General features: G+C 63.0%; 1 protein-coding gene across 1 annotated transcript; it reads right to left on the bottom strand.

Annotated features, from left to right (window-relative positions):
- Window positions 1-23,962: 23,962 nt before the first annotated feature.
- SHISAL1 (shisa like 1) lies at window positions 23,963-35,053 on the bottom strand (the record flags this gene model as incomplete). The annotated part of the gene is made up of 3 exons (XM_084255328.1): window positions 23,963-24,269; window positions 32,196-32,409; window positions 34,990-35,053. The coding sequence occupies 3 exons, from the start codon at window positions 35,051-35,053 to the stop codon at window positions 23,963-23,965; spliced, it is 585 nt and encodes a 194-aa protein (XP_084111454.1).
- Between the last annotated feature and the right edge of the window lie 25,895 nt (window positions 35,054-60,948).

The raw sequence follows: 60,948 nt of genomic DNA, 5'->3' as shown, positions 1-60,948 counted from the left end.
ACATGCTTTCTGTAAATTAAACATACACCTTATATATGTTCTTTTTGTGCGTTTAAATCTCTGGTTCACATACTGATTTCGTGTTCTGTTTGATATAAAAATTAATATTTTTTATTAATAAAAATATTTTACAAATATTTATTATTCCTTCTATAGCTACCGGGTATCTGTTCTCTTGGTTAGGCACTTTTCCCTTCTTCCAGAAAGTTCATAGACCCCTTCAGAAGTTCTTGTTGAATTTTTATTGTTTTATGTAAGTCTTTAATATAAAGTTTATTTTCACATGCAGCTGATAAAGGGGTCCAATTTTATTTTATTCTGGGTGGGTAGCCAAACACACCAGTATCACTGGCAAATATTTGTGGTTTAGCGAAGCAATAATAATAATTACATATTAATTGGTGATTTCCCATTGTATTGAAATGTTACTTTTGTTGCATTAAATTGTCATATAGTCACATATATTTCTGTATTCTAATCTGTTTATTCTTATGCTAAGGGCTTATAGAGTCAGAGTTCCTTTGTTGCACGTTTTTTATTTGGGGAGTTTTAGCAAGACAACTATGGTACTACTCCTGGGGTGAGGGAATTAAGAGTGCCACTCTCCCTATCAGTGCACTCACTCGGGGAGGCTGTGATGAACGCTGGTGATACAAGACAAGAGCAGCTGGATCCCTGAGTCACTTGGTGGAGGAGGGCTTCCCGGGGGCATTGTCGGAAGACATCATCTTTGCATGAATGACAAATAACCTTTTGCTTTGACCTCAGCATAGCCTATGCCGTCCTGACTAATAACGGGTGCTGCTGCGTCTGAAAGCTAAAATAGACTGCATCAGCTTGGTGCTGCTGGTGGGTGCCAAGGAAACGGATATTGGAGGCTGGGAGATGGAAATCCCGAGATGAATGATGGCGTATTCACTTCCATTAGTCTGCATTAACGTAGAATCCGTTGAGCTTGCGATGCTAAAACAAGAGGGGAGAAGCATTACTAAATGTGTCTTGGCTTTTGACTGCACTTGAGGTTTTGAAGAAAGATGTGGACTCAGGAAATCACTGGGTGGTGAGCAGAAATAAAGAGAAAAATGAAATTTCAGCTATTGGGGGCTTAGCGAAGAAGTAAATGGGGGACATAACTGATAATGAGAGATTGAGAAGAGACTTTGAACGATTCAAACCACCTTCAGGCAAAAAGCAGATTCAACAGGTCATGTGGATTCAAGGCAATTCCCGTTGTATCGTGAGTGAGACGGGGCAAAAAGGCAAATAAATTGACATCTTTATCGCAAAAGGAACTTTTGGATGGAGGTGCGGGACATGGAACAAATAAATCAGAAGCTTATTAAATTTTTAAGGGTATTGTATTGTGAAAGAAACCCACAGCTTGCACTAGAGTGAGTTGTTGCTCACGGCTTCGAACAATCTGGGGTCCCCCCCCAGCCTTCATAGGAAACAGAAGCCAGTTGCATCACGCAGAAGCCAGTCGCGTCACAGCCCCCCCAAAAGGCCCGTTCTGCCATGCCCGTCTCAGCTGTGGCCGAGGAGGAGGACGGGGTGATGTCGTCGGGCTGTGGGAGGACAGAGAGCAGGGGCTTCCACCCAGAGGGCCTTAGCCAAGAAACCTCGGAGCAGGGGGCTGCGCTGTCAGCAGGGCTCAGAGCTGCCACGGGATGAAGACGGGCTGTCCCCACCCTCCCCACTTCCAAGTGAGGCGTGGGTGGGTGTCCTGGCCTCCGCCGCGCACGCTGGTCTGCACAGAGGCTGGGGGTGGCGTCTGTAGGTCTCCAGACCGGAGGAGACGGACACAGACCCAAGGGAGAACACAGAGCAGGGGGCGCGAGGATTCTGGATTTCACACTGGACTCAGTAGCCTCGGCAATCGGAGAGTCTGTCCTGAGGAGCTGTGAGCACTTTCTGGGGGAGACAGTGACTCGGGCCAGGCCGCGGGAATGCAGGCCTAAGACAGGGGGTCTCCCGCCGGGGCCCTGAGGCGGCCAGGATGCTCCTCCGGGACAAGGGGCATTGCCTGCAGGTGGCCAGGGCTTCAGGTGGCCCCGAAAAGGCGACGTGGGAGGGAGGGGCGCCAGCGGTGAGGCTGCAGGGCAAGTCATCCCGGAAGACTGAAAGTCCGGGGCACGCACGTGTGTGTTTGTGTGCGTGTGCGCGCGCGTGTGTGTGTGTGTGTGTGTGTGTGTGTGTTGCGATGGAGAGAAGCTATAGCTTGCTCTGGGAACCGGGCTGCGACCCCCCGGGCTCTCCAAAGAAACCTCAGTCTGCCCAAGGATGTGTCCTAGCAACCAGTGCCAGCCGCTTCTGCCCCATCCTTGCTCTTTCTGGCACTTTCTCTGCCTCGACCCTGCAGAGGGCTGTGCAGGGGGTAGGAGTGGGCCGAGAGTCCCCGTTCCTGTCCCCATCGGATGGGACTTGTGGGGTCGGGTAGGAAGAACTCTCACCGACGACACCTAAGATGGAAGCGCCTGCGCGCCCTGTGCTGTGGGAGAGACTCTGCTAGGGCCAAATCGTCACGGGAACGAGACCCCCGGGGAGAAAGGGTCCCGCGTGGCCCCCGGGGCGTCGTTACTGCAGACAGAGCCTCCGCCTGGCCAGGGTGTCTCTCTCCCGGGCTCACCAGCCGGCGTCAGCACTTGGCCTTCCGGGATTTATCCCTAAGCCAGGGGCTGAAGCGCTCCAGGAAGGGCAGCCCCAACTCGCCCGAGGCCTCAGGGTTAACCGAGGACAGCCGCAGCGCCCCGCGGTCTCCCCTTTCCAATCAGCTCCTGTCCTGCCCTGTGAGGGGTGGTGCCACCTGGCTTCTCCAGGGTCCTGGCCTGGGCCCCCGAGGACTCAGGTAGACTCAAGACCCGCTATCCCTAATGCCACCCCAGACAGCCCCTCGGCTGAGACCCCAAGCCCCGGGCCCCGCCCTCCCCGACAGTGACAGGTCACACGGGTGCGGAGACACGACAGTGAATTCTGACCCCGCGAACAGTTGACATGACGCTCCTTTATTAAAACCTAAGGACATCTTTATAAAAACTACTGTATAGAAAGACAAAAGCAGTGCAACAGCAGTCAGTGTAAAACACGTTATTATTATTCCATTATATTATTATTATTATTATTATTATTAGGAATATTATTGGTTTTTGGTTTTCCCAGTTATCAGCTCCCAGAGAGACCCCAAGCCGGCCCAGGTCACCTGTGCAACCCCCACAGCCGTGCACCTCTCTGCTGACCCCAAGAGGACACACTGACCTTCGGGGGTTCCTGCCTTGTTGGGGTGACTGAGCCCCTCGCCCTCGGCATCCCCATTAAGTTATTGCACATCAACCGGAAGCTGACAGTGTGGTTATCTGACCGTGACGGACCCCACTGGTTTTAAAATAGAAAATTGGGAAGAAACTGGGCATGAGAGCTGAGGTCCCGAGAACAGGCCCTGGGGTCACCCGTTTGGCTCCAGCTGCGGCCGCACTGGATGCGCATGCGGCTGTGTGACCGGTCACTCGCGACCACCTGCACCCGTGACCTTCCAGGGCCTCAGCTGGCGCGTGTGGGGCCCTACAGGCGTGGGGTGGGGGTTAGAGCAATTCCACAGGGCAGCTCATTGCACGAGCCCAGGAGTCGCTGTTCACAGCACAGTCTGCAGTAAGGGGCCCCTGGGCCCGTTACCATCATGTTGTGAATGGTGCCCCTGGGGTGGGCACTGCAGCAGCCCTGAATTTCAGTGTGTCAAGGGCAAAAGCATCAGGGCTTTGACATGAAGGTAGGAGTTCTAGAGACAGAGGGACTAACTCACCAAGCATCTATCTAGCACCGACTGCCTGGCAGGGTCTTGGGCTGGAAACTATAGGGATGGGGGTGGGGGTGGGGTCAGTGCCACCTCCAAGGTCACTTTCGTGGGCGGGATAGGTAAGAGTTCCTCGCTTGTTTTGTGGGTCTGAGCACCCCTCACTCTCAGGCACACAGTCATCTCACAGGGATCCGGTTCTCCCCCGGACTCACACATCCCTGCCGTCCCTATCCGGGGCGGGAACTGCTCCAGACAGGCACTGGGCACGGAGCTGCATAACTACTTGTTGAATAGATGAGTGAATGCATGTGTGAACAAATGGACTTTCTAGAATCTTCTATCTCACCTAACTGCCCAAGACTCCCAGCCAGTGCTGTGTCTGAGCTACCTGTGCAGAGGAGGCTTGCGTGGCACTGGTGGCTGTGCTGTGTCTGCTTTCTGGGGGGCACAGGGTGTCACACGTGATGTGTCCCGGGGTGGTGACCACAGTTTCACTCACTTGCTGTCCCCTTGAGCTGTCGGAGGGTAAACGCCATGGGGGGGCCAGGGAGACACCGCCAGTGTCCACCGGGTTAGCAGCGCAATCATCTCTCTCCTCCAACCCCAGGTCTTCAGAGCAGACGGGGTGGCCGGGGGCGGGGGCAGGGGGTCTGGGTGGGCGGGACAGTGACAGAATTTTCCTGGTGATTCCACTGGAGGCTGCTTCATCTCCTCGGATATTTGAGGGACCTGTGGGCTGACACTCAGTTGGGGGAGCTGATTAACCAAGTTGAAAATATGAAAATAAACGATAACAATTTGTGAAAGCCGGTGGCTCCAGGCAGCTTGTTTCGGGGTGTGAGTGACCGGGCTGGGGCCAGGCAGGGCCAGCGGCGAGAAGAGAGGCAGAAGCTCTAATGCCGACCTGGGGTGGCCGGGGGTCTGGGCATGCCGGCACGGCCACCCCACAGTCGCTCTGTGACTGACATGACCCAAGGGTGCTTTGGGGTTGACACGAGTTGGGGGTGTCTCTGCGAGGAGGCAGCCAGGACCCCCAGCCCTGGCAGGTGTTCCTGATGCTCCTGGTCCTTCTCTCACCCTGAGGCCAAATTTTCTGGAAGAGGGGAATGTTCTGATGAGGGGAATTACCGCCACCTGCTCCTGCCTACCTGCTCCTTTTCTAAAGTAGCAAAGGAAACGCAGCAGGAGACGAGCGACCTGTGGGAGCGTGTGTGTGTGTGTGTGTGTGTGTGAGTGTGAGTGTGAGAGTGTGTATGCGTGTGCACGCGTGTGCACGCACGCGTGGGCGCCTAGTGTGTGCACATGCGTGTGTGCAAGTGTTTTCAATTAAGGCCTGTTCCCTGTGGGTCCTGGTCAGCTGGGGCCGTTCGGAGATCAAGGTGAAGACAGAGGCCCGTGGCGCTACCAGCTACTGGTTCGGAGGAGATTCCAAAATGCACAAGTGACACCGGCCACACACAGGAGACAAGGGAAGCATAAAACTGCTCGTTAGTAACACAGTTCCCGGCGGGAAAAAGTCCCTACAAATACAGAGCTAGTGACACGAGCCAGCGGAGAACGCGTTCCTCGGCGCGGCCGCCACCGTCTCTCGGCATTTGCTTTTGTGTTATTACTGGTGCTGTGTGCACGCGTGCGCGGAGACAGCCAGAAGCTCACAGCACAGAGTAAAAGTGGGCAGCTGGAGGACCGGGCTGGGGGTCACCAGGAGCGACAGCTACGACTGGACGGGAGCCCGCGCCGGCCGCCTCTCCCCGGGGACGCTGGCTGGCGCCCGCCCCGGCAGCACGGCCGGGTGGCACAGAGATGGCCCGCGGTCCTCGGGTGTGAGGAGCCCGCGACCCCCGGAGGGACACACCTGCACACAGGTGAGTGAGCGCCCTGCCCCTGCCCTGTGCCTCCCACACGCTTGTTGGGGAGAGACTGGAGCTCTGAGAGGTGAAGCGATTCCCCCAGGAAGGGCAGCGCAGCGGGCCCCACGCCCTGCACCGGGCTGCGAGGGCTGCCGCGTTACAGCGGGCCCCATCTGTAAGGGTCCATCCCCAGTAACGCCCCACTCCGGGGATGCAAGTCAGGGGAATGTGGTCTAGCAGGTCGTGACCTGTGGCCCGGCGGGTGTCGCCGGTGTCCCCGAGGGGCAGGGAGGCAAAGCCCCCAGCTCCCTCTTGGTAGAGAAAATGCCGTGTCTGAGCAGCTGTGAGAGCGTCTCCCGGAACTGGGGAGCAGAGACGCAAAGCTCTCAGTGCCTGGAGGGCCCTGGGGGGCACAGGGGAACCTGGGTCAGAGGGCACGGGACCTGCCCAGATCACACTGCTCTCGGCGCAGGCTGCACCGAGGCTCAGGTTTCCGAGTCCTGCACATGGGATGCAGGTATGGGCCGATCCAGCTGGACTTAATTTGTGCAGCTACATGACTCACAATGAAGCCTCAGACTTGGCTCCCTGCGCGTGTCTGGTTCTGCCCTCCCCGGGGTCTCGGCCTCCCTGGTTTCTTTTGTTTCCTCGGGGCCAAGGAGCCTGTCCTGCTGCAGGGCCTCAGCCCTGGCTGCCGCTCTGCCTGGAACGCCTCTCCCTGTCCTCAGTGTGTCTGCTTGCCTCTTGTGTGTTGTTCAGACCAGACTTAACTGTCGCTGCCAGCAAGGCCACTCACACCCACGCGCGCCGGCCGCTGCGACTGCCTCCTCAGCCGAGAGCTAACCCCGTGCTTCCTTCTCCTTCACCCTGTTTCCTCACACTTCCTCCACAGCAGGACACAGCAGGCGAGCAGGGGCCTGCCCACTCGCCGCTGTGGCTGATGGGCAGATGGTCTGAGCACAAGACCCCAGGTCCAGCCCAGTGTGGACAGGGGTCAAGGCAGACGTGCGTCTCCAGAGCCCACAGGGCTGAGCTAGGATCCTGGTGTCTCTAACCCAGTGGGAAGAGGGTGTCTACACTGGCAGTGGCCTGTAGGGACATAGGAGCCCACTTCCAGAGTGATGCCCTCCACGTGTGTCCAGGGCAGCGGGCTGGGTGGCAGTGGCAGCGTGAAAGAATAATATGGGTGTCCAGGTTGGCATGGATGCCCCACCTTTAAGTGGGGGAGCAGTTTCTAGAACCTTCTAGTACCCCTCTAAGTTTCCATAGCGTGTGTCTGGCAATGACCTCTGTCTGTCTCCCCACCCGACTCCCCAGGGGCATCCCGGCTGATCCATCCCCCTTGTCACCCACACACAGCAGGGCTCAGCACAACGTGCTGCGTGTGCAAGCAGCGGGCGTGATGGCAGAGGACTCGGAGTGTGGGGCCACCACTGGAGAGCTGCTCCAGGCACCCGGCTGGGGTGCCCTGGGCTGGGGAGCTGGGCTTTGGGTTCCCACACCCTTGAGGCCTGATGTCCTGGCTGTGTGACCCTGGCACCTCTCCCCTGCTCCAAGCCATTTCTGCGGGGTCTTCCTCCTGCCCCCCGGATGGTGAGGACCCGTGACCTCGTGCCCGTTCTGAGCGTCCTGAGATGTGTCTCTCATTATCACTGTGGCCACAGCAGTGACCCTCACTGGGCTTCCCAACCCCAGTGCCCACGACAGCCAGCCCATCCGGTTCACCACCAGCCACAGAGAGGCGCAGAGCCCAGGACCTGGCTCGTGACCCGTGCCCGGGGAGCCGCGGGGGACCAAGGGGAACCCATCGACTGACCACACAAAAGGAACCCAAACCTGCACACACGCGCACACACATGCACACACACGCACTCACGCGCGCTCTGACACGAGCGGCGCCGGCCGCTGGAGGGAGTGGGCCAGGGCCCTCGCCCCCGTCGGCCGGAGCTCGGCGCGGCCATCCTGAGTCCACCGCGGCCTCACCTCTCAGGAGCCGCCAGCCCAGATGGGACTGTTGCTTGTGGATGGGCGGCTCTGAACCCTCCCCTGCGCCCCAGCCTTGCCCTGAGTACGCTCCTCATCTTGGAAGTCCGTGGCGGGTGGTCCTGGGCACGGCGGGTGTCCCCCTGGGCTGCAGCCGCCTCGGCTTCCTGGTGTCTGGCCAAGTGCTTCTTTCTGGAGGCTGTGCCGGGAGCTCCGGGTCTCACCTCCCGCATCCTGAGGCAAAAGGGTTTTCTGGGGAAGCAGAAGGAAACAAAATGTCACCGGCTGTCTCCGCAGGGGGCAGGCCCTTGGCCTCCGGCCAGGCTTGCCGTGAGCCCTGTCCTCGCTTCTGGGCACTGAGAAGGTTGGCTGTAAGACTGGAAAGCAAGGCCAGCTGCTCCGGCACGGTCCAGGACACTAGTGCCCCGGGGAGGCCAGATAAGAAACATCTAGACTCAGGTAGAGCAGAGGACTCCAAACTGCAAGATAATTTACATAGAAAATCCAAGACGAGAGCGTCAGTCGGCCAATTATTAGAAGAGACGCTTGCGCTCTGCGGGCCTTGGAAGCTTCCAGGCCAGCCAGAGGCCCCCGCCCGCATGGACAGTGGCTTGGCCGGTTCCAGCTAACCGTGCTGTTCTCACCTCATTCTTAATATTTCCTTTTCACCTTCTTCTTTGGATGATAAATCGTATGGTCACCTGTGATACTGTGATTTATAATAAGAAATAGATAGCTGGTTTCTGGCACAGAGCCCCGCCATCCTGGAATTCCCAGTGATGAGATGGAGGTGTCTTTTGCTGTGTTAATGACTTGACTTTGAAAGCATCTGCGTTGGGGGCTGGTGACCAAGAGAACCAGGCCCATGGCCAGAGGGCTGGAACTTTCCATCCTGATCTTCAGAGGGAGGGGGTGGAGCTGGGGCCTGGGTCCATCCACCAAGGGCCAGCAGTTGAACTAAGACCTCCATTAAACCCCCGAAGATGAGGCCTGGAAAGTTTCCAGGTTGGTGAACATGGGGAAGGTGGCACCTTCGGGGAGGGCAAGGCACTGTCCTCACACCCCGTCCTGGGAATCCCTTCTGGTTGGCCGTTCCTGAGAGGCTCCTCCAGCAAGAGCACTGAGATCTATTAACGGGAGACCAGTCAGAGGGAAAAACCCTAAGGACTGTGGGCCTCCCCTTGTGGCGCAGCGGTTGAGCGCTGGGCTGTGAAGCTGCCCCCAGCCTCTGCAGCGCTAATTTGATCTCCGGCCACTGGCGAGGGTCGCAATGGCACGCAGACCTCTCCTGCCGCCCGCTGCTCCCCTCAGCAGTGTCCTTCGGTCCTTCTGCCTGCTCTGCTCCCCGCTCTGGCTCTGGTGAATGCTCTCACCCTCCCGCGCTGCTGACTGTACCCAGTGCTTGTATAAATACATAAATAAATCTTTAAAAAAAAAACCCTAAGGACTGTGACTGCAATGGAGAAGAGCAAAGAGAAATAAGGACCTGACACAGATACAGAAGCGGGCGGGCAGGAGGGCGGGGACACGCGTAAACTGTCATCTGTTCGTGGACGGGGGCTGGCAAGGTACTCAGAGCTTTCAGAAATTAGAGCTACAAAGGAATTCAGCGCTACAAAGCTCTACAAATTAGAACAACAAAGCTTTCAGAAAATAGAGCTACAAAGCTATAAAAATAGTTTTTAGAAAAAATAATATAGTTGAATCAACGAAAATCTATTGGAGAAAGGGTTTGGACATTGTGGGTAATAGAGATAAACAGCTACACAAAGGGTGAAGGGCATCCCACCACAGGCGCATCACGGAGACTTCCATGAGGCCGAAACCATGAGGCCGAAACCACAGCGTCCCCGGCTGTCGGAAGACGTGCGCGAAACAAAACGCGGGGAGACGGACGCCCTCCACAGAGCTGTGAGAGCAGAACGCACACCTAAGCTCGGGTGACAGCACGCGGAGCAGCTGCGCTGTCATATCAGCAGACGTGAGGGAAGCAGACACACTGGCACTAAAAAGAAAACGACTCCCAGGCTGGATTCCCAACAGAACCCCTGCAGGCGCGATGATTCAGACAGGTTCACTGTGGCAGCACGGCCAGATCATAAAACTGTTCCGGCGAGGGTGGCACAGACGAGCGGGCAGACGCCGCCGAACCGGGCACTGAAAAATGGTTAAAATGGTAACTTTCCTGCTACGCGTGTCACCACAATTTAAAAAAAAAACAACAGTAGGCGGAGGCACCAAATAACGTCGCCTCAACATTCGTAACACAAGAGTGGCCGAAAATTTAGGAAGAGAAAGAGAGAATGCCCAGTGTCAGTGCGTTTCTGCACTTCTCCCCAGACATTCCAGGTGAACTTGCCAAAAAGGTAGCTGCAGGGAGTCAAATAGTGGAATTAATAACACAGGGTCTGGAGGGTGTTAGAATCTAAGAAAGACACACGAGATGACCATCAGCCACACAAAAAGTACTTCAAAAAGTAAAAATAACATTCTCTGATCACAATATAACAGAATTTTAAAACATTAATAATAAAACCACAAAAAACAAGCTCTACTACCGAGAAGTTTAAAAACTCTTTAAAATAACTCAAGCCAAAAAGAGCAAAAACATGAAAAGAAATCAAGAGTGCAGAATATCTAGACGATACTCGAAATAAAAATAATACATTTCAGAACCTGTGGGATGCAGCCAACAGAATGCTCAGAGGAAGATTTATAGCTTTAAATACTGACGTTGGTAAATAAGAATACATGAATTAACTACACAACTCAAAGAGTCAGAAAACGAAAGCAAAATAAAACCAAAGAAGGAAAAGCAGCTGACAACCTCAACCTGAAGTGAGTTTAAAAACAGTAAAAGGAAGAAAAGAAGAAATAAATCCCTGGGCCCTGAGCAGAGTTGGGGAGACGCGGGCCCCCCCGAGAGCTGGCCACGGCCATTCAGAGGCCCAGTGGGTGGCGTGTTCTGCGGGGATAAAGGCCGTGAACGTGACCCTGGGCCGGGGCAGTGGCAAGGACGATCCTTCCTCATGCCAGTGAAGGCTGGTGTGCGTGGGTTCCCCCTTGGGGAGCGCGGGCTGAGCGCGGCGTGCAAAACCTCACGTAGCTCCCTCCAGCCCAGGGGCCTTGTTTCCCAGGCTCTGACAGGTCGTGTCCTCCAGGCTGGACGCAACCATGCTCATGTGCAGGGCAGGGGCCTGGTGGCCTGGGGCCTGGAGAGAGGTAGGTGCATGGAGCAGGGCAGCAGGCCTGCAGGCAAGAGAAGGGTCTGCAGCTGGCACCTGCAATCTCAAGGGGATGGTAAACCCAGCACCTGGCGATTTGAATAACAATGCACAGGGCCTCCCTGGTGGCACAGAGGGTTGAGCTCAGCAGGTGAAGCTGTCCCCAGCCTCTGCGGCACGGGTTCGATTCCCAGCCAGCCAAGGAGAATCCCACATGGAGCGGCAGACCTCTCCTGTCTCCCCGCTGCTCCCCGCAGCAGTGTACTTCGTCAGTCTGCCTGTTCTGCTCCCCGCTCTGTCTCTGGTGAATCCTCTCACCCTCCCGAGCCTCTGTCATGTCCCCCAATTCTTGTATAAATAAATAAATCTAAAAAAAAAAAAAAAAAAACCATGTACAGTCCCTGATGGAGAGAAGGGATGCAACACCCTCGCACCAGCAGAGGAGTCACGGGGTAAAGTGGTAAAACCTGGCTAGTTGCCAGGTGAACTCAGGCAGCGCCCAGCAGTGGGAGCAGCTGGCATGATTGGGCACTTGGGGCGGGCAGCTTTCAGTAGGTTTTCTAGCAGAGCCTCCATCCTCCGGCACCGAGAGGCTTAGGGGCAAAGTCGCCATGAACCACACGCAGAGGCGCACACAGCCAGGGGGACACAACCGTCTCCCTAGTGGGGACTAGGGAGCCCCCAGGGCAGAGCTCTGAGCCAGAAGAGCTGCGATCCTGGGCGGCTGCTTGGAGGAGGTGTGCTTGTCTGCAGGGGGACTGCACCATACAACTGCCATGAGCCCGCCCGCGGCCCTTGGAAATGCTGAGGCTAGAGGGACTGACGTGTCTGAGAGGGGGGAGCGGGTGGAGTAACAGGACGGCGCCCAGATCACTGAGGGGTAGAGGAGGGGCAGGGTGGCTCGGCCTCTTTGGAAAACGGGCTGGCGCTGCGCTAAAGCCGCACGAGTGACCCACGCACAGACCTTCAGGGTCGTTAAGGGGCCCAGAGAGGCCCATGTCCTCATCCCCAGAAGCTGGGACTGTGACAGGCCTTCTGCTGGCGTGGGGCGGTGTTGTGGTGAGTGTGTGGTGTGTGTGTGTGTGCTGTGTGTGTATCAGGAGCAGGAGAGGCGCTGGGTGTCTGCGCCCCCTGACACCTGCCGGCTGCGGGTCCCCGTGAGCCCTAAACTGGGTGGTGAGGCCCGAGGCCGCACGGTGGGGCGGCACCGTACAGGAGAGTCCCCTCGCTGGGACGCCAAGCCCAGACCCTGCCTGCGCTGGAAGGAACCGCTGCATGTCCTGGGGCGCTGGCTCCTTAAGAGAAACCCCCCCCCCCCCCCCCCCCCCCGTCTTTCCTGCGCAGGAGCTGGCTGCCCTCCAGGGATGGACACGCTGGACCCGGGGGAGGGGAGCCCATGGTGACTCGAGGATGAGGTCGGTGTCAGAAGCGGGGGTGGGGTGGAGGGCCAGGCCCACATCCCTGCGGCTGCCCTGCTCCCCGAGTCCCACCCCTCGGGAAGCCTCCAGACCCCACACCCGCCCCCAGCCTCCCCCCCGAGGGCCTGTCCTCCCACAGGGACCCCGGAGCGCGGCGGCTCTGGGGCCTCGTTGCTCCCGCCCTCGCGCGGCCCCCACAGCCCGCCTCTTACCCTCCTGACTTCTGGACATTTCCCGGGGAGCCGGGGCTTTAAATAGCCCTGTCCTGAGGGGGAATTTTTAATGCCGCTTTGGTAAATATTTGATGCCGCGGCTTTCACGGGAGATCGCGCTCCACATTAAATGCCAGAGTGTTCCGAGCCGCTGTCCTTTCCATCCCGGCCTCTGCCACGGGCCCCTCCTCCTGCGCTTCAGAAATAAAGACTCTGCTTTGCCTCCTGCTATGAATTTTTCAAAGTGCTTTCCACACGCATCCTCGTCTCCAGCCGGCGTCCCCCTCGCCAGACGGAAGGCCAGAGAGGCCGCGGTGGACAGGCCCGGCAGGAGTGCTCTGTCCTCGAGGGACAGGCTGCGGGGCCAGCCCGGCGGGGGCGGCGGAGGCTCCTGGGCTCTGCTCCCTGGGCGGACCCGACCCCTCCAGCCCAGGACGGTGGGCACAGGGAGGACGCAGGCCGCGTGGCGCAGGCTGTGCCGGGTGGGGACGGGGCGGCTCCACGCAGGGAGGCCACAGGCAGGAGGACAGCGGCCTGAGCTGGGCTGTGAGGGCTGAGCGGGGCTCACGGAGGGGGCGCGGGTGGGGATCCAGCCGGTGATGGGCCCGGGGGGACATCCCATGGGCAGAGATGGGGTCCGGCTCCCCCGCACACCCAGGCGGCACCATCAACAGGTGGCCCGTCTTGGGGGGAGGGGCAGGCGGCCCCGCAACCCGCACATCTGGGTGTCAGGCGCCTGGAGGGACGAGGTGTCGGACCCTGGGCCGCACGGGGGGCGGGGTCAGGGTCCGGGGAGCGACGGCTGGGGGCTCACGCCCTGGGCCGTGAGGGTCCAGGAGGGGTCTGGGGCTCAGAAGAGGGTTGCCCAGCTGTGGGCGACAGGGTGGGGCCCAGCTGGCGGGCGGGGGTGGAGGCTGAGCAGAACCAGTGGCATCTGGGGTCCACAGGAGTCTCCTGTCTGGACAGCCGGAGAGGAGAGCTGGATGGATGGAAAAGCAGGGACATCTCTGCACCCGCCCATCAAAGGGACGATCAGGGCGCGGGGGCGACGCCCGCTGCCTCTCCAGGAATGTGGATTCTGGGATAGCAGACCCAGGGTCAGCCTGTTGACATCAGAACCATCTAGAACAGAAGCCCTCTTCTTGTGTGGCCGGATGAGCTCTGATATGAGCCGGGGGGTGGGGGGTGGAGTGAGTTTGTTTGCAGGGACCTCGCCCCACCCTTGCAGTGGACAGAGACAGGGCAAGGGGCCCTTTGGGGGTCCTTCCTGAGGTCGGGGTGCTGGGCTGTGTCCTTTGGGACTCTACCTCTGGAACCCCCTGCAGGGGAGAGTATTCACGTATTCACCCCCTCCCTGAGCCTCTGCCTGTTTGCCCACGGACGCAGCTGGGAGGCGAGAGCGAGAGCCCACCGGGGGCACCCGGGCCCTTGTCTCACCACCCCACCCCCCGCCCCCCATGCAGTGCCCGGGGCCCTGGAGGCCCAGCCTCAGAGCAGGGTGGGCTCACTCCCAGGGCCATCTGAGATGAACCCCCTGCACCTTTAGTGTCCCAGAAACCGCAGGAGACCATCCTGGAGGGTGTTTATGGGCAAACCTGGGCTCCCTCCTGCCAGGAGCTGAGTGCCCACGTTGGGAGACACTGGCCGTGCCAACAAGCATCTATTCTGGGAAGCAAATATTTCGGCTGTTAAGGCCAGAGTTTTAACAGTGTGGGGAGATGGAGACGAAGCAGCCAGGAGCCTCCCGACCCCCCACGAGGCCAGCTCCCCCTCCTCGGCCCTGCACCGCCCCGCCTGGGAGCGCCGCTTATTACGAGCCCTGAGCTAAAGGTTGTTTGGGAACATCATGGCCACAGGCCCAGCCCTGCCTGCTCCATGGCCAGCCGGCTCCTCCAGCTCCCCCTCGCTGCTGCCCTGAGCGAGGAACGGGATTCCTGTCAGAACCGCCTAAGGAACCCAGAACAGCCTCCTTTCTCCAGGGGAGCTCACGGTCTGACGAGCCAGGCTCGTCCGTCAGGCTCTCCAAGGGCCTCTTGGCTCACACACTTGCGGCCACAGTTCCCGGGTCAGGGAATTTTCATTAGGTTCCCAATGAGGGTGCAGGGTGGCGCAAGACGCCCTCTGAGGACATGGCATGTCTGCTGGGGCCACCTGCCGGGGCGTCCTGGGGTGGCTCCTGGAGGCGCCATCTTCCGACACCCCTGTTGGCAGACAGGCGAGTGTGCGGAGGTCGCAGGTCCCCGCCCAGGCCCTTGCTGGCCCAGGCGCTGAGCTGGACCCTGGACGTGGGCCCGGGAGCTCCTTCCCGGAAGCACATTGTCAAAGTGACTTTTCCAAAAGCTTCTCTGAGAGCTGCTCCGCCCGTGGCTGAAAGCGTCGATTTTCCAGGCAAAGTAAGTGGAGAGTCAGGCTCCACTTCTGCAGCACCGGTGGCCGTTCCTCCCGGCAGGGCGGCCCCTTTATCTTTTCTTTGGGGTCTCACTTAGCACAGGGCTCGGCCTCCTGCTGACCCCGAGAGCCCATTGAGTAAAGGAGTGAACTGACGTGCCCGGCGGCCGTGCGCAGACTGGCCGGGGGGCCGGCAGGCCTGGGGGTCCGTAGAGGGTCGCAGGGACGGGAGGGGCTGGCCCCACTTCCTCTCTTCCCTGCTTTCTTGCCCAGAAGGACCAGGAGCTGGGGGGGGGGTCTCCCTTCCAGAGCGCCTGTCCGAGCCTGGGTATGGGTGCCCGCGGGAAACGCTGGGATCCTGCTTTCAAAGTTCGTTCTCCACAGCAGCGCTCAAGGAGCCCAGCGGGCAGGTCACTCGCGGTCTGACTGGGCCTTGGGACTGGCGGGGGCAGCGGCCGTGGCATTCAATGACCGCTCAGGTGGGACCTGCAGCACGTGCTGCCCACTTCCACGGCGGCCACACTGCCCGCATGGCCTCAGGCTCACCTGGTGCCGGTCCCGTCACCAGACACAGACGTGCCCCCAGACAGCAGCAGGCGGGGGGCCAGTACCTGTGACCTCTGTGTTAAACTGATCAACCATAAAGTTCATTTCATTGGAGGGACCTCCCCGGTGGCGCAGTGGTTGAGCGCTGGGTTGCGAAGCTGCCCGCGGCCTCTGCAGCGCCGGTTCGCTCCCCGGCTGCTCCCCGGCCACCGGAGGAGGGTCCCGCATGGCGCGCGGACCTCTCCTGCCGCCCGCTGCTCCCCTCAGCAGTGTCCTTCGGTCCTTCTGCCTGCTCTGCTCCCCGCTCTGGCTCTGGTGAATTCTCTCACCCTCCCGCGCTTCTGACTGTGCCCAGTGCTTGTGTAAATAAATAAATCTTAAAAAAAAAAAAAAAGTTCATATCATTGGATTTTTACCAGGGGCTGTGTAAGGACAGGGTCCCCAAATCCCTGACCACCGCACGGGCTGGTGAGTGGGTGCAAGGCGGCCCCGGCGTGTCTTGGACACATTTTGGGTTTAGTGTGTGTGTTAGGAAACGCAGACCTCTCACAGCGAAGACAGGCTTGCTGCGAGCACGGCTGAGCTCTTGAAAAACGCGACTCGATTTAAAGTCAATTAAAAATGTGTTAGTGGTCGGGGCGAGGGAGGCGCGCACACCAGAGCGCCAGGCACTGAAGTTTGGGAAATAAATGCTGCTTCTGGAAATGGCTGCAATTATATCCCCCCGTCTTGGGGGCACAGTGAAATAAATGGGGAATTAATTAGCACACGAAAGGAGAGGTGTCCCGCCTCACCTCAACACCAGCCACACAGAACGAAGGGGGCTTCCAGGGTGCGGGGACAGTCCCTGTGGGAGAAGGAGCCGCAAAACTGCCTCCACCTGGCCTTAGCGACGGCCTGCGGCCCACCCGGAGGAAGTCGCTCGGAAGAGGCCACCCGCGGCCGCGAAGGTGCCGGCCGCCTCCCTAACTTTCGGGAGTCCGTTTCTCCTCACCGCCACGTGCTTTGTCAGAGGAAAACCCAGCGGCTGCGGCGGTGCCCGGCCGTAGGGGACAGGCCAGGTAAAGCCTGGAGGGCGCTGGCATCTGACCACGGGTAGCTGCTAAAGTGGGATTTGGGGAAATCACCGCAGGCTCATTGCTAATTTAATACTGATTGAGTGAAGTTAGAAGGCAAATCTATGGTTGCCGCACGCGGGCTAAGGGCAAAAGCGGCGGCGTAAGAAACTCGAAGTACAAAATGCATGGGGGGGGCCCGGCGCGGTCTGTCGGTCCTTGTCTGTTTCCTCCCCGTGAAAAAACCTCACGTCATCACCTCCCGTCCCGGAGGACCTGCCCTGGGGCCAGCCCCTTCCTCGTCCCCGCAACCACCGCAAGGTCAGTCGACGTGTGTCCACTTTACAGACGGGGAAACTGAGGCTCAGAGCAGTTAATTTGCCCAAGGTCCCTGCCAGCAAGCGGAGGCGGGTCCAAGCCCAGGTCTGACGGGCAGGATGACCCAGCTCGGGGCCAGGTGAAGGAGGGTGGCCGGGCCCAGGAAGCCTCTGAGGGCCGGAAGCACGTTCACAGCTGGTGTGGGAGGAGGGACCACCTCAACCCGGCCCGCCCCGCCCCGCTCTCCCGCGGCTACGCCAGCCCGCGACAAGTCGGAACCCACGCGGCTTCTGGTCCTTACTGGCCTCAGACCGCTTGAACTTTGGGGGACTCTTGGGACCCTGCCCAGGGCGCAGAACACCCAGGAGCACAGGGAGCCGCATCACCAGGCCCGCTCAGGCCACCTGCCGCTGGGCTCCGCTCTCGGGGCAGAAGTCGGGGCGCGGCGGCGCTGAGCAGGGGTCTGGCTTGATGCAGCCGCAACGCAGCTCTGGCAGGCTGCTCATTGCCTCGGGGCCCCAATATCCCCGAGAAAGGGAGCTGGGGTGACTGCGGGCGGGGCTGCTGGGAGCCTCAGAGACGGGTTTGCAGTAGCCGCTGGGCTAGTGATTCCTCGCGCAACAGAGCTCCTGCTCTAAGTGCTGATGACACAACTGGCTCACACACCTGGCAGGAGGCGCCACTCTGGCCAGGCACGGAGCAGAGAGGGCACCTCACACCACATTCACCCGCCCAGCACCTGCTCGGCGGTGCTGGGAACGGCCGAGCACGGGGCAGTGTCTCCACTACCGGGGCCTCCTGACAGAAGCAGACACCAGACAAGTGAGCAAACATGAGGCAGGAAGAGAGGGTTGCGGATGGGGCTGTGGCCACTGCCAGGCCTGGATTCGAGGCCAGAGGGGACTCCTGAGCCGGCACCTGGTGGAGGGAGGAAGCAGGCTGAGCAGGTGCAGGTGCAAAGGCCCTGAGGTAGGGGAGCTCGGCAACCTCAGGCCCCAGGGAGTCCAGGGGAGCTAAGCAAGTGGGGGAATAAGGACGGAGGCCCGGGCAGGCGCAGCACGTGGCCATGGCGAGGGTCCTGCATTCACCTCCTAGTGAAAAGTGAACCGAGGCAGGTTTTGATTTGTATTTTAAAAGGATTGTTCCGGGCCTCCCCTGGTGGCGCAGCGGTGGAGCGCTGGGCTGTGAGGCTGCCCGCAGCCTCTGCAGTGCTGGTTCGTTCCCCAGCCGCCGGCGAGGGTCCCACAAAAAAAAAAAAAAAAAAGGATTGTCCTGCTGCTCTGGGGTGCAGGGAAATGGAGTCATCAGGCTGTCCTCCGCCCTCCCGCCGCTGGCCTCCACGGCCGGCACCTGTGGTCTCGGCTCCTCGGCTGCGGGCGTCCCGGGAGGGCGTGAGCGCGATTGTGGACACCTGGGCCGAGGGCGCGGGCGTGCGGCCTAAATACGGACACCTGGGCCGAGAGGGCGGGTGAAAGGCGCCGCTCGGCTCTCGCGAGGCGCGTCACTCTGAGGCCGGGGCTCATTGCTGGCCCCCCGCCCGCTGGCCTGTCCCCGGCTCAGCACTGAGCCTGACGGGGCTGCCGGGCGCCTAAGTTCTCTTTTCGTCTGTGAGAATCGACGGGTGAGTCCTCAGCCTGGGCAGGTGCACAACAGGGGGTGGGGGGCGGGAGAGATGTCGGATGCGTCCCCCATCCGGGAGCGGAGATGGGCTTGGGCTGTGGCGGGCGGTTCGGCCTGAGTTTCGGGCAGCGCCGACAGGACGGCGAGGCGGGAAGAGGGAGGCGTCGGGATGGCACCGAGCTTCTCTGCTGGGGGCACTGGCTGCGCTGTGTCTCCTAACGGGACGCAGTGCGCAGACACCTGTGTGGGCGCAGACCCAGGAGTCCGGGGCAGGTAGCCCAGGCTGGAGCTGTGGGTCAGGTGGGGTGCCCAAGTTTGGGGGGAGCTGGAAGGCCTCAGGGTCTAAAGTTTGGGGGAGCAGGAGGTAGGTGTGCGGGGGACTGAGAAAGGGCAGCCGGGGACGGGCTGGGGACCACGGGGTTGAGGCCCGGGGCTCCCCTGGGATCCTGCTTCTCAGCCCTTTCCCTCCCCCGAGCCTGGCCTGAGCAGCCCTCTCTGGACTGTCCTTTCTCTGCACAAACTCCGGCTCGTCCCCTGAAACTCTGTGCGTCCAGAGCGCCGTGGACCCTGGGGACAGCTGACTGACGTCCTCCGTGGCGGGAGCGGCCGCCCCGAGCGATGTGGGGGAGGAGGCGGGGCTTGGGCGGGTGCTGGTGCTGGGTCTTCCGGTGTCCCCTAGACAGAGGCGCCCCGCGGCCGAGCGCCCCACACGCCCCACAGGTGCAGGGAGTTGGCTCATCGCCGCCGCAGGCCCTGCAGCTCTCAGTAAACAGGGAGCAGCGCTGGAACCAGGCCTGCCTGCCCTGAGACCTGCCCTACCTGCTCCGCTTTCCTGCCCCTGGACAAAGCAGCTCCGTGCCCAGCAGGCAGAGCTGCCCAAACAGACCCACGTGGCACTGCCTGGGCAGTGAGGGGGTGGGGGGCTTCCAACAGCAGGTAGCAGGGAGGCCTGGGGATCGGGAAGCCTCGGGTGCTGGTGGCCGAGGGCCAGGCTGTGAGACGGGCGCTCGGGGAGGTGGAGGAAGAGTCTCTACCTGACGGAGCTCACGGGCGCCGAGGGGGACAGCAAGTTGGGGGGCAGCATCTCTCCAGGGACAACGAATGCAGATGCGAAAGCAGCGGTTTCGAAAACTTTGCCGTAACGCGGGGCGCTCTCTGGGCCAGAAAGCTGAAAACCCAGACACTCGCTGTGCATGGCGGGGGGCGGAGGGGCTGCTGGGGCCGCTGCCCACCCCGGGCAGGTGCGGGCGCTGGTGATGGGAAATTGACAGAAGAAGGAAACCGTGGCTGCGGGGGGCCGAGGAGGAAGGAGGCGCAGCAGGGTCTCTGTCTGGGCTGACGGTGGCCCTCGGCTCAGGGACGGAGCAGGAAGGAGGCCCTGAGCTCCGGGACCTTTCCGGCCTCTTAGGCAATGTCCGCCGTAGTTGGTGGGGGAGGCGGCTTCCTCCAGAAAAAGAACTGGCTTTTCTGTCTGAAAGAGGGGGTCCGGTCCTCTGAGCTGGTGGAGCAGACTGCCTGGACTCGGCCGGGCCTGCCAGTGACCACTCTGTGCCTCAGTTTCCTCGTCTGGAGATTGGGGATGGAGCAAATAAGTGGCTGCCAGGACGCGGCAGCAGGTCAAGAGGACAGAGCCCTGGTTCTTAGGTCCTGGGGCGGGAACACGAGCCTCGGGCTGAGCACTCACGCGGCCCAGCTGGGCTCAACAGGCGGCTGTGACTGGAATTCCCTCCCAGGACCAACCCGCTGGGCTAGGCCTCCGCCTCCGCTCCTGCCCTGAGAGGCCCCCCAGCAGCCTCGCCTGCCTCCTGGGGAAGGGGGTCCCTCCAGGGGGGAGGTCAACGCCCCAAGCCCCACTGCGTGCCCAGGGCCCAGCCAGGCCCCCTGCACCACCCCTCACACCTCATCGCCACCTCTGTCCGGGGCCAGCAGCCCCCCCAACAGCAGCAAGCGAGGCCTTTCTGTGGCCCATCAGGTACCCCCAGTCCGGAAGCCCCGATTCTGAACAAACGCCCTCCTGGGGTTTCAGCAACCCACGTGGACGAGACGGGACAGCTGGGGAAAGAGGACGCGCCGTCCCGTGTGAGCCGGCGGGGCGGGAGGGGCCAGGGCCCCAAGGGGGATGGGGACGCGGGGGCGGCTGGAGTTTCTGACCCAGCTGGCACCCCAAGGATGTGAAACCCCAGCCCTCTGGGAACATTCGCTGCCTTCCAAGTTCCTTCCAGTCATGGAAGCCTCCTCGGCGTTTGATGTGACGCCAAGGGAGCCAGGGCTTTGGTCTCCTTTCTGTCTCGGGGTTTTCTGGCATTTCTCGCTTTGGCTGGTGTCCGCCCCGAGAAACCACACGCAGGGGCTCTGGCCCAGGCGCCGGGAGGAGGGTTCTGGGGCCGAGGGACTCGGGCTCTCGCAGGGGAGGCAGGAGGCCTGCGAAGAACTGGAGGCTGTTCTGGAGCGGGGGGTGGGGCCAGCTCGTTGCTGAGCAGAGGCCACGGGCTGCAAGGGCCCAGAAGGTCACAGACCTCGCGCGGCTTTAGGGGTCACTGTCGCCCTTACTTTGCAGTTGCCTCTGTCTCCGGTGACCTTTGTGCTTTGTCCACCACCTCCCGGCCTGGCCCAGCGTGGCTCCTCCGGGAAGCCAGCCCCGCTGCTCCCTCCCCTGCAGTTCATCTGGGGCTGGAGCTTCCCGGGCTGTGTTATCACGACTGTTGTTTGTGTGATTGTGCAATTATGTGTAGCTGAGGTTAAACTGTTCTCAGGCCCTGGAGCACAAGGGAAAAACAACTTATCTAACTTTGTAAGGCTTGGATTGCTGTTTATCTGCAGATGGCCAGCCTGGGCAAGAGAAGCAGCTAAGCCCAGGCAGCTGGGTCTGGAGATGGCCCAGGCAGGGGAAGGGGACGGGGGAGGGGGAGGGAGGGGCTGCCGGGTGATACTCAAAACCCCAACCAGCTGCAGACAAGACAAGCCTCTCCTGCTTCTGCACGGGCTGCCCCACAGCCAGCCTGTGGCTCCGCTGAGGTCCACATTCCCTTGCCCTCAGCGCGCTCATCAGCCAATAGGAATCCAGTCCTTTGTGCTCAATCCAGCTCCAAAACCTGTACAACCTCGTTCCCTTTCTTGGGCGGGGAGGCCGGCTTGAGCCTGGGGGCCTGAGAGGGCAGAGGCCTCCCTCCTCCACTGAAGGGGCATCCCTGCAGGGACACTCAGAGCCTGATTCAAATTGGCCCCAAGCCACAGGGAGGGAAGCACTGCCGTGTGGACCGAGCCCTCCCTGGCCGCAGGTGTGCAGCGGAGAGCTGCGCCTTTCCTGTCAAGGGAGCCGGAAAGAGGGGCCCCCATGGCCTGCAGAGCCAGGGCCCAGCCCCCCGGGCTCCTTACGTCAATCAGGGCCCCTGAGGTCTCAGGCCACCCCAGGTCGCCGGCTCTAACAGCCCCAGCACTTCAAAGGGGGGCGCCCAGACCAGCAGCCTGAGCGTCTCCCAGAGCTAGGAGCTCGTTTATAAATGCAGAATCCCAGGCCCCATGCCACGCAGACCAGAATATGCAAATCTAATGAGCAAATCTAATGAGACCCCAAGGGGATCTGAGTGCCTGTGAGCGCAGGAGATGTGCAAGCCGCCCCTTCTGGGAAGTTCAGGAAACCCCTGGAGGTCTGAAGGGCCAGGAGGACCTTGTCACAGGTGAGAAGCCAGCAGGACAGGCGGGGTCCAGAGCTCCACACTGAAGTGTCTCCCCGCAGAGACCCCAGAGCCTGAGCACCACCCACGAGCTGGGCGAGCTCCTTCCCCCCGCAGCCCGGTCCTTGACCCCACCCTGCAGCACAGCTCCCGGCCCCCCACCCGCATGGGGGAGTGTGAAAGGGGGGGGCCCAGGGGCGCAGAGGCTGAGTGCAGGAAGGGGCCGAGCTGCAGCAGCTGACCTCCCTGCCCACGCCGGGCCTGCGTCAGGGCAGCTGGCGCCACTGAGGATAGGCTGGCTCCGCGGTGCACAGGACGGTGCAGAGAGTAAAAATGAAGGGGGCAGGGGGAGCGAAGAGGGCGGGGGGTGGGGGCTCTGCAAACCTCGGCACCAGGAGCGCCATTCCCCAGTGGTTCTCAGACCCCGGCAGCTGCCAGCATCACCCAGAGAGGCCCGGGCAGTGGCAAGGGGTGAGGCCCAGGTGTTTATATTGACCAGTTCCCAGGCTCCGGGAAACACCGTCCTCAGGGCCGGGCCGATGGGCATGTAAGGTCGGGACTGTGCGTGGCCCGCGCCCCTCCTACCCCCTCCTCGAGGGGGAGACCCGTCACCCCTCCGTCCCCAGGAGCCCGCACAGCCCCCCTCAGGACCTGCTCAGTCAAAACTTGTCAAACAGCTGAGCCAGGCTGCCTCTAGTCTCAGGCACGATCGATGGGCGGTTATGTAATCAATAGGCACAAGCTGAGTTAAGTGCATCTTATTAATTATTTAAGTCATTAATTATTGAGAAGGTCACTACCTGCTAGCTCTGTAAGGATCATTAGCTAGCTCGGTTCCGCTCCACAAGGACTCAGCAATGGTTAGCTGAGCACCTACTATGTGCCTGGAGTTTAATCTTAGGACAACGATGTGAGGGGAGGGTCCATTCCTGCTCTCCCCTCCTTCACAGGATTGAGGGGTCAGAGGGTGGAGGAACTCGCCTGGCAGCACGGAGCTGGGACCCTGCCAGGCAGGCCTGGACTGGACAGTCGTCACTCTGCTGGAGATTTGTGTACCTGAAGGCAGGGGCTCTGGGATGGATCTTGAAGGCTGGGCTCAGCACCCAGCATTGGGGGTGATCTGCCCAAGTCCCACAGACCCACGGGTGCAGCTCCACCCCCACAATCTGAACCCTACACACAACCCCTGGGCTTGGGCATCTGCCCTCCTTGCCTTGGTCCTGGCCAGCTGCACAGTGGAATCCTCCAAAATGCACAGACCCCCCCTCCAGCTCTGCACCGCCAGGCACCCCCTGGTTGGGTAATACCCCACTTGCTATTGACCAGACCCAGGCAGACACGAGAGGTGCAGCAGGTAAAGGAAGGGTGACTTGCCTCTGTTGGCAGACACCCAGCAGGGTTGACCCTGAGACCTCACCTCTCTGCCAGCTTCCTTCCTTCCCCTGAGTCATCACTGGTTGTCTCGATGCCCTTCTGTGACTCCCCGTGAGGACTTAAGGGGACGTTAAACTGAAAAAGCTTTTCCCCCAGGCCCCCTGTTCTTTGGCCAAAACAGGAAAAGTTGGAAAATCATCCACTTTCCCCTTTTGCCTTGGCAGCCAGGAAACCCACAACTCCAGTTAATGCTTAGTGGTGGCAGCCCTCACACCAGCCTCTAACTGCGACACATTTGCAAAGTTTGCATCTAAGCTCTGTTTCTACCTCTCACTTCAACTTTCCTGTCCAGCATGGGTGGTTACTATGGACAACTTCAAATCCTTCTTGGCAAACAAGATAAGCAAAACATCAAGTGACCAACGAGTCAAACACAGCAATAAGCATGCTCAGGTGTGTTGTAAGCTCATCAAAGACAAGGGACCCAGGGCGGCTGGGCCTCGCCGCGACCACTCACCAGGCCGACGAGCTCTGGAAGGTCAGCAGCAGCGGGCTGTGGGTGTCTCCCTGCAGCGTGTGCATGGCCTGGGGCGCTTGTGGCTGGGGGCCTGGGGGAGGCTGGGGCTGCGGCTGTGGTGCCCGGGCAGGGTTGCCCCACCGCCGGGGGTCCTGCTTCATCCACCGTCCATGGATGCCCCACCGCGCCAGGTAAACCTTGCAAATGTCGTAGTTCATTGCCGAGTAGTACAGAAGATCCAGGACCAGCAGCATCAGCACGAAAAAGCCGTAGATCCACACTCCCAAGAGGGCGGTGTAGTTGCTGGGGAAGGACAGAGAGACTGAGCGGGCTGGACAGGCCATGCTGTGGAGTAGAGAGTGCAGGGCTGTGTGGGGGGCCCAGAGAGCAGGGGCGTGCGTCTGCCTCCTCTCAGATCCTGGAGTCCACTGCCCAGGACCCTGCACCCCACTGAGCATCTTCCCTAGGACCCTGGATGGGGACCTCAGTGGACCCCATGCTGTCAGGTGGTTTCGAAGGGACTTCAGACTCATGAACACCTGCCCGTTCCCCCACCCCCGGCTCGGTGCTGCTCGAAAGTTCTAGCCGCGTCTGCTGTGAGTGCCCCCTGCTCGCCACCCTCTGGGCCTTTGCTCATTCTGTGCCCACATCCGCACCAGGCCCTGGCACCGGCTGCCTCCATTTCCCTGCGTCCTTCCTCCCCTGCCTAACTCCCGCCAGCCCCTTTCGAGGGCCACATCCTCCGAGAAGCCCTCTGGACATGCTGTCACACCCACATGGCTGGGCAGGCCCCTCAGGCCCCTCAAGCCGGGGCCATGTCCCAGCCCATGTCTGTTGTCCCTCACCCCAGGCCAGGGTGAGTGTCCCTGCTCAGGTGCCTGGGGTGGAGGGGCTGCGTGCTCCAAGCGGCGCCAGCCAGGGGCTGTGGTTGCCAAAGGGCCCAATTTACTAATCATTCCTGGGGCCTCTGTAGCCCCTGCCCCTCCCCACAGGTATTGGCTCCGGTGGGTGCGACATGGTGCAGAGAGGAGGCTCCTCTGAGGCCGAGCAGGATCCAGGCTGGCACCACACCTCCCATGGGGGCAGGGGCACCTGCCTGGCTCCCACTCAGACTGGGTCCTGTGTTCCTCTGCAGGTCCCTGAGCCCCTACGAAGTCAGGGAGCACAGGCCTGGGCCGGGGACCTGGTTCTGGTTGCTCCTTGGCCCAACTCTGCAGTTTGATCTGGGCTGTGAGTGCTAAGGTGTGAATGACTGACAGCAAGGTCTCTAGTTGCCTTATTTCAAGGGCAAACTGGCTTTGCCCAGAGGCATCTGGATGTGGAATATCTGCCAGGGAACAGGGGCCAGCAGTGCTGGATGGACAGAGGAGTCCAGGCTCCAGTCCCGACCCCTCCTGTTTCCCCCATAGCTGAGCCCTTAGCCCCCACAGAGCTGCTGTGAGCTCCAGGCTTTTCCTCAGTGGTTCCCATGGCAGCAGCTGCGGGGGCTGAGGAAGGGGTGCAGGAAGGGGAGGCAGGGTAGCTGTTTGCAGATGTTGCCCCATGGAGACAGAGTCTGTGACACCTGCTGGCAGAGTGGCTAGACCCGGCCAGGCAGGGAGCCCCGGGACGGGGAACTAATGAGGTCAGCAGTGGGGGGCATGACTCCATGCGCTTCAACATAGCACCCCCTCTCCAAAGACACCAGAAGGAAGCACCCCTGGGGTCATCACCATGCCCCTTTCACAGGCAGAAAACTGAGGCTCTGAGGAGTTAGGACTCTAAGTCCACACAGCTACTAAGGGGCAGAGCCAGGATGGCAACCCAGCAGTCTGGCTCCAGGGCACATTCTCCTGAGCCACCGAGCTGCATAGCCCAGGGTGGTCGCCAGCCTGGTCCTGAGAGGAGCTGGTCCCAGCTCAAAGGCGCCTCCTGGCCTGCCCTCCTCCTCTGCCTGGAACTCACACCTGACCTCCCATGCACCCAGCTGCCTGGACCCCATGTCTTAGCTTAACTGTCACTTCCTCCGGGAAGGCTTCCTTGATGTCCCGAGTCAGCTGGTGACAGGTAGCATTGAGAGTGATAACTTCGTCACTAGATTCTATCACTGATGTGCATGCTCACTAACGGTAGTAAGATCAGCTCACACTATGCCAGGCCTGTGTTTCCGAATCTTTGCAACAAACCCACTGACAAATGAGGCGCAGAATGGCAAAGTCATGGGCCAAAGGCTTCCCAGCTGGGGAGTGACCGCACTGGGTTTGGCACCCAGGCCCATGTGACCACAGAGTTTTGAAATCAGAGAAATCCCAAGGTCAAGCAAGTCTAGGATCAATGTCTAGGGAGGGATTCCCTGACCTGCTTGGTGAGCCTGCTGGCCTAGGCTCACCTGCAACCAAGAATCAGGGACGGGGCCCAGGGGCCGCCAGGCATCTGGGCATTGCCGTGGCCACACGCGCTGGCTCAGGGCATTGCGGTCCTCTGAGCTTCTGGTTGGCATTTGGAGGGAGGGGGAGTGGAGATGAGCTGCCACCCGCCTCCGCTCAGAGGAGGGAGGGGCTCACATCCCCACCCCCCATCCTGCAAGGGAGACCACCCTTGGTGGCAGCGGCTGGGACGCCCAGGCCGTGGACACTGTCCCCAGGCAGTTGCTCTGCCTTGCTGGCCACGCCCCCGATGCTGGCTGCTGGGCATACTCCGGCTTTTCAAATTTAATTTTTAAAATGTGATCTGGAAATTAATTTCCTCCAGATGCAGGGGTCTTTGCTGTGCGTGTGCTTTGCAAATGGCAGAAGATAAAATAGAGGCAGTTTTATGAGCAAGCGTGAAGCCAGCCAAAGCCACCAATAGCGATTTTTCAGAGTATTTGGGATATTTACTGGTTCAAATTCTTTTGGGGTCTCCCACGCAACAAACAAAGCCTTCTCTGGTGGCAGAGTCTCACTGGACCCCTCTGGGCTTGGCGGCAGCGGGACACGGCAGGACTGGGGCGGGTCCCCCCACCCCAGAGTCGTCCCCTGGAGGCCTTCGGTCAGGAAGGAGCCCGGCCGCGTGCTGCGGGGCTCACGCTGGCTGGGTGGGCTGGGAGGGGTCAGGCTGGCCTCACCCACGCACTCATCACGAACCCCCTCTCAGTGGCCTGCGCTGGCCGTGGCAGCCGATCGTCCCAGCCACCGGGGTCTGGGCCCGGTCAGGGGGCGAGAACGCCCACCCCAGCTCGGATCTCGGAACCACCTTGCTCCCCTCGTCCATCACGCGGGACAGCAGCTCTCCCCGCCTGGCGGCGTCATCCTGCGGCTGGACAGGGTTCAGTGAGGGCCCGGAAGAGAAGGGCCCGGAGCCACGCAAGGCCACGCCGCGGGACCAGGGTGTCCGGGGCAGCAGAAGAGCGTTGGGTTTGGGCCAGTGAAGCAGAGCCCTTCACATGGCAGCACCTCCCCCCAGCCCTGGCTGAGCCTGTCCCTCCCTGGACCCCTTGGGGGTTTCTGGACGCCCGTGGGGTGGTGGGGGCCCTGCCACAGTCCTCCCGCCGTGTCCTGCGGCCACTGAGCCCAGAAGACCCATCCCTGCGCCTCTTCCCACCCCGTTACCAACAGCTCAGCCCAAGGGCAGCTCTGGTGGCAAAACATGAGCAGAAATGCCGTGGCCGTGGCCGAGGGGCTGTGACCAGGCACGCCTGAGCTGGGGGTGGGGCAGGGCCTCATCAGTTGGGTCATGGAGGGTCCACGCAGAGCCGCAGGGGACCCAAGGGCCATGAGTGTGAGCCCGGGGACTCGGGGGCGCCAGCACCTGGCGTGACCAGGCCGGGCGGTGGACACAGATGTGCTGGCCCCTGGGCCGCAGGTTACACCCTCTCCGGCATCAGTCCTGTGTTGTGAGAAGGAGCCAGCTCGGCCCCTCGCTGCCCGGGCTCAGGGTGCCCGACCCTCCCCCGCGGCGGCGGACTCAGGTCAGGCGCGGATCCGAAAGCCTCTTCGTCCACCAGCGGACTGCGGGTAGGTTTACACCCAGCCAGGCCCGGTGCGGTTGAGCATTTGGAAGTTTCTGGTCCTGCTCGGGGGCTGGCCTGCAGCGCTGAGCACGGAACGTCTGGGAGGAGGGAGTGAGGCCACGGGAAGAGCGACAACCATGTGCCTCCCCCAGGCCTCTGCGGCCACTTCCGCCTCCCTGCAGCCCCTCTCCCCCTCTCTGAGCCTGAAGGGACCGCCAAGCAAGGGCAGGGCTGCAGGCCACGCCGCCACCACCAGGGAGGCCTCCCAGGTCTCCAGACAGAACTGGCCGCTGAAGCCGCCCACCCTAGCCACTGGGGACCAGGACAGAGCCCCTGCCTGTCCAGGGGCCTGGATGTGAGTCGCCAGGGCGGAGGTACAGGGAGGGGGAGCAGTGTGCCTCCGAACACTGAGGCCTGTGGGCAGCACGGCGGCGGGCAAGGCAGCTTCCTCGCTCTGCCAGGCAGTCAGAACCAAAACAAACATCCTGTTCCTCCCGCAAACACAAATGCAGCCGTCACCTGACGCGCTCTCCTCCCGCTCTGGCCCAGCCTCCTGGGCAGCCGCAGGCAGGGTGGGTGGGGTGGAAGGAACCAGTCGGCCCTCGCTGCTGACCTGCCCTGGGCTCCTCACGGAGCCCCCCCGGAGCACGCTGCGCTGGTCCTCTCCTCGGGCCACAGACGGCCGAGAGCCTGCAGGGTGCTGGGGCGTCCTGGCTCTGTGAACCACCCTGGGGGCAGGGTCCAGTGGCCGGGACCAGGGCTCCGGGGTCCTTTGGGTCTGCACCTCGACCAGCACTGGCGACCCCACCAGCCTCCTCCTCCCTCTCAGAGTAGCCAGTGATGTAAGAACACAGGGGTCCTGGCCAGGGGGCCCCGGAGGTGGACTCCACATGCTCCCGCAGTCCCAGGCCATGCAGGCCCCCCTCACCGGCCATTCTGGCCTCTCCGCCGAGGCTCGCCCTCTGGGTGACCCCTCTCTGCCGTAGACTCCTCCTGGATGCAAGGCTCCAGCCCAGCTTCCTGGTCTCCCTGGGCTCGGGAGCCACCTGGAAGCGGCTCTCAGGGCCTTTGAGCTGAGGTCTGGTTTGGTCATATCCAGGGTACCCTGGCCCCGTCCCTCCACGGGGTCCCAATGTTTCCCAGGTTGCCATCCTGGCTTCTGGAGTGTCCCAGGTCCTGGCAGGCCTCACGCCAGCACCTTCCAGGCTACACAAACCAGCTTAAAGCCCTTGGGACCCTCGCTACCCTCAGAAGCAGTCCTTACGCCTCCCTCCACTGCCAGCCCAAGACACCCAAGCGCAGCCCACCTGCTCTCCTGCGTCTGCCAGGGCTCCCCTTCAACTCAGGCCACAGGGACTCTGCCCAGAGACGTTCCATCCTCTGGACTGCGGCGCCCACGCGCCTCAGAACCTCTGGGTGAGCGACAGTCAAGCCCCACGCCTTGCCAGGGGCGTCTGCATGAGGGGCACCCCCCACTGTGTGGGCACTGTGACTGGGGCAGGCGCCCGCCTCTCTGGGCCTGTCGTGTCTGCGGGAAGGGGAGGGTGTGGAGCTCCCTGGAGAATAACTGGGAGGAATCCCCCCAGCGTGGAGGCTCAGAGGGGGCCATCCTGCACCCCCATCCTTGGCCATATGGGAACACTACTGGTTGTCACAGCTGCTGGCTAAAAGCAGGGGGAGGGAGGAGGCTGAACACCCCATAGTGTCCAGGGCAGCCGAGCCCACATGGCTGGGGCCCAGGCGTCTCCCTTCTTCAGCTCAGGTTGCTGACATCGGGGGGTGGGGGCAGGTCTACCAAAGTGGTTTCCAGACCTGGGAGGACTCTTGGCAACTGCCTTGAGCAAGCAAGTTACTCAACTCGCCTAGCGCCCCCTCCTCGTGTGTAAAACAGGCTTTGTACGTGCTCTGAGGCACGAGGATGACACTCGGCTAAGCCTTTTCCCCATTTCCGTCCCTCCCCAGGGGAGGCCTTTATATGGGGGCTAACTTCATCGTCAGCAGTGGGGACCCTCTGTGCTGCTGGGCCGGAGCACTCTGTGCGAAATCCTGTGCAAACGTGCAGATTATAGAAACCTGTGGGCTTGGGACGAGGATCCCGGCACCAGCCGCCCGGGCTCAAGCGAGCTTGTCTGCCCTGCCAGCCTTCTTTCCCGCTGGCTTTGGGCTGGCAGCCAGGACACGCTGCCACCCAGGTCTTGACCCAGCCCCGGCACCGCCTCCTCCCTAGGGATCCAGTCTCTGGGTGCAGAAGGCTTGGGTCAGGTTCCAGACCCGATTGCGCGCTGGGAGGGACTTGCTGAACAGCTTCACACACAGAATTATTCTAAGACCTGAGCAGATGGCAAGATATTCAGGGGAAGCACCCGTGCATGTGAGGAAGGCAGGCTGGGGAGCCAGCCCTGGGGAGGAGGGGGGATCTGGACCAGTCGGGAGTCGATACCTCTTAATTGACCGGAGGGGAGAGGTGGCTCCCCAAGCGAGTGAGCACTGCATAATGGCAAAGCCTTCGAACCCCAACATCAGAGATTGGGGCTTGGACCCCGACCCCACCACCTTCCCATGGGGCTTCGAATACCTTCAACAGTCACTCAACTAAAACACCTTCCATGTGGATTCGTTTTACTGTAAAAAATATACATCCATCCCGAGAGTCAGCCTCAGGCTTACTGGGGAAATATCTGGAGCCCTCCCATAAATGTCAGGAAGAAAATAAGATTACCCCCAAATTTTACAGATGGGTTTAGAGGCACTAGCCAACATGACTGGACAAGAAAAACAAGATTGGAAAATTGGAAAGTGGGAGGTAATGTTCTCTTCTGCAAATGGCATAATTTAAGAGAATCAAGTGAAAGATAAGAAATCTCAGTAAGGTGGCTGAGTATAAAATTCATATAAAGAGGAATTAGGTTTTATTGTCTAAGCAATAGTCACTGAGACATCTCAGAAGATCTTGTGGAAGAAAGGACCTTATCTAGAACAGAAAAATAAAGTAGGAAAAATGCAAACAATATATATAATATCTATAGGGAGAAAACCCTAAAATGTTATGAAAGAAAATTGAAAAAAGTAGAAAGACATACCATAGCCTTGGACAGGAATATTCAACATGAATTGTCAAGCCTCCTTGAGTTAATCCATGAATTCAAGCCACTCTCAGTAAAACACACTAACTGGACTTTTGGGGGGGGGAGGGAAGACCCTAATTTCAATTCTGAAATTTATATGACAAAAGAGCCAGGGGAAATAGACCAAGAAGACATTAAAACACAGCAAAAGCCACAGTCGTTACCATAGTGAGGGGCTGGCACTTGAGTGACAGGTCAATGTTTGCCGTGAGAAAGCAGCCATCTCCCAGACACTCAGTGGACCACTCACAGCATGTGGAAAGTTTGCGTCCAGCACTGATGGGGAACAGATGTGTAATTCGATGAGTGGTGTTGGCTACTCATTTGGGGGAAAACAGTTGGATACCTACCTCGAAACTTACACCCCTCCCAAGAAGTTCCTGATGATGAAAGATTTGAAGGTAAAATTTAAAACATAAACGAAGGAAGAGAAAAATGAGGGACTTTCTAATGATCTCAGAGTAGGGAAAGCCTCAGTATGATACAAGACCCAGAAGACATAAAAAAATGAACAAAAGCTAAGCATAGAAAAGGCATCACAAATTCAAAGACATGCCCAGAAAATATATCTGGGTCTCATATATCCTTCATATATAAAGAGTTCTTATAAACAAATAAGAAGCCACAAATTCAAAAGGAAAATGGCCAAGGCTGTAAGCAACTCGCTTACTATAGCAGAACTACAAATGTTCTCAACCATAAAGAGAAGCTCAGCTTCACTCACGAGAGTCGGTGCTGTGTCCACCCTCTGCCTTTACTAAGCCTATTCCCACGGCCACTGCTACAAACTCCTTTCTTCACCCTCGAGTTCCCCTCCACCAGGGCCCTGGTGTATTAATCCCTTCCAGAAGGGGCTGCGTAGGGGTTACCTGAGTCCAGGTATCAGTCAACATTCGTTGAACAGAGAGTGAAGGAAGGAACACGGCGGGGTGCTCCAGGCCCACGGCCCTTCCACCCATTTCACTTTAGAGCCTGAGATGTGGGCACGATCAGATGAGATAAGGCTAGCGCTCAGCGGGCAGAGCAGGTGGGAAAACTGGCCACCTGAGACCCCCCAGGCCCTTCCAGGCCCTCCCATCCTCGCTGTGGTTCCCGACCGTGCCCAGGGAGCGGGGGGCGCCGGCGGGCACTTACTTGTGCGCATAGCCCTCGGAGCCAGCCGTGAGGTTCGCCTGCATCACCGCCTGGAATTCCGTCTCGTTGCAGCAGTATTTGAAGACCGTGTTGTTATGGTGACAGCAGAGGATGAAGGTTTTGTTGTCCGAGAGCCGAGGGCAGTGGAAGCCGAAGTGGTAGCGGCCTTTGTGGTCCGTGTACGGCTCACAGACCCGGAAATGTGCGGACAGGACTGGAAAACAGAGTCCCCGGCGGGAGGGGTCGGTCGGCACGCCCAGCCGCCCCGGGCCCGCCCCCCGTGTGTCCTAGGGCTGGGGACGGGTGACCTGTCTCCGTCCTGTCCTCTTCCCTCCCTCGTGACCGGTGCCCGCCTCGCCAGAGCTCCTGCCCCCGCCCAGAACTCCAGCCACCACACCCTGTTTACACCCGTGCCCGGGCCGGTGCTGGCGGGCAGGGCTGCGGAGTAAGCCTCGTGGGGGTCCCCTCAGGGAACCACGTTAACGAAAGCTCTGTTCCATCACAGCCTCCGCTCTAACCCACCCTCCACCCTTGCAGGCAGGTCCGGGACCTCACGTTACAGATGGAGAAACCGAGGCTCGGAGGCCTGAGCTGGTCAGTGGTGGTGGAACGGGAATCGAACCCAGCACGGGGCCCGGTGTTACCTTAGGACTGGTGGTGACCCGCGGGCCAGCCCAGGCTGTTCGGGGTATTGGGCAGCAGTGGGCAGGGAGCAGGTCCCCTCGTGGAGAGGACCTCGGTCACTAAGCCGGTGCCCGAGACCAGCCAGTCCCCAAAGGCCTGCCAGAGTCCCTCCCCCTGGCCCTCTGGGCACAGAGCTGCCCGGCTGGGCCTCTCCTGCCCCAGCTGGCGGAGGGGGCCCCTATTTGGCCACCGAGGCCTCTGCAGACCAGGACTGTGTTTACCGCCGCGCTGAGGGTGATAAACAGGAGCGAAAGCCTGAGCAAATAGAACAATGGAAAAAAACCTGGAGCTGCTGTCTCCCGCTTAATTAGTATCTTCATAAAAGGGATCCTGTATCTAATTTGTATCGCAGAAAAGGGGCTTCGCCCGCTGAATACATTTTTCCAACCACAAAGGCACTGGTTCTGCAGAAGCTGGGTCTCTGCTGAAAGGCGATTAGACTACAGCCCACACAGCTCCGCCCGCCCGGGGCTGCGCCGGGGTCCCGTGGGCTGAGCTGCCGGTGGGCGGCGGGCGGCTGCGGTGCGGGCGGGCTTGGGCGGCCAGGAGACCCTGGGCCCGTCCCCATCGTCCGCACCCTCTGCGTGGGCACATGGGCACAGGCAGGACCACTCTGTCCCCGGGCTTCAGGGGCCCAGGGTTGCTGGGGTCCCCCTCCAGCCGTGGGACGCGAAGGACCTGCGACAGGGCTGTGGAGGTCACCAGAAGTGCCGAGGTGGGCGCCCCATCCCCCCGACCGCGTCACCCACTGCACAGAGGAGCAGACAGGCTCGGGGCGTGGCCCTGGCTGGCCGCAGCTGCTGCCCCAGAAAGCGTCAAGAGGCAGATTCTCAGGCACCTCCCGCCAGAGCCACAGTCTGTGTCTCGGCCAGGCCGGCTGGGGATGCCCGCGGGCTTGGGTTGGGACCTACTGGCCTCGAGGTACCAGGTGCTGGCGGCTGCAGGTGAGGGGCAGAGGCAGAGGTCAGTTCAGGGTTATCCAGTCTCTCTGCAGAGAAGGGGTGTGCAGGAGCCCTCTCTGGGGCTCACCCGGCCCGCTGGACAGTCGGCACTAACTGGCCACTTGGCAGAGGAAGAGTGAGCAGGAGCTGAAGCAGCCCTGGGCCAGGGTGCAGGACCGCCGGGCGACCGGGGCCATCACAGCCTCGCCGAGTCTCCAGCCCCACCGGCAGAGGCCGGTCTCGGGGGGAGGGCTCCAAGGATACTGGGTAGCAGCAAAGTCCAGGCCCTACTTGGAGCGGGGGGAGTGCCGTGAGAGGAGAAGGGGTGCCCCTTCTGGCCTCCAGTCCAGGCAGCCTGGGCGCCCCGCCCTCTGCCAGGAGGCCAGTGGGTCCTGGGTCCCCAGGAAAGCCGGCCGCAGGGGAGCGGCGCCGAGCAGCCGGGAGGGGCTGTGCTCTTGGCGACGGCGCTCTCGGGCCCGGCCGGGTCCTGGCTGACGGCCGCCTGTCAGCAGCTGCGTGGCTGCCCGCTGGCTGCGCAGGCGGCGCATTTCTTCTCTGAGCCTCAGTTTCCTCATTTGTAAATGGGCAAAGAGTTCCTCTGTCCCAGGGGGCAGTGGCCTACACCCCTGGCCCCAGCGTGACCTTGGCTGTGGTGCCCCGGGAGCCCTGCCCCTTGCACCCCCCTCACGGCTGCCTCTGAGCCTCACGGCAAAGGCCGGAGCAGAGCGAGCCAGAGGGCGCGAGGGAGTCGGAGAGAGACAGAAGGAGACCGGGGCAGAGAGGGAGAGGCAGAGGCAGAAAAACACAGAGAGATGCAGAGAGAGGTGGAGAGGGCGGCAGGGAGACACAGGACGGGCGAGACGGGGGCAGCCGCAGCGGGAGGCGGGTCGGGGGCGGGAAGGGTCGGGCCACGCCGCCTGCTCGGCCTCCTGCCCTGGCCCAGCTCCCCGGCGAGCCTCGGTTTCCACGCCTGGGCGGTGGGTGCCCACGACACGGGCTGACTTTGACCCGCCGGACCTGGCAGGGGACTCTCCAAGAGCTTTGCCCGGGACTGGCCGGCAGGCTCACCCCACCTGTCAGCCCCCCCAGCCCCAGGGGGCTGGTCGTGACCCCGGGAAGGGACCCAAGCCCTCAGCCCGCCCCAGGCGCCCCCTCCCCGCGGGCTCTACCTGCCGAGAGCAGCACCGAGAGCACGGCGAGCACGTTCAAGGACTGCTGGCCACAACTGGTCATCGTTCGGCTGGCATCGGTCCTCCGAGAGCTGCCTGTTCAACGAGACCGGGGGGTGGGGTGTGGGCTGCGCGCCTGCCTGCGGGGGGCACCAGCTCTGGCTCTGCGCCCCGGCGGCTGGGCAGGGAGGGTGGCCACACGCTCCAATTTCCTCTCTGGATGAGTGACCTTCCCCCACCAGTCAGCCGCCACCTCCTTTTCTTTCTCGGCAAAATGAGACTTCAGGAGAGGACGGACCGCTCAGGTGGTGGAAAAAACAGCGGGGAACCGGGACGGGCGGGTGCGCCGGAGACACCACGGGGAGCCGGTGGGGGCTCGACCGGAGCGCGAGCGGGGGGCTGCCAGGCCCCCCCGCAGGCCGCAGGGGCCGGCACCTTGCAGGCGCAGGGGCACAGCCGTGAGCCAAACAGACACAACGTGGGGTGAAAGAGAAACTGTCCTTGCTCGGCTTGCATTCGTGGAGCACGCAGAGATGGACATTCAAAGTGCTCGTGGGCCCCAAGCTACACCCCAAAGCACCCAAATCAGGGACTCCAATGGCCACTGCACCCCCTCGTTCACAGCAGCATGACGCGCACAGCAGGGGCAGCAGCCCCCACCCAGGGATGGACAATGGGTAAGCAAAGGGGGCCGTCCCCGTCCTGGAAGAGGGAGGGTACGCTGCCCTGCGCCCCACCCCAGACCGGGGGGCGGTGTGCTCGGCCACTGAGCCACATACAAAGGGGCAAGTGCCTGTCCAGCCCGAGAGGCCCTCGGAGGAGTCAAATTCACAGACAGAAAGGAGAATGGGGGCTGCCCCTGTCTGGGGTGCCAAGGGGAACAGGGTTTCCGATCTCGAGGGTCCTGGGGGTGGAAGGAAGTTAGGGCCGGACAACCGCAATGGACTTAACGGCCGGGAACTTACAAATGGTTGAAATGACACATGTCTGAGCTGTGTGTGTTAGCACAGGAAAGACCTGTGATGGGAAATACAACAGGGTGTGTGTGAGGTGCAGAGAGGGGACATGGGAGGGAGCCGAGGGTGGGAGTGGTCACCTCACTGCCAAGGTGACTGCTGGGCAGCAGCTCAAGTGAGGCAGGAGGGAGCTGTGTGGCTACCTGGGGGGGACGCTGCAGACCAGGGAGGCTGCCAGCGCAAAGGCCCTGCGGTGGGAGCAGCCAGGAGGCCCGTGGAGCAGGGGGTGGGGTGGGATGCATAGCAGGCCAGCTGGGCAGGGCCTTAACCCTAGCGGTGACTTTACATGAGGCTCTTAAGCCTCAGGACAAACCTGAGGGGACAGGTCACCTCAATGTCCCTCCAGGGCCTGGGGACGGAGGTCAGGAGGAGATCTGAGTGGCCTCCATGCACACAGTGTGGCCTCGCAGAGCTCCAGGTGGGCTGAGCTGCATGGGGAGGGGGAAATTAATTTCCTGAGCACCTGCTACATGCCAAGACCTCGGTCAAATGAGGTCCTGCACACCAGCCTCTTCCCTCAAGCACCTTCCCTACACCTTTATGGTGTGGATTGGGTCCCCCAAGGTCTCCTGCGGTGGTCCGGGCTCCTGAGCCTCGCAGTGCCCCTTACCTGGACATAAGGCCCCTGCAGATGCAGCTCATCTTGGAGTGGAGCCTAAGCCAGGGACCGGGTGTCTTACAGAAAGGGGAATTTGGCCCAGGCAGCATGCAGGGAGGAGGCCCTGTGGAGCCGGAGGTGGCAATGGGGTGATGAGCCCCCTGGCCAGTAAACCCCAAAGATCACCAGCAAAACACCAGAAGCTGGAGGGGAGCCCAGGCCAGTCCCCGCGGAGCACCCAGAGGAGCAGCCCCGAGCACTGTCGTCTGAAGGACGCCCCGCTGCCCTGGGCTCAAGATCTCATGTGGGTTGGGGTGCCCTGAGCACCCTCATCCCACCCCAGGGGAGACCCATGGCCCCTCCTGGCCACCCCCACGTGCACCCCTCCTGGCTGTTCCGGAGCAGCTGGCCCCTAGGTCAGGAAGAGTGGGGGGCACTGGCTCGGGTCTGGGGTAGCCCTGAGTTCCTGCTGGGTGGCTGCACCCGTGGGGAGACACCCAGGCCAACCCAGAGGAGAGACCAGAGCAGGGGTCCAGCGGGCTCTGCTCTGCTCTGCCCTCACCCTGGCCCTGCCACGGGGCGCCCAGTGGCCTGCAGCCTCCAGGACAAGGACGGGGCCGGAGTGGCGGGACAGTGAGGCTGAGATGCCTGCACGTGGGGGGCCTCTCGCAGGCCAGCGCCAGCCCGGAAGGGCCCCTCTCGTCTCACCACAAGGCCGGCTCTGCCCCATGGGCTGTAAGCTGCTTAATTGCTCTGAGCCCGGGCCTCCTCCTGGCCTCCTCAGGGTCCTCCTGGGAGGATGAACGGAGATTAAAGCATTTGAAAGTGCTTAGGAAAGGATTTTGTTCTGGGGAAACCTAAGGATTGGCGTTGGAAGTGCACTGTGTGGGAGTGGGGCGGGAGAGTGACAGACCCTCTGAGCGACTCTCACCCGCCCCCACCCCGGACACTGGACAGATGGGGAAGCCGAGACCTTCTGGCCACTGTAGGGTGGGCCGCTCCAGGCTCAAATTCCAGAGCTGGTGGGTTTGCTGAATGAATGCCGGGGTGGGGTGCCCGCCCCTGCCACACGCCCAGCCCTCCCACCTGCTGCTCCCCTCCCTGCAGCATCCCCCACACACAGCGGGGCTGTCGCTCACATCACACCAGGGATGCCCTCTGCACTCCTGTGAATCCAAAGTCTACATCACCTACTAAGCCGCGCCATTGCCACCTCCTCCAGGAAGCCTGCCTTGATTCTATCAGCTGGAAGACTGTCTCCTACTCTGTCTCTTCTTTAATTAAGGTGCTAATTCGTCTCTTCATTCACTATTCTCTCAGCATCTGCTTGCTGACCCCTACTCTGGGTGGCGGCCTGGGCTGGGCTCTAAGCACAGGGAGGAGGGAAGTTCTTGCCTTCAGGGTGCTCTGGGACAGGCTGTCCACCGGCTCTGTGTTAGGGGGCTGGTCCCGTGCCCTCCTCTATCCGGTCATGAGGGTCCTGGGCTGGACCCCCTCAGCTGGGAGCCAGGACCTTGGCACTGGGGCTCTGGAGTCCACTGACTGAGCTGCCTGGCCAGTGCCCCGCCTGGGGCCCCGGGGCCTGCTGTGGGGAGCGGGGCTGCATGTCGCGGTCATCAGGTCACACTGACCACGTCCCTCCCTGCCCACTGGCGTGACTCCTGGCTGCCTCCTGCATCCGCCAGGGGTCCAGGACCGGGCATCGGCCTTGCTGCCTGGGTGTCAAGAAGGGGATGTTCATGGGACTTCCTGGTGACGCACTGGGCGGGGGTTTTCCTTGGCAGATTTCGCCTCAGACCCGGCGCACAGTGTGCGCTTTACATGCGCTGCGGGCGGGGTGCGCGATGCCGGCGTCCCTGGTCCGTGTTTCAGGTAAAGGAACCGCAGCTCAGAGGGGCTCCCTGGGGCGGGGAGAGGGGGATGGGCCTCCCCAGCCTCTGAGCCCGGGTCTGCAGCTCCCAGGGGCTCAGGGTGGCTGCGGGACAGTGCAGGCTGGAGGCAGTCTCCACCCTGAGTCCAGCTCTGCCACAGCCTCGCTGGCCATCCCAGGCAAGTTTCTCCACCAGCCACCATGTCCTCAGCTGCACCACGGGACCTGCGCGCCCCCTTGCAGGGTCTGGGGGTGCTGGCGGGGCCAGCCCCCCGCCAGGCAGGCGTCTCTGGTGCCTGCGTCCTCCCGCCAGCCCCGCTGCCTCACTGCCCCCCTACGGGTGCAGGTCCTGGGGCGGGCATGGGGGCTGGGGCTGCGTCTCTGGCCCCCTCATGCTCTGCACACAGTCGGTGCCACATAAGTTTGCTGCCCAAAGATCCTGAACTCTGCCAACGCTCCAGCCTGGACCGGGCACCGGGCCCTGTCACTGCATGTGAACTTCCCCACGGCACCGCGGGGTCAGGCAGGGCCTGGGTGTGACCACGAGCCAGTGTCCGGCTCCTCCTGCCACCCCCAGGGGGGCCTGGGCATCGGTCTGGCCCCACTCTAGACACTTTGCCCTGGAAATTCCAATTCCAGGGCTCTGTGGGGTGGGCATCCCTGAGTCCACTCGGCACCCTGGACGGACCCCTGACCCCCACCGACCCCCACGTCTGGAGAGCACTTGCTCCTCTGTGGGGTCGGCCTGGGCGGGGAGAAGAGAGCTCTGCCAACAGCGTGGGGCAGCTCCAGTGTGGCCGTGGGGCGGCACTGGCCGTGCGGTGACCGCCAGCTGGACACCACTCCTGCCCCCACGGAATGTCCCCTGCCTCCTGCTCAGACACCGCCCTCGGGGACACCCGCCCCACCCACCAGCGGGGCGCCCTTCCCATCCCTCGGGGCCCGACTGGTCCCACCAAGTCCTCACGACTGCTGCTTTCTGGAACGTCCTCATTCCCCAGGTGAGGGGCCAGACCCGGGCAGGCGGGAGGGCGTCCCCGGCGCGCAGCAGGAGAGGCTGGCTGGGGTCCCGGTCAGCCGCAGGCCCCGCTCTGCTCTCCCTCGGGGCCAGCCCAGGCCTCGGGCAGCACCCCCAGCTCAGTTCACCCCCAATTAAGGCTATTACTCGACAGCCCTCAGCCTCTATCTGCTCCCCTGAGTTATTTGGCTGCACCACAGAGACAAACCTCCCTGGAACCCCAGCGCTCCCCCTGCCCACTGGAGAAACACAGAAATGTCACAGGGAGAATGAATCACTGAGAGTGGCAGGGCTGGGGGGCGGGGGAAAGCGGCCCTCAGCACACCGCCTAGAGGGCGCCCCAGTTTCTCTCCCGATCGGGGCCTCCGCTCCCGCTTCCCAGGAGCCTCAGGAACCCCTCCTTCCCGGGGGGGGCACAGAGGGGTAGGGGTAGGGGCAGAGGGGGAGAGGGAGGCACCATCCAACGACCCACCCACCTACCCATTCCGTGTCGTGCGGCTGGCTGGGCGCTGGGCAGCGGGCAGGGGACTACAGACAAGAGCTGAATAGGCCCCTCCCAGCCCTGGAAAGCCCAAGACCCACTTCCTGCAACTTGGGGCATCCGAGAATCCAGGGGGGCCTTGACTCGTCTGGGACAGGGGTTGCCCGAGGAGCTGAGGCCTAACCGTAAGCAGAGGAGGGTGGGCTGGGGAGCACCCGCCAGCGCCCGACGCAGCCCGGCAGGTGCAGAGGCCAAGAGGCGGGACGGCGGCAGCTGCTCCTGGGGGCCAGGGCCAGGGGCGGGAGGCCGAGGAGAGGACAGGGCAAGGGATGGGCGGCAGCCGCCTGAGCATCTCCTGTGTGCCGGGCATGTCTGGGCTCCTCGGGCCCATGTTTGGGGGTGTAGGGGGCGGGAGGGAAGGGCATGAGGGCGGCACTGGCCCACAAGCACAGAGGCCGTCCGTGACCCACAGTGGGTGCCTGGCTCCGTCCACCTGGCCGCTGCCGGCCTGCAGTGGGCGCAGGAGGGAAGGCCTCCCCGGCGCCACGGACGACGAGTGCCTTTCACTGTGGTCAGGGCGCGGGAAGTGGGGGGTATGCGGGGGGCAGGGGTGGGGAGGGCACTCGGGCCCACTCTCCGCCCTCACTTGGGGGATGTCCAAGGACGGTATCACGTTATTTGCAAACAAACAAGGAAATCAGGAGGCCTGGTGGGCCGGGGAGAGCGCCAAGGGCCGGGCAGGGCGGACCTGGGCCTGCTACGCTGGGGCCGGGAACGGGGGCGGGGCACTGCCTTTGACGGGTATTCCAGGAGGTTCTGACACCGGCTTGAGTCCAGGACAAATCAGAGGAGGGACGTTTGTTCTGTGATGGTGCAACCATCGCCGTGGGTCGTGGGCACCGCCGGGCTCTGGGCCGCAGCAAGGGGACGGCGTGGCCTGCGATCCCCGGGGCGGGGCTGCAGGTCTGACTTCACCAGCCAGAGCAGCCCCGGCCTGCCAGCCCCGCCCTGGAGGCTGCATGGGATGCCCTGGGGCTGGGGCAGGTGCTCTCTGCCAGGCTCTGTTCCTCTGAGAGGCCTGGGGCAGCCCTGCGGGTAGGCAGGGACTCCCAGCCACGACCACCGCCCCCCCAGGTCCTGCGGGGCTGAGGGGCTGGCAGCGGGGGCCGGGAGAGGGGCACTGCGGAGCGGCTCCAACAATCCGCTGCACCAGCTCGGGTAATTGACAGCAGCTGCTGTTGCAACCGGAGACTTGTCAGCTGTGATTAAGCCAAGTTGCCTTTAGGCCAATCAACTTCAAAATTATGCAAATAGGGCCTCAGTGGAGACCACAGGGATGGTGCAAACCGGTTCTCCACCCCACCTGCCACTCGTAGCCTCCACCACGGCCTGGAGGGCCCACGTCCACTCTCACGCCCGGCCCAGCACTGCCCTGGGGGCTGGGGCAGGAACGAGCTCGCAGCCCACACTCAGTACTGGCACAAGCAGCCAAGTGGAGGTGAACCAGCGGCTCCAGGCCCGCATCAGACACCCCTCGCGAAGCATCAGCTGCCCCTGCAATGGGGCTGGACCCAAGTCGCCCTCCAGGGCAGCGGCACTGCCCACCACGAGCCAGGACTGGCCTTCTCTGCTCGCGCCACACCCAAGAGAGCTCCCTGGTGGGGGTGGCAGATGTGGAGGGGAATGGCAGCTTCCCCAGGTGGCAGGACGTGACTCTGACTCATCTTCTCGGAGCCACCGCAGCCCTTGCTCGGGGTCTCAGACCTGAACAGGCGCGAGCTTCCTTCTCTTGACTCCAGCTGGGGCTCGGGGGCCCTGAACTGCTTGGACCCTAGACCGACCGAGTCCTTGGCCATCCCCAGCCCAGGGGCGCCCGTCTGGCCTTGCAGACAGGCGGTCTGGGGCAGAGCCGGCGCCGGGCGCTGAGCCCTCCTCTGGCTTCCCGCCTTCCGGAACCAAACCCCGCCATGGGAGCGCGTGAGAAGCCGCTCCATCTTACAGCGCCCAGGACGGCAGGTAAACGCCAAGGCGGCCACTTTGGGGGATGTCGGCGCCAAAATTTCTGGGGAAGGGAGAAGTAACATCAAAAGGCATTTATGGAAAAGCTCTGGTGGCAGGAGACCCAGGTAGGCCTGGGGGTGAGGGCAGAGCCCTGAGAGGAGGGGGTGCCAGCAGGCGGGGCCGTGGCCAGGGAGGGGGTGCAGGCTGGCAGTGGGGAGGGACACCTCCGCCTGGTGACCCAGGATGCAGGACTTAGTCTCCCCGGGCTCCCCCGCCAAGTGGGGTATGCACTCCAGCCTCACCAGGGCGGTGCCAGGGCTGTGCTGGGCAGACAGGCCAGGCCGCGGGCTCCCTGCCCCTCCACCTCTTCCGGGTCTGGGCGCTTGGCGTGTCACGTGTGCTCTGGAGCTGCGCGTGACCTGAGAAGGGGTCGGGGAGACGGCTGGTGAGGACACGAAGGCTCGGGGGGCCACCGTTTCTGATGCGCACAGTGTGCCCAGCTGCGCCCCTGCCGGCTGGGGGCCTCCAGGCTGCAGCAGCCAAACTAGAGCTCAACGCCACACGATAACCGGCTTCCCAGCCGAGGAGGGGGCGCCAAGGGCTGCTGCTTGAGCACCTACTGTGCGTCCGGTGCAGTGACAGGTCGTGACAAACGCTGTCTTCTTGAATTTTCTACAAAGGAGGGGCGGCTGCCCCCGGACTGCATTTGAGAAAACTAAGAGCAGAGAGGTGGTGTGAGCCGCCTAGGGCCACGCGGCTGCTGCCTGGGGCTGGCACCCAGCGGTCTGGCCTCCAAGCCAAGCCTCTCTGGGCCTCCGGTTCTCGGCCTTGAGCCTGGGGGGCAAAGTAGTGGCGAGAAGGGTCTGCCGCCTCCCAAAATGAAGCTGCTGGGGCTATCCTGCTCTCCCTCGCCGGCAGGAAGACAAGCGCCCATTGGGTGGACTCCAACGTGGACTCCATTCCCCGGCCTGCAGCCCCCTCCCCTCCCTCAGGCTGCCCACCGCCCTCACCACCGCCCCTGCCGGGCCCATTCCCTCTGGGGCAATTCTGTGGGGCCGAGCTCTGGGCTCCACCCATTCCCGCTGGCCTGGCCCAGCACCCTGCACGCTTATTCTAAAACAATCAGCATTTGGCACAAGACGCGCAAAACTAAACGTGGGCGGATGTCAGGAGGAGGGGGTGGCCGCGGGAAAGTGAGGGGTCATTTGCGTGGGAGGCCCCTGAATGTCTCCTGGTCCAGGGACAGGTGGGGTGGGGGAGATCCAGGTCTGGGAGTGACAGACGGGGCCCAGCCCACCTCCACCGGGAACAGTCCAGAGTCCCCCGCCACCCCCCGCCCCCCTCGGCTCTCCACCATTCAGGCAGGAAACTTGCACTGAGCACCTGCTACACGCGTCTCACTCCAGACCCCGAGGACACATCCTGGCCTGGTGGGTGCAGACACCCAGCACCCACCCATACACCCATCCATTCGTCCCTCTACCCACCATCCATTATGTGGGGGGCTCTGCTCCCCCACCCTCTGTACTAGAGGAACCCCCCGGGTCGCCCATCGCAGCACTGGCCACCTGTGAGACCCTGCGGATGCCGGCTCCCCGAGGCCGGGGCCAGGGCTGAGGCCCCTCTGGGACCTGGTGGCCAGGGAGCAGGAGGACCAGTGGGCCGGGGACAGCAGGGAGGTGAAGGGCCCTCGCCTCGGCTTCGGACAGTCCGCAAATAAACTCCAGCTCATGCCTCTTCCCAACCAAGAGGGAGAGAAAATAGCTTTCACACTATATTTTCTGATTTTTTTTTTCACTTCACTGCTTCTAAATCGATCCAGAACAGATTGTCCAATTGTTTGAATTTCAGGAGAAATGTCTCCTCATCTCTCCCAGCCCTGCCCAGAATTCTGCCAGGCTCTGGGGCTGGCTCCTCAGCCAGGCTTTGCCGGGATGCCAGGCTGTCCCGACTCCTGCGGCCTGAGCAGGTGCAGGGATGACACGGGCGGTTGGGGGTTTGGGGCAGAGGGGGGAGGCGGCATGCGCTCCCGGCCAGCACCCAGGCCCAGGCCCCACTGGCAGGTCCTTCCCTGGAAGGGAAGACTTGCTTGCCCGGGAAGGCAGGAGCTCCCAGGGCACCGTGGCCAGGGCTCGTGGGCAGGGCCGCCAGGACAGAGTGTGGCCAAACCCGCCTGTCCCCCTGGTGAGCGTCCCGGGCGCGGTGCAGGCACGAGGGGAGGGCCCTTGGAGCACAGGAGCCGGGGACACCTGCGGCCCTGGTACCTGCAGGATGGATTGGTTGTCGGGGGCTGGGGGGACAGACCAGCTACACATTAGTGCCATCTGCCCTGGGCACAGCAGGGGCGGTGGCCACTCAAGCCACGTCCCTGCCCTTCTGAGTCTCCGGGGTAAAGTCCAAAGTCTGACCTGCCAGAGTCCTCGGAAACCAGGCCACCGCTCACACCCACAGCTCGCCTGCCAGCTCCCTGCAGCGCTCGGCCAGACCCATCTCCCAGACGCCCTCCCCCAGGCTCCAGGCACAATGGCCGCTCTCCCTCCCTGCCCCACTCACCCGCCACCTCTGCGTGCCACTTCCTCTGGGAAGGCCTCCTTGATGCCCCCTTTTCCAGGCAAAATTGCTCCCCACATGATCACGGCTCCTTCCGCAGGACTCGCACCCATTGGCGGCAGGGAATCCCTTCCGGTCCCCCGCAGGCTGTGAGCTATGGGCGGCCTTGGCCCTCGGGAGGGAGAGACCACGCGCAGGCACCGGGGCTTGCACCATTGGCCTGACACCACGCATGCCTCCAGGGCAACTACAGGCCGCAGGGGAACCAGACTGGGGGGTTCATGACCTGCACCCCAATGCCAGAAGGCACAGCCACCCCAGGGCATCCCCCTCCAGGGCGCCTCCCAGGCCCTGCCTTTGCTCAGGGGCTTGCCACCCTGTGCCCCTCTCCCCCAGAGAGACGGAACTAGCAGCCCCATTAGATAACAGTGACCGTGAGTAGAACCATCTGCAAGACTCCTTGGAAGCAACTCAGCAGGGCGGCTGTGCCCAATTTGCAGGGGAGGAAACTGAGGCAGAGGGGGGTGAGCTAGCTGGGCCAGGCCATCATGGTGAGGGGTGAGCAGGGCGGGTGGCCGCCCTGCATCCCAGCCAGCCTCCCGACTACGGCAGGGAACCATGGCCGGCTCTGTGGCTCGGCCAGAAGGTGACTGCTCTGGCCAGGGTGCTCAGGGTAACCAGGCGGCATTTGCAAAGTGCCAAGGCCAGGGATTCATCAAGGCCAGGAGGTCACTGCAGGCCAGAGCTCCCATCCCAGCCTGGTGCCCTTGGCTCTCGGCAGCCCGAATTCTGCATGAGTTGGCAGAGCCCTCCTCCCTCACTGTGTCCTTGACCCCGGCCTCAGGTCCCACGGGAGGAGACTGGACAGCCCGTGAGCCAGTGCCCCACCCCCCCACCCGCGCCAGGCCGGCCGCTGCCAGCCCTGCACGACTCTGCAACTTTAGATTCCAACCACCAGGCGCTCCAGGGGCAGCAGCTCTCCCAGGCCGAGGAGGAGACGGTTCAGGGACTCGGTCCTTCCCGTGTGGGGGGAGGCAGCCCCGGCCTGAACGTGGCTCCACGAGCCAGAACTGGTGGGGGACACCGAGCGGCCTGGGCCCCACACCGGGTGGCAGTCCCTGCCCCTGGAGTGGGGACAGCAACTGCTTGTGCAAGTGCACGCTGGGGCATCGTGTGCACGGCCGCCTGCTAGTGTCTGTGCAGAGAAGGGATGCACCTGCCGACGAGACTCATCTGAGCCCGGCGCTCGCAGCCCTCGAAGGCACCTCTGCTCTTCCTCGGCCCCCCTGATCTTAGGCTTCTGGTGTTTCCTGGCTACCATCACTTATTCAATCATTCATCCACAAATCCTCCACCCCACCACTATTCAAACATCAGTCACTGACGCACCCAGCCATCACCCACCCGTCCACCCATTCATCCACCTGTCTGTCCATCCATCCGCCCATCATCCCTCATCTACCCTTCCATAAACTCACCATCCCTCCCTCCACTTATCCCTCCACCTACCCACACATTTATCCTTCATGCATCCATGCAGCCACCCATCATCCACCTGCCCCTCCCCTCATGCACAGACCCATCCAAAGCACACCTGGGCTGGGTGCTGGCTGCAGGGCTGACATCAGGAAGGAGGAGCCGCCGCCCTTGCGGGACAGAGAGCGACTCCACCGGCCCGGGGCCTCCTGCGTGTTCTGTGAGCGGCTACGGTGCAGTGAGAACAGCGGTCATGTTTTCCGAGCACTTACTGCTGAGCTGGGACAGGGATTAGAACCCTAATGCTCCCTTCAGACTCGCGGGCAATCAATGGTGGTTACTGGAATTGATCCCGGTGCCTGGAATCTTTCATTCCCTCCCCGGATGCTCACGATCACCTTGTAAATTACCGTCATTATTATCAGCCTGATTTTGAAAACGAGGGCCCTAGAGCTCAGGGGGTGAAATGAGCAGCCCAACCCTGGCCCCGGGTAGAGGGAGAGCTGGGGTGTGAATCAGGCAAGGGGAGCCCCAAGCCGACGTCTGGGAACTGCGCTGCTTTGTGGTTGCCATGGAGCTGGAGACACCTCTCCATCTAAGGGCTGACCTGATTCATTTCCTCCTCCAGTCAACAGCCACTGTCAAGGAATCCCCTGCCCCGGGGAAACTGAGGTGGTCAGTGTGGCCCCAGCCTGGCTGCCTCACCTGTGGGCTAGCGCAGAGAAGCTCCTGCCACCGCAAGGCAGTGAGACATCCAGTGCCCGGCCCTGAATGCCCACGAGGTGCTCACTAAGCCCCTGACGCCAATCCTTCTACCTGGTTCTCACAATAACTCACTTTGCCAGTGAGGACACGGAGGCTCAGAGGTTGTGTGATTTGCCCAAGTGGCAGAGTTTGGCACAGGCGGGGTGGGCTTGTCCAGAGGGTGCAGCCTTGAGCACAGCCTCGGAACCCCAGGCTCTCCTGGAGCCTCCCTCTGGCTGTTGCCCTGGCGATGGCCTCGCTCAGAGGCAACACTCATTCCCCGAAGGCCTCACGGTCCCAGGGATCAGATTCCGGGCAGTTTACCCAGAGGAAGCCACATTTCCGACCTGCTCCCTGGAAATCTAAACAACAAAGACCTTCAGAAGCAAACCTGCCAGCAGGCGGGCATGCAGAAGCCTGCTGAGCTGAGGGCTCAACGCTGACACCAGGGTGCCTGCAAAAGGCAGAGGCTCCACCCCTCACCCCCATGATCTGGATGCGTAGATGGGGGCTCAGAGCGGGCAGCACGCCACAGAAGGAGCAGGGCTCGGTGGGGGCTATCTGGACTTTGGTGTCAGTGTCTCTGGCCCTTTGATTTCATTGCTAGAATCCACTGTACCCACTAACCCCACTGAGCCCATCTGACCCGGAGCCCATGGTGTCGGCCCCGCGGGGACCCGGGGCACCTGACTTCCCCTCTCCAGGCTGACTTCTCCTAAGAGAAGAGGAGACTCTTGGCCTTGGGGTGCCCGAGGGAGCTGGAAGAGCACAGACGTGAAAGGGTTTTATAAGAGAAGAACCTGCAAGCTTTCACATCTGAGGGAGCACTGCCAGCCACGCCTGTCTGACCTGCTTCCCGACATCCCTCGGCAGCTCCTCTGCCTGAGGTGGCCTCTGCCTGCTTGACCCTGGCACACTCCTACCCATCCTTCAAGACCCCAGCCAAAAGTTGCTTCCTCCAGGAAGCCCTCCCCGATTGGAGGCTAGGTGGAGTCTCCCAGGAGTCTGCTTCTCTTTTGTTCTCCTGCCCCCACCAAACACACGCTAAAACCCACCAGGGCGGGGCCTGTCTTAAAAGTCTCGTGCCTGGGCCTGGCACTGTGTCCGGCACTTGGCAGGTGCTCTTGAACGGCGGAGTGAATAAAGGCTAAATGCATTTTCTGCTGGTCTATAAATCCAGCTGCAGGCACGCGATCCTCCCGACAAAGGGGGAGCCTGAAGTGAAAGCAAATCACCACCGCGCTGGTAGCCGCTCAGGGAGACGTGGAGAAAACTCTCACGCTGGATTATGGAAGGAATTTGCCTTTATTTTTAATTTGTGCCGATCTCTTAGAGAGCAGCACTTTATTTCAAGCCCATCAAGCCATGAGGAGCAGCGAATCTGGCACAGGAGACAAACTTTCCCAGCTCCAGCTCCCAAAGCAGACCTCACGGCAGCGGCCGAGCTCCCTCACAGCCTCCACGGGCATCGCTGCGGCTTGCCAGGGAGGGATAATCAGATGATGTAGCTGGGTTTTAAAAGATCACGGTTTGTCTCATTTTCCAGGGAAGTGTGAACAAAAAAAAAAAATTTATTTTTCCCTCCCAGGGCTCTATGAAGCGCTTCCAGAACTTAATTCAGTGTTAAATGGGTGTAATTTGGGAAACTCATACATTATTTGTTAATTTCTGGAAGGCGAGTGTGCGCGTCTGCCGAGGTAGGTGTGCGCGGGCAGATGGGCGCCGGCGCGGGCGCCCCCGGGGAGGGCGGGCGTCAGGACAGGGAAGCGCTGGACCTGAGACATTTGCATTTGTCTCGGCTCCTGCTTTTCTGCTTGGATGGCGGGAGGGAGCGATTCTGAAGGTTTTATCTGAAGGGAGAGCCTCGGGGTTTTCAGTGCAAATTTCACCTTCAGAGGCTGTTTGCCTCCCGCCCCCAGCCCGCCAGCAGCCCTGGCGCCTCTGGACCAGCCGCATCCCGACTCGGCACCCCGCGGCCTGCAGGGCTCCAGCCCGCATGACCTTGAGCACACACACGCCACCTGGGCCTCAGTGTCCCTGCAGCGGGCGGGCCGCCAGCAACCTCTGCTCTCCTGGCACCCCAGCATGCTGTGTCCTTGCCTTTGTCTGCATGGGGTGGGGGGGTCCCCATGCCCAAGACCCCACCGAGAGCCCTCCTGAAGCCACCAGCCAGGCACCATGTCCCGAGGAGCAGTGACCTGCCGGCCCATGGTCCAGTGAGGAGGTCCAGACTGACCTGGGTGCAGTTACGGGGACAAGGAGGGAGGCACTCGGCCCAAGCGGGCCCAGTTGTGGGTAGAGGGCGCATAGGCCGGGTTGGGGGGGACAGAAAAACCACTGCCCCAACTAGTCAGTCATCAAGCGGGTCCCCAACCTCAATGGCATCCAGGCAGGTGCTCTCTGGGGACAGGTCCAAGTGGCTCTGGGGCCTCCTTTACTTCCCCAGGGAGAGAACAACTAGAGAAGGGGCTCAAGGGGTGTGTGCGCGCGCGGGAGCAGGAAGCAGGGATGGGAGGGGGTGGGGGAGGGCTGTGAGGCCCTCTCTGTGCTGGGCCCTGTGCGGGTGAGGCCAACAGCAACCCCGGGAGGCCCTGGCCCAGGGTGGCGGCCTCTGGTCACCCTCCTTACTTGCCGGTTCCAGCTGTTCAGGACCCCAGCTTGCACAAGAGTGTTTAGGAAACAAGTCTAGCGGTTGACGATTGTTCTGTACCTTCTAGAGGAACAGCTGGGCTGGGAAAAGCCACTCCAGGGGTGCTGAGAAGGGGCTCGCAGTTGATTATAAGATCGTGTGAACGTGTTGTGTGACAACTGGGGAGAAGCTAAAGCAAGCCGGAGGCTGAGTTAACAGAGGCAGAGCATCCCCAAGAAGGGAGGTGACACCTTTCACCTAAGAGTAAGCCAGACCACACTCTGGTTCAGTCCAGGCAGAGTAAGCTGGATAATGACTAGGGAGGGAGACCTGGAGACCCTGACCTCTAGCGACTCATGAAGGCCACCACGATGGCTGGACTCCTGGCTGCAGAGTTAGAAGCTGGAGCCAGCTGGGTTATTTTTAACCCATCGAGCCTTTTTCTCATCTGCAGCAGAATCAGCCATCACTGGCTCGAGGGGTCAGCGAGGGCATTAAGTGAGATGATGGGGTTTGCGCTTGCTCCGCACAGTGCCTGGCACGTAGTAGGCCTGCGGGCCCTCGCTGTGGAGGTGCGCGCCTGCGCCCGTGTCGGCGGAGTCACTTATCACAGCCGTGCACAGCTGCAGCTGCCCGATCTGGAGTGCACTGGCCACCTCCCCCTCCTGGCAGCCCAGGCCCAGAGGGGAGGCCATCCGCTCCACAGCATTGCTGCAAGGGGGGTAACTGGAGAAGGTGGGTCGATTGTTCTAGAGTAGAAAGCCCGACTGCTCTTCCTGTCCCCGCAAACAACCCTCCCTCTGCCCACCCCAACCACGGCTCCCACGCACGGGCTCCCAAGCACCCACGTTCCAAGCCTGAGCTTCCTCTCCCCTCCCAGCCCACTCCGGCCTTCCGAACCCTCACCCAGGCCTGGGGACACCATCTCTTCCCACTCTCTGGCCCTGGACCCCAACTCCGAAGCACCCCCTCCCCCAGCAAGGTGCCTGCCCCTTCCCCCCCCCCCCTGCATGTTTGCCCACAGGCAGTCCCAGACCCCCTCCTCCTCCCTTCTGGCCTCTGACCCAGGCTCCCCAGCTCTGACCCCTCCTCAGCTCTCCGGGGAGGTGTCCCCACCTGCACCCCCATGGCCTCCTGCTCCCCGCGACAGGGCTCCAAGTCCCTGGCCTGTCAGGACCACTTCCTCACACAGGCCAAGGGCAGAGCCAATGCCCTCAGCGCCGGCCCGGAGCTCGCTGGGTGTGAGAAGGGGAGCGAAGGGAGGGCCGGCTGGAGGGGCCCCCGGGAGTGGCTGGCCCGGCAGCCCCAGCAGGACTCCCCCCCACCCCCTGCCAAAGGCCTGAGCTGCCTGTGCCCACCTGCCCCTCCTGGCCAGTCCAGCTGCCCTGTGGCCGCCAGGCCGGTGGCCCTGGGGTGGGGTAAGACACACACATTCACACTCATTCGTGTTCACACACATTCACAGACAATCGCTCATTCACACACCCACTCACTCACACATACTCACACACTCATTCACACACACCCACTGCCACACCTATTCACATTCTCACACACACTCTCGTGCACACTCACACACACAGCTCCAAGCCCAACTGCCCCCCACCCTCCACCCAGCACCCCCAGATGCCTGAGCCAGAGCAGAAGTGCAGGGGCCCCCACCTGGGCTTTCAGCCTGAGCCAGAGAACTTTCTGGGCTCCTCTGACTCCGCACCAGGTGGACGGCGCAGCCAGCAGCCTCTCTGGATTGCCTGCAGGGGGTGTGCGGCCCTGAGCACCCCAGATCCAGGGGTACAGAAGGATCCCAACCCCCGGCCGCCTGACCAGGGCAGGGAGGACCCCGGGGGCCCAGCCGATTCAGGTTCTCGACATGAAGGGGAGAAGCCACCCAACCCCGTGTCCCACGCGGGGTGAAAAGTCCTGCGATTCCCACCAGGCCACCCGCGGTGCCACCAGCCCAGACCCCCTGCCGGGCCCGAGGGGCAGGTGACGCGGAAGTCCCCTCGGTCCCCTCGGTGGGGCAGAGCCCGACTTGCTGGCGCGAGTGCTTCCCTGACAGCCCCGAGGGTCGCAGGGCACCGGTGACAGACTCCGGCGAGGGCCAGGCCCGGCCTCCCCTGCGGGACTGGGACACGGGGGCCGGGGCAGGCGGGCAGCGGCCGGGCAGAGGGACGGGTTTTCCTACTGTGACCTCGCAGCACCCTCGGGGGTGGGAATGGCCCCCGCGCCACTTTCCAGAGGGGCCAAGCGCGCTGCTCAAGGTCACTCCCCCCGGCGGCGAGGTGGGGACCGGCGGGGGCTCCCACACTTTCTGCTGTGCCCCCCGGGGCCAGGCCAGAAGGTCAGGGACCCGAGTCCGGCAGCCAGAGCCGCACCGGCTCGGCCACGCGTTACGTAACTCCCCGTGCCGGCCCCACGCCCCGGGGTGCCCCGGCAGCCGCGCACCTCGCGCCCCGGACCCGCGGCCGGGCTGGCCCGGCACCCCGGCTCTCTCCAAAGAGGTGACAGTTGGAGGCGCCGGGGCGCGCTGCTTCCCCGCCCCCTTCCCTCCCCCCGGCCGAGGAACAGACTCTAACACTAATAATGGTAATAATAATTAGGAAAAATATAATCGGAAGACGCTTGGGGTCTGGTTGCCATGGCAACCCCTCGCGCTAACGAGCCTCGGCGGCCGCCTCCCCCCGCCCGCCCGGCCCCGGATCGATACCGCTTCGGCCCCGGGGGACGGAGGCTCCGCCGGGCTCGCGGCGCGCGGGGGCGCGGGGCCGCCTCGGGGGCGCCCCTGCCCCCGCCCCGGGGCCGCTTCGCCGGGACCCCCCGCCCCCCGCGCCGCCGGGTCCCGCGCGGTCCGGGCTGCGGCGCCCGGGCCGGGATCGCGGCCGCCGGTGCCCGCCTCGGAGCAGCGCCGCGTCCCGACCGCGCGCCCGGCCCGCTCGGGGTCCCCCGCGCCCCGCCGGGCTCCGCGCCCCGACCCCGGCGAGGGCGGCCCGGACCCGAAGCCCGCGCCCCGGCCCGAGCCGCGCCCCCGCCCCGCCGGCGCCCGCGCCCCCAACTCCGCGCCCGCGCCCCCCGCGCCGCCGCCCCCTGCCCCGGCCGCCCCCCGCGCGCCGGGACCCTCCCCGCCCCGGGCCGCGCGGACCCGCCCGCCCGCCGCCCCCCGCCGTCCGGGCGCCCCTCACCTCGTGCGCCGCGCGCCGCCGCTGCCGCCGGAGCCGCTGCCGGGCGGGGGCCGCCCACGCCGGAGCCCCCGCGCGCCGCCGCCGCAACAGTTGTCCGGGCGGGGGGGCGGGCGGCGCCGGGGCGCGCGGGGGGCGCGCGGGGGGCCCGTCCTAGGCGCGCGGGGCGCGGCGCGGCGCTCGGGCTGGGGCTCCGGCTCGCGCTCCGGCCGCCGGCCGCATGCCCGGCCCGCCCGCCCGCCGCCCGCCCGCCGCCTCTGGGGTCCGGGCCGCCGCCGCGCTCCGGGGGCCGGGGCCGCCGCGCTACTGGGGGGCCGGGGCCGCCCGCCCGCCCGCCGGCCCCGCGCCCCGCGCCGCGCTCATGCCCGCCGGGCCGGTGCCGCCGCACTTCGCTCGGGCCGCGCTCCGCGCTCCGGCCCGCCCCGCGCCCCGCGCCGAGCGCCGCGCCACGGCCGTCCTGCCCGCGCCTCCCGCCCCCCGCCCCCCGCCCCCCGCGCGCCCCGCCCCGCCCCCCGCGCGCGCGGCCCCCGCGGCGCCCTCGCCGCCCCGCCCGGCCCGGCCCGGCCCGGCCCGGCCCGGCCCGCCCGGCTCTCGTGCGCCGCCGACCTGCCCGCCCCGCGCCCCGGGCCCGGCCCGCCCGCGCCTTTGTTCCCGCCCGCCCCCTCCCAGCCCCGCCAGGTGCACTCACCTGCCCGCCTCGCTCGCTCCCCGCCCCGCCTGGTGACTTGGGGGTCCCGCCCCCCGCAGGAACGCAGCCCCCAGGCGAGCCCCGCCCCACGGCCCCGCCTGCACCTGCCCCGCGAGGGCTGGGGAGCCGCACCCCACGGCGTGAGAACTCCCCCCGCCCCGCAGACCCTGCCAGGCCAGGGGCAGCCCGTCCCCCAGGCCGGACCCTCCATCCAGCAGCCCGTCCCTCAGGCCGGACCCTCCGTCCAGCGCCCGCGGAAGCGCCCACTTCCTGCCCCAGCCCCTCCTGCGCCCCCCTCTCCTCCCAGCCCCCCCCTTCCTGCCGGCCCCCCTCACCCCTGCCTGCCTGCCTGGCTGTGCTGCGGGGCCAGCCGGGTGGGCCGCTGTCCCCCGCGTCCTCTCGGGCTGGCCCCATGACGGCGCGTGGCAGAGGTCACGCTGGGCACCACGGCCCCTGCGAGACCCCACGAGGGAGTGGTGCTGAGGACGGTTCCTGGGCTGGAGCCCCGGAGGGCAGGGGGGGGTCCTGCCGCCCGCTCCTCGCGCCCCCCAGGTGTTGGGATCTGCACCGTGTCCAGGGACGCCTGTGGGCCCTCACCCGGCTGAGCCCTGGTCCCCTTTGTTCAGTCCTCACCCCTGCTGGGCAGGGTCCTCGCATCTTACAGACAAGCCACCGCGCCCAGAGCGCTTGGGGCACCTGCCCCAGCCACACAGCCAGCCGCGCGGAACCAGGGCTGGGTCCAGCCCGCCCCAGCTCTCCCGACTGCCGGCCGCCACCCTGGGCACCAGCCTCTTCCTCGGGCCTGGTCCTCGGCAAGACAGGCCTTTTCCGTAGGGTGACCTGAGTTTAGGCCAGCAGGGGGAGCTCCCCCAAGACCCCAGCACCAACAGGGGTGCAGATGGCATTTCTGAGACACGTCCTGCGCCCCTTTCAAGGGCCCAGCGGCACCAGCTGGGGCCTGGGCTGCCCCCACAGGAATCCTGCCCTGTGGGCTGCTGCCTCAGTTTCCCCATCTGCGACCCAGGCAGCTGCGCCCCCCCCCCCCCGTCTGCTCCAGTGGACACGTGGTTTGAGCAGCTGTCCCGGGCTGAGCGGTCTTCCCCGTGTGCCAGGGCAGGCCCTGCCTGTGGGGCCCATGTCCAGCTGGGTGTGGGCCGTGAGCCCCTCAGCAGGGCGAGCACGGAGGAGGCAGTGTGGTCAGGACCGGGCCTGCACACATGGTGTGAGGCGACGCTGGCCCCTGAGCAGCCCAGTGGCCGTGGCCGGGCTCAGGACACCCACACCCCCCACACCCACCCCCGAATGCCATGTGCTTCCCGGGGGGTCGCCCCAGGCACCTCCCTCTTGGGCGTCCAGGGGTAAAGTGAGGCATGTGAAGTGCTTCATTCGACACCTGCAAACCTTCTCTGGGGGCCATGGTCACCTCAAGGAAACTGGGGGTGCACAAGGCTAAGAAACTGTTTGAGAGGGGACTCCCTGTGTTGCCGCAGGCAGAGACTGTCCCGGGGCCATGGCGGCCAGCGGCAGTGAGGTGCGTGTGACACAAGTGTGTTGTGTGTGTGTGGCACATCTGGTCCATGTGTTTGCATGGGCGGCATATGTGTGTGGTGTATGTGTGGAGTGTGGCATTGTGTGTGGTGTGTGATGTGGGGTGATGTGTGTAAGGGTGTGTGTGTGTGTAGGGGTGTGTGCGGTGTGTCATGTGGGGTGGTCCGTGTACACAGTGTGTGTGTAGGGGTATGTGTGGTGTGTGATGTGGGGTGGTCCGTGTACACAGTGTGTGTGTATAGGGGTGTGTGTGGTGTGTGATGTGGGGTGGTCCGTGTACACAGTGTGTGTGTGTGTAGGGGTGTGTGTGGTGTGTGATGGGGGTGGTGTGTGTACACAGTGTGTGTGTGTACACGGTGTGTGTGGTGTGTGATGTAGGGTGGTGTGTGTAGGGGTGTGTGTGGTGTGTGATGTAGGGGTGTGTGTGTAGGGGTGTGTGTGTGTGCAGGGGTGTGTGTGGCACGGTGACGTGTGTGTGGCCTGCGTTGTCCTGTGTGTGCTGTGCCCAGCAGTGGGAGTAGCGGGCGGGTCGCTCGCTTCTCCCAGGTCCTCTGCGCTGTCCTGGGCCGGCCCAGCCCATGATCACAACCTTGGCGGCTGGAACAACAGTTTGGGGGAGCAGATCCAAAACCCCGTTTCGCTGGACGGAAGTCCAGGTGGGCCGGGGCCTCCCTGCGAGACCGGCTGAGGAGCCGCTGCCCGTCCAGCCGCAGGAGCTGCGGGCACCCCGGCCGGTCACTCCCGCCTCCGGCCGGCCTCGCTGCCCCCTGTCCGCGGGGCTGCTCCCTCCCAGGACGCCTGTGCCGGCCCAGGGCAGCCTCCCCTCCCGTCCTTCACGCGGCCACACCGCCAGGGCCCCTCTCCCCGGTCTTGCCCTTAAAGGTGAGCCCCAGGGCCCGGACACTAGGATGTTCAGATCTCTGGGGGCACGGGGCGTCCTCAGCCTCCCACATCCGTGGGCACCGTGGAGGCAGGGTGGGCCCGGGGCTGCTGGCAGAGCCAGGGGAGCCGGTCGCGGGCCGTCCCACCCCACAGACACCTGCTACGTCTCCAGGCTGCGCTGGACGGTGGGGGTCGGGGGGTGCACAGGGCAGGGCCGAGCACCCCGTGTCTGAGTGCCTACTGTGTGCCCCGCCTGCCAGGCATGCGCGCTCCCCACGCCTTGCATCGCCCCTATTTACTACTTCCCTGCCTTCGGGAGGCCTGCTCCCCCGCAGAAGCAGCTCTCACCCGGCGGGCGCCCAGGCCTGGCGATGACTCACACTCTCTCCGCGGAGAGCAGCCTTTTCAAAGGGCTGGCTGGGGAGGAAGCTAAATTTAAAGCCACGTCAAAATTGCTGCCATTTAATTAGAAGTTGGGGGCATGAGGCAGGCCGCACCCCAGAGTCCTCCTGGCGAGGGAGGGAGGTGCTTGGAGGCAGAGACCCCGGTGGGCAGGGGTGGCAGGGCCCTGTGAGCAGGAGGCCAGCCGGCCCAGGCGCCACTTCAGCTTCCCCTCCCTGCGAGCAGCTGCGCCTCTCAGGGCCCCCCAGGGCCCTCCTCCTTCTTTGAGATCTTAGGGTTCCAACCCCAAGCTCCCATTCCCAAACTTGAGACACCAGGGCCCGGGGCTGGGAGAGGCGTTGGACTCCCCCAAAGCCGCCCACGGAGGATGTGGCGCCTGGATTCAACTCAGCAGCCCAGTCCAGGGGCTCCTGTGTGGACGTCAGGCCGCCGGGTCCCTGCTGTGGCGTGGGTGGGCGGTGGGCACCTCTGAGCCCGTTTCCTCATCTGCCCAAGGGGGTGAGGGCCCTGGAGGCCACCGAGTGCCTCCTCCCTTGTCCCCCTGGGAGGGGAAGGAGGCGGGAGCTGGGGACACTGCCAGGGAGCAGCCGGCCTGCGCCAGGCGCTGCTGGCCAGCCTCCCTTCTGCACACGGGCAGTCAGGTCGCGGCCACCCTGTGCCTCGCCGCTCCCACTGGCCCTGGCCCCGGAGCCACGTGTCCCGCAGAGCCACACCTCCCCCGGGAGGCAGGGCGGTGGCCTGGCCAGTAGGAGAGGGCAACAGTTAGGGCGCTGGCCCCTGGACCTTCAGGGTGATGCCTGACCCCTGACAGTGGCCCCTGAGACCCTCTGTGCTCTGATCCCCATCCCCCACACCGCGTCCCCCTGCACACGCCCATCTGGGGACCTGCTCTCTGCAGCTGAGCCCCACGCTGTGGCGCCGCGGGGCGGGGCTTCTGCACAGAGCACCTACCCCAGCGCCCAGCAGCCACGACTCACGTCTCCCGCAGGAGCAAGCTGAGGCTGGGCCTCGGGGCGGGGGGGGGGGGGGGGGCGCACCTCTACCAGCTCCTGTGTGGACTGCAGGCCCCGGGTCCCTCTGGGGAGTGGTGCCTGCCTGGCTGGGTAATTGGTCGGTGGGTGGATGAGTAGATGATAAACGGGGGGGGGGGGGGGGTCACAGAGGGCAGGACCCACCAAAGTTCTCCAGACTGAAAAATGAGAGGCCCCGGGGCCCAGGGTGCCCTGGCCTGCGCCTTGGCTTGCTCCTCTGCGGGCTGATACCCGCACTCGGGCAGCGCCAGCTCCGCCCCACAGGGCCTGGGGGCGCAGCCGTCCTGTCTGTGGTCTCAGCGGTTCAGCGGTGGGGAGCCCGGCGGGGACCGCGGGGACACCGGCGCCGAGTGGCCGAGCCATAGAGGAGCTGGCACCGCGCTGGCTCCCGGGCGCAGCGGGCTGGCGGGACAGGGCCGGCAGAGCAGTTCTGCTGGGGAGGGAGAGGCCCCGGCGGCAGCCCCAGCAGGGCCAGCCACACCCCCGCACCGTGGCCTCGGCTTGTCCAGGACCAGGACACCCGTGCCTCGTGGAGTGGGTTGGCTCCCGCGGCTGCCAGGCTCGCCACCTCCACCCGCGTCCTGCAGATGATGGGACTTAATGGGATGCAAATTGGCGGGTTGGGCCGCACACCCCAGAGCTGCAGGCCTGATCTCCCCAGGCCTCATCTCCTCACGCCGGCTCTCCCGGCAGGCCCGGGTAATAGCAACAACAGTGGTAATCGGGATAATTGGCGCGTGCACCGCTCACGCCTCGGCCCTCACCCCCGCTCACTCCTCAGAGGGCGCAGCAAGTGGGGGCGGCCCAAGAGGTCCGGGGCCCGGCAGAGACCCCAGGACCCGCTTCGCGTGTCCTTTCTCCGGAGCGCCTGCTGGGAAACCTCCACGTAGGCACCGGGCTGGAGGCCGGGCCCTGTAGACCCATCACCTTAAATCCCCAGAGGCACTGGAGGCAGCCGAGGACAGAACACGGGCTCAGCTCAGGAGCGTGTGGCCCTGGGCGAGCCGCCCAGCCTCTCTGACACGAAAAGCTGCCTTTTGTCCCAAAATGGTCACAGAGACTTGGGGTGGGGGTGTGCCTTCCCTTCCGGCTCCCCCTTCCTGCGCTGGGCGTCACTGGGGACGTTGTCTGAAGCCAGGGCAGGCCTCTCGCTTACTGGCAGCTCTGTGCTGCTTGGCTGAACCCCACCACCGTCCGGGAGTTGCTGCTGGGCACCCCTGTCTACAGACGCGGCAGGCCCAGAGACGTGGTTCTGCCCCAGGTCGTGTTCTTGACTCAGCGTGACAGAGAACAGAGGGCTCTGGGGTGCAGCACTCCTGGCCTCAGTCTCCCCCTCCTCTTCCTTCCTGGCGGTGGACCCCTCGGCCTCAGGCACTGCGAGGCTTTGGCTGACTCAGCCCCGCGCAGCTTCTTGTGGGGTTGCCCGGCCTGAGGGTTGGCCGCCCAGCCCCACGCCTGCCCCGGCGTCCCAGGCGACCTTGATTTTGCGGCGCGGCCTCTCTGAACAGTGTGCGCTGTTGGGTTTGGCCTCACAGAGCAACCTGTGTTTTTGCAAAATCTCATGTTTCCCAGGAGGAAATCACGGGACCCAGGGAAAGAGGAGCCTTTGCTGGTGGGTTCCAGCGCGGCTGCGGCCTGCTCTGCCCGGGCTCCCAGCCGTGGGGAAGCCGGGAGCCCCGCCCGTCTGGCCGCCCGCCAGCCCCGCCTGCTCACCGGTCCACAAGATCCACATCAGCGATGAATCAGAACCTGAGGGCTGCGGGCCTGACGGGCGGGGTGGGGAGGCTGGGGGGTGCTGTGGCCACAGGCTGGGACGCCCCACAGGCCCCAGCCCCACAGCTGACCAGGCTCCTTAGGACAAGGGAATTCCAGCTTCCTGTGCCAGGATTGTTATAGGACAGGGAGAGGGGTCCTGGGGACCACCCCGTGCCAGGATCACCCCCCACCGTAGGCCCGGGGCTCGGCAGACATTTCCTCATGAGCCCCAGCGCCACCGCTGCCAGGCACCGCTGCTTTTGTGCCATTTCAGCTGAGGGCAGGCGGGATCAGAGAGGCTCAGTACCTTGCCCAGGGTCACACAGCGGGTACGTGTGCACCTGGGCCAGCACCTCTGGTCAGTAAAACTGAGTCCCGTTCTCCCGTCCACAGGGGACACCGGACTCAGCCTGGGAACCTGCATGTTGGGGGTGGGGAGGGAGAGTCTTGGGGAAGTCGAGGAAGGGGGTGTAGGTGGCCCACAGCTGCAGCTTGTAGGCTGGCTGCAGGGCCCCTCCCCAGAGGCTGAGGGTCCAGAGATACCCTTGACCAACCCCACGCCAGACCTGGAGCACGGCGGCCAGAGCAGGAAGGCGTTGAGGCCATGGACACTTGCCGCGGCTCACGCCTACCCGGGACAGGCGTGTGCTGTACTGAGCAGCGCCCAAGGGCCCTCCCGCTCAAGCCCCTCAGTGGCTCCTCATAGTACCCGCTGGGGCCACCACCTCAGGCCTCAGCCTCCCTGCCTGGATGCATGCAGTAGCCAGCCAGCCCCCAGCTCCACGCTCTGACCCCCGGCCCCTCCTCCAGGTGGGAGCCACAGGGGTGCGTGTGAAACCCAGATCCAATGGTGTTCCTCTCCGGCTCCAATCCCCCCACGGCCCCCTACTGCCTTCAGGATAGTCGGGGTTCCAGCTGCCCTCGGCACCACCACCACAGACCACCCGGCCTCGCCGGGCTCCCGCCTGTTCTGAATTTGCCCCTTTCCTGCCACCAGACCCTTCCCCAGCTGCACCTCTCCTTCCTTTACAGATCTTTAAGCGACGGTGTCTGCACCTGGTGGCTTCCTCTGAGCTCCCCGCCCACCGCAGGCCGGGCCACACGGGCGATGCTGTCGGTCGGTGCTTCTGTTACACCTGGACTCCCCGCGGGCCAGCCTGGGTCTGACCCTGCTTGGAGGCACCAGTGTCACGAGACACGGGGCCCTGCCTGGGCAGCCCGAGTGTGCGAGGCTGCGTGAGTGGGTCAGACAGGCCGGGGCCCAGCAAGCAGCCCCTCCCGGCTCCAGGCCCCATGCAGTCTGGCCACGTCTGTGACTTGGTTGGCACCGATATTTTGTTAATTAGCACATTTGGCACTTGCCTTGCACCTTTCATCCTCAGCTCTGAGTGCATCCCCAACTTTAATTAATTTTCCCTGCACCCCAAATAAGCTGCTCTTCCCACAGCAATAACAATGTGTGAAGTACTCTCTGCAGAGGTGCCGCGATTAGCCCCACAGCGTTGCTGGGATCCCCTCTGTCCACCTACGGGGCCCTTTCCAGTTCTGCTGCAGGCCAACAGGTGCACTCAAGGCCTTCCGCATGGAGTCTTGCTTTGTTGGTACGACTATTATAAAACTGCATATGCTTGCAACTTGGCTTTGTCACCAGGAAAAAAAACAAGGTAATTTTTGCAGAGGTAGCAGGCAACCGAGAGGGGCAGGGGTGCAATGAAGCAGACTGGGGCCTGGCTTGTGAGAGCTGGTCGGGTGGACTGGGTTGGAGAGGACCCTGGGATATCACAATTTACGTAGCTCCCCTCCTCCAGGAAGTCTTCCCTGATTACTTCAGTCCAACTGACCTTTTCTGCTTCCCTCTGGCCTTTAGATCAGAAGCCCCTATTTAAAAGGTTGACCTGTCCTGCCCAATGACACAGAGAATCTTCAGGTCACACTCAAGTTCCATGTCTTTACATCCTGGCCACGTCAGCAACTTGACACCGATATTTTATTAATTAGCACATTTGGCACTAGCCTTGCACCTTTCATCCTCAGAGGCATCCTGAGCAGAGGACTCAGCATTCACTAGATGGGTCCTTGAGGATGGGTGGGGGC

Source organism: Talpa europaea, assembly GCF_964194135.1.
Source record: "Talpa europaea genome assembly, chromosome: 15".
Taxonomy (NCBI): domain Eukaryota; kingdom Metazoa; phylum Chordata; class Mammalia; order Eulipotyphla; family Talpidae; genus Talpa; species Talpa europaea.
The sequence above is the reverse complement of the archived record's forward strand: the minus strand, read 5'-3'. Positions and strand labels throughout refer to the sequence as shown.